We start from the raw sequence: 71,436 nt of genomic DNA, 5'->3' as shown, positions 1-71,436 counted from the left end.
CACTGTGATGAAGAGTGGCCCCCACTTGCCACAACTAGAGAAAGCACTCACACAGAAACGAAGACGCAACACAGCAAAAATAAATAAATAAATTAATAAACTCCTACCCCCCATCTTCTTTAAAAAAAAAAAAAAAGGCCCTCTTTCAGTTAAGCTTCTGCATGGTGCCTGTTACTAATTAAAAAATATAAAAACTGCTAACTTTGAAAAGAGTGGCACAAAGATTATATTAGTCACTCTCAAGATTTTTCATACATTTTTTTTCTGTTTGAATGAAATACTTCTTATTTTTCAAATGAAAAACAATTAGTCACACATCAAATGCTACTGTGTCGATAATGTGCTTGTCTCTGGATCATAATAATAGGAATTATTTATCCTGCAGAAACCGCCAGGCATCTATGACTGAGAATTTAATGACCCACCACAATATCATTAAGTCCCTCTGCATTTTCTATGCCCAAATAAATTCTCTGTAAATTTCAAGATCCAGCTCCTATATTTCCACGGTCCCTTCCAGAATCATTCCAGCCACTCTGCTAATTTTCCTTTCTCTATGCTTCAAAGACACAATAGCCCTTACCCAACAATTTGCTTCTTGATCATATATAGTCCCTAATTTATTCAGCCAGTAGTCACTGTGTGCATCTTATGAGCACACAATAGAGTGCTCCCAATTGTTTTTTTTGAGAGCAAATCTTGTACTTTGGTTGCAAGTGTTCTTGGATTTATTGTGTCAGCTCCATGAGCAAACATGGAATGGGTATTTAATAACTCTTTTTGCATTCACTGCCTCTAGCTCCGGTCCTAGAACTGGTTCTTTCTCCTACTACCTTAGCTCTTTAATTCTAGCCCTTCCCCTGGGCCTCTGTGTTCATTCAGCAAACCATAGTACCTCTCCGTAAATCATCAGCAGTTTTAAGTTCCCAAAGTTATTCGGCACCTCCTCTTAATTTCTTCCTGTATCATTCTAATTCCTCTTCCAAAGCATAATCTCCTCCCAAACGATGTATATGGGTTTTGTCTACATTTAGCTCTTGGCTTTTATTCCCTTTTCTTCCTCTGCCTTCCTGTTCTGTTTCGTTGGTTCCTTAGAAGTTGCTGTTCCTTTAGGGGGACACACACACACACACACACACACACACACACACTGAGCTTTCCCTCCAATAAGGAAAATCTTTTTAGACACACACACACACACACACACACATACACACACTGAGCTTTCCCTCCAATGAGGAAAATCTTTTTAAAGTCCTTTATGTATTGAGTCCTTTATATATTGAGAATTCTTAACTGTATCAGTTATGATCTTTGTAACAGCCTCGCTCGAATGGCTTTAAACAATAAAGAAATGGTATTGTCTCAGGCGGTGAGACTCCTGGAGGAGGGGCAGCCTCGGGCTGCTGGGTGTCCAGTCTGGGGAGGTTAGCAGGGCCTGGGGCCCTTCTCTCTCCTTGTTCTGCCTTCCTCAGCATATCACCTTGTACTCGAGAGGGCTCTTCTCGTGGGGACTGATGATTACATCACGTCTAGGCATCCAGACATCAGAGTGCCCGGGGGAGGAGCCCCCTCTTCTACTTCTTTTGGAAAAGAGGACCTCTTTTCCAAAAGCTCTTGGCAGACTTCTTCTTATGCCTCATTGGCCCGAATTGGGTCACATGCTCCTTCCTTGATGTGCCAGCAAGGGGAACGGGACCCCCATAGTTGGCTTAGACCAGTGGTGTCAGTTATCAGCCAGGTGCTGTGTGTATGTGGAATACCCTGGGGAGCTTTAAAAATCACTGATCCCTGATGCCCAGCCCCTCACCGTCCACTTTAATTGGTCTGGGCTGTATCCTTGGCATAGGGATTTTTAAACATCTTCCGAGGTTGTACAAATGTGTAGCCAAGATTGAGGACCACTGTCTTAGACTCCTCAGGATTTACCCTGAGCTAAGTGGGGGAGAGTTGGGGAGAAGTAGATATCAGGAAAAAAAAAAAAAGGGCCAGGCAGGAGGGGAATGATTGTTGGGCTGGCAAAGAAATAGTGTCTGCCTTGCCCATTCGCCTCCTTTGAAAGCAAAGTATGTCCATTCATTCTTTCATTGATTTATTTCTTCTTTCAACAAACATTTATTGGGCTCCCACAATGATCAGGAGATGAGAAATCAAAGGGCACTGTTGAGGAATGAGAAAAAGTTATATATCAAATAAAACAGGAAAAGTATACCTCCTCTGGGTAGATACAACCCCACAAGGCATGGAGCTTGATTCAGGAAGAGCGGGCTGGATTTCAGCCCTCCATTACCCGCTTGGCTGGGCATCCTTGTGCAGTGTACAAACTCATTAACTGCACAAGGAGGACTGAAGAAGATAAAGATAAACCAGACTTAGGTCCCACCTGCCAGGACCTCAGACTAGAAGAGCGAAACACACAAGTAAATATACCAACTGCTTTTGATAGTTTATCAAGTTTGTAAGGGGTGGCCAAAGAAGGTAGAAGGCATCTAAAAGTTCTATCATTAGATTACATTTTTATGGCTTTTCAGGAGACACATGCTTTTAATTTGGTCTCTTTTCTAAGTAGGAGAGTGACTATAGGTGCACACCCTAATATAAGGCCATCTTGCATGGCAGCAATTCATTATGAGGTTATTTGTCTCTAGAAACATTTTTCTTAAAAGAAGAAAAAAGCCAGCACAATTCTTCACATAACTTTCCTCTGTTCTGAGAGTACTGTGCATGCATTTTTAGCCAATGAGAGCAGGCTGTGCTGTGCACCCTGAGCCTATGAGCACGCGCCTCCTAGAGCACAAGCTCTCAGCAGTGAGTATCTCTGCATTCTCTTTGGTTGGGTGAGTTCTGCAAAGGGTGATGTCATTCCGCTGTGGCCTTTCTTTTTGCATCAATTTTGTTTCTGGCAAGTAATCCTGACCCACAATGGCTGGCTTTAGAAGTAATAGGGCTGGACTCGTTTCAAAGTAGCAAAGGAAAAGTGTCATATTGGATTTCAATAAGGACTGGAGGGGCCTTCAAGGCAGCAGTCCAGGAAAGGAGGATCGACAGGTGAGTATGGATTGGTGGGAGTCCCCTGACTTGATGAAAGAAACCATAAACATCGTTGCAGACCAAGGCGTTTGGCCGACAGGAGGAAACTATGGTTGAAGTAAGTCCATGATGTCAGGGAATTTGGAGAGAAAGGACCAGCAATTCACAGTTGCTAATGCCCTAAACACAAGCGGGGACTTCCACCAGGAGGGACCACTCATAGCACTGATTTGCCTGGCATTCTTTTTTCCAGAAGTGCTACACGTAATATACACTGGAGCTGATACTTTCAGCGCAGCAAGAAACAGTTCACTAGTTAACAGGGGTCTTAAAAAAAAAAAGGAAAAGGGGCAGGGCATAGACAAGCTAAGTTTTGATAGGGACTGAGGAGCTGGGAAGGAAATCTGAAAAAACGCAGGCCACCAGCCACATAGGCGGAAGATCAGGTAGCAGATTTTGGCTCCGTACAAGTCAATGTTTAAAAAAATGAACTGAGTGAGCTTATGAAGTAGGAATACGGGAAATATTCAAGTAGTGTTGGTTTGACCAACACTCAAGGATGTTGTGGAAAAGATTTCTACATAGGTTAGGAGGCTCGGCTGGATCCGGGGTTCTTAAACCTTTTATGGTCAGGTGCCTCCGAGAACCTGAAGAAAGGTAAAGACCTTTGTTTTCCTCTGAAAATTCACATGTCCATTGAACTGATTATGTACGGCTGCATTATAAATCACTCCCGAGAACGTAGTGGCTTATTATCTCACAGTTTCTGTGGGTCAGGGATCCAGAAGCAGCTTAGCTGGGTGATCCTGGCTCACGAGGTTAAAGTCGAGAGGTCGACCAGAGCTGCAATCATCTAACACAGTGGCTCTCAACTGGGGATGACTTTGCCCCCCGGGGACACTTGGCAATGTCTGGAGACATCTTTGATTATCTCCAAGAGTATGTTGTGTGTGCTCTTGGCATCTAGTGAGTGGAGGTCAGAGATGTTGTTAAACCTCCCATAGCACACAAGAGAGCTCTCCACACAGAAATGATCCCCAAATATCAATAATGTTGAAGCTGAGAAGCCCTGGTCCACAGGCCTGACAGAGTTTGGAGGAGCCCCTTCTGAGGTTGCTCACTCTTGTGGCTGGTGAGGGCTACGGTGTCCTCACAACACGGCAGCTGGCTTCCTCCAGGTGAACAGAGAGATGTCAAGGAGGGCATGAAACGCCTTTATGACTGTTTTTCTGGAAGTCTCTGAATACAGCCCACAAGGGAGGGGAGAGTAGTTAACTTTCACTGTTTGAGGGGAGAATTATCAAAGAATGTGTGGGCATATCTTAAAATCAACACACCCACATACAACAAAATTTTACATGTCAAAGTTGAGGTTTCACAGATTCTGCAGCCCTTCCACGGGATCCCTAAGTTAAAAACCCCTCAGATTCCTTCCAACTCCAGCAGATATAATCTAACAACCCGTGATCAGGAAATCTGCAAGGACAGGTGAAACTGGCAAAACAACAAAACAAAACAAAACAAAAAACCCCTCAGTATTCTACACCCAGCCATAGTTCAAGCTCCTGTTTTCACATTATGCCTTTTCTTAGCTCCTTCTGGGTTTTCAGTCCAAGGTCCTTACAGTTTACTGTGTTACACTGCATTTCATTCTAAATGTACTGTCACTCGATTTCATTCTAAAGCAGAGCAGAGTTGCTGGGCCACTGACATTTACAGATGGGAGAGTTGAGACTCCATTTCAAGAGAAAGCTTGGCTGGGATTTCAAGACCTTCCTCCCATGAGACATAAAACAAGTAGGACTATTAACGTTGCAAGTAAAGGTAGCTCTCATTGTCTATCAGAGAAAATGAAGGACAGCGGGTTAAGTGATACACTCAGGTCCATTCACGGATTTCCTGACACCTTAATTCCAGTCCATTAATTTATTTGCTTTCCATTAAATATGAGCAACTTCCAAGAGAGTGGTTCTAAGAGAATAAGAAAGATTCCTTTGAATAAGAAAGAACAGGGGCTTCCCTGGTGGCACAGTGGTTAAGAATCTGCCTGCCAACGCAGGGAACACGGGTTCGAGCCCTGGTCTGGGAAGATCCCACATGCCGGGGAGCAACTAAGGCCGTGCGCCACAACTACTGAGCCTGCGCTCTAGAGCCCGCGAGCCACAACTACTGAAGCGCGTGCACCTACATCCTGTGCTCTGCAACAAGATAAGCCACCACAATGAGAAGCCCACACACTGCAACGAAGAGTAGCCTCCGTTCACTGCAACTAGAGAAAGCCTGCACGCAGCAGCGAAGACCCAACGCAGCCAAAAATAAATAAATTAATTAATTAAAAGGAAAAAAAAAAAAGAAAGAACAGAATATATATATATTTTTACTAGATTTTTAAAAGATTTTCTGCAAAATCATTTCTGGGTAACAATTTTCTGTTTTCAGAACAGAGAGGCTTACAGGCTTCTGGATATAAAATGGCATTTTCAACCCAGTGCTTTGATAGATCAAAGGGGGGAAAACTCTAATATACTTGGTTGCCTGCCCTTGAAATACCTCAACTGAGCCCCTTGGGGCAAAATATCAGTGGAGGAAAGGGGTTTTAACAACAGGGTCCAGGTGTTTTTCCTGGCCTGGAAATGCTGCCGATTTTGCTTCTTGCTGCCCCTTTGATCACCTTTGGAACAAGCAGGGGCTGTGACCAGAACAGTCAGGCTAAGGCACTGCGGTTTCCCCAGAGATCTTAATTTTAATGGGAGGTGCTGGCAAAACCAGGTCTGTGGGAGGGGGCCTCCCTTTGTTGCAGGAAGGGGACCCCTTCCAGGGCCTGAGAGTGGGCCCTTGTCTAACGCTTGGAAATGAATTGTCCGAGGAGACACGTGCTGACAAAGCGAGAGACTTTATTGGGAAGGGGCGCCTGGGCAGAGAGCAGCAGGATGAGGGACCCCAGGAGAACCGCTCTGCCACGCGGCTCGCAGCCTTGGGTTTCATGGTGATGGGATGAGCTTCCGGTTGTCTCTGGCCAATCACTCTGACTCAGGGTCCTTTCTGGTGGTGCGCACAACCGTTCAGCCAAGATGGATTCCAGCGAGGAGGATTCTGGGAGCCTGGTAAGACATGTGGACAGGCGTCTCCTCTCTCCTTTTGACCTTTTCCGATTCTTCTGGTTGGTGGTGGCTTGTTCGTTCTGTGTTCCTAACCAGGATCTCCTGTCATAAAATAACTCATGCAAATTGTTGCTGTCTTTGCCTGGCCCGGGTGGGCGGTTTCAGTCAGTGTTTCCCCTAACACCTTCACAGGCCCTCTTGGGATGGAAGTGGACAGCGCTTGTGGTATGAAGGCACCATGGAAAATGGACAAGGAGCCCACTCCTCGGGCACCAGATACCACCTGTTGATCTCTTGTACACGGGAAGTTAAGCCTCTGTGTGTCCTCGCCACGGGGGCACCCGCTGCTCCCCAACTGAATTGCGGGCACAATTCATCACCAAGCCCTGCAGGGCCCGGCAGGTTAACCAGACACACAGCATGGTAAAGGGGGCGGTCCCCATTGTTTCGTATACCTCCTGAAATCTGTAGGATAATTGATAGATAAGTTGGCAGTGTTTCATGCATGCTGTAAAGAAATGACAACTACGAAGAGACACTGTCAACCTAGTTGAAAGTACCTAAGGTCTTGAATTTTGTATAAAAGCCAATCAGAAAGAAATATTTAGCTTTTTCTCTTAAAAATTACAAAAAATATGGAATGAGATTTTTAAAAATTAATTCTTTTCCTCTATTTTTAAATGAAATATAGTTGTTTCAACGTGTTGATTTTTTCTTTGAAGCACTTAGAATAGAACCAGGCAAATAACACATACTATATCGTGTTTGTTAAATAAATGAGTAAACAATGAAGGCAACATAGACAAACTTAAAAGATGACGTACTAGGAAGAAGTATCTTTGACCTCTAAAAATTCAACAAGTTACTATCTGGGTTTTAAACCAGACTTCCTGAGCTTCACTTAGGACGTGGGATTTATACTGTGAAGGGGAGTTTTGCTGGGGACCCCACTCTGGACTTGCCGCTGCTCAGGCCCAGAGTCCTCTGGGTCAGGACCACCGGCCCCCCACCCGGAAGTCTTCCCCCCTCTGCAGGAGGCCTTGACCCGGCTGCCCCCTTCTACCCCTTAGAGGGCTGAGGAGGGCCATCCAGATCTCCCTGCTTCCCTCTTTCTTGCTGCTATCAAAGGCAAGCATGCAGACCCGTTTCCATTTCGAGAGTTTTCCTGCTAATCATTATGGGAGCAGGCAACTGCTAACAGTTAGGGCCGATGTGGGGAAGTTCCCGAGGTTCCAGAACCTTACCAAGGGCTTACCTCCGCTCCACAGTTCCTCTCTCCCTTATCCATTATTTATTTATTTATTTATTTATTTATTTTATTTATTTCTTTTTGGCTGCGTTGGATCTTCGTTGCTGCGCGCGGGCTTTCTCTAGTTGAGGTGAGTGGGGGCTACTCTTCATTGCGGTGCGCAGGCTTCTCATTGCGGTGGGTTCTCTTGTTGCGGAGCATGGGCTCTAGATGCGCGGGCTTCAGTAGTTGTGGCACACAGGATCAGTAGCTGTGGCTCACGGGCTCTAGAGCGCAGGCTCAATAGTTGTGGCACACGGGCTTAGTTGCTCCATGGCATGTGGGATCTTCCCGGACCAGGGCTCGAACCCGTGTCCCCTGCATTGGCAGGCGGATTCTTAACCACTGCGCCACGAGGGAAGTCCTCTCCCTTATCCTTAATCAGCCGGCAGAGCTCACCGATCCCCTCCCCTTGGAGTCCACCTTTGACCACGTGGAACTTTTCCTCTGTATAAAGCAACTTCCCAGTCAGAAAAGTGCAGGAAAAGGATTGCCCCTTTGTCTCTCCCCAGTGGGCCGTTATAACCCACCTGGGGGGTGAGGCCTGGAAAACGTTTTCTTAGAGAACAAGGCCTGCGGCAGTCCTGCAGGCCTGTGCTCTGGGAGTGAAGGCCCGAGCATCTCGGAGGTGAGCAGCCCTGGCTAGGGTGCCTGAGGAGCTGGCCTTGGAGGGGAGGCACCGGAAGGCCACCCACAGGTGCCCACACACCTCAGTCTCGGGCTGAGGGCACCCAGGGTCTGTCAAGGGGAAAACGTAGAAAAGACTCAGGGGACCCAGGACCAGTGCTTATCTGTGGTAAAGAGCAGGGATAATGAGAGTGTGACAGGAAGGTTGACTTCCCAACTATATTAAAAAGATGTACTGTTTTCATTACCTGATTATAAAGGCTTATTGTGGTAAAATGTGAAAAACCCCAAAGATAAAAACTACCTGTAAGTCTACCACGTAGAGACTGCTACTTTTTACATTTTGGGGTTCTCTTCTCAATCCTTTTTTTTCTAGGCATATATATTTTCATTTTTTTCTTATAGAATTGCATCATGTTGTAGAATATAGCTTTTAAAAATTTAATTTGTGAATTAAATTTTGAATCTAATTTCAATTTTAATGAGATGAATATATGCAGATAGTGTGATAAGCAAGTGAAATGTTTTAAGGCAAGTTTGTTTTAAAGTGACATGTCTTTAAGCAAGTTGAAATGTTTAAAATTGACAGAGGTGGCTGAGAGGAGGGAGGATTGGGGGCTGGGGGGATGGGAAGTGGTCAGTGTTGACTCTCAGGGGACTTTCCGAAGCCACGTGGTCCCTGCTGCTGTGGCTACACAAGTCACAACTATATCAGGCACTGATGTAAGTACGCCACACCTCTAACTCATGGAAACTAAAGAGATAAAAATTACCCCAAGCCCTGAGAACAACTCCATGAGTAGGTACTGTGATCCCCACCTACAGATGAGGAATATGAGGCAGAGAGGTCTAGTAACCTGTCCGAGGTCACTTCCAGCCCAGGCAGTGTGGCTAGAGAGCATGCTCTCCTCCCCTGGGCTTGTGCTCTGGGCTCACCAGGCCAGTCCCCCTGCCCTTCAAGCTACAAGGGTTCAGAACAGTCACAGTAACCTCCTACATTTGGGCAAATCCAGTGCTTGCTTCATCTCAGGCATCAATGGCTCCATCCCTCTTGTCCCCTCATGCAAAGAGCAGGCTCAGATGCTGCCTTTGACTAACCTGCTCCGTTAGTCTCTATGGCTTCTTTCTGTCTCATTTCTCCAAGCAGGAGCCACACCAGCAGGGAGCAGACTGTGTCTGGCCTCACACAGTCATCATACATTTCACTGTTCATTGGCCCTTTTCCCAGAGAGGCCCTGGTGGCACTCTGTAGGGATGTGAGGGTGAGCTTGTCAGATATCAGGGTACATGGATGAGTACGCAAACCCCAGAAGGAGAGGGCCAGCCCAGCAGAAACGTGACAGTCGGGAACACAGGCGGGGAATTCGGGCCCAAGAGCCTGCACTTGGGTCCCCTTGTTGCACATGCTGGGGTGGGGAACAGTCATCCACCTGTCTGCTCAAGAAAAGAGGAAGGCTTACGATAAAGTTACAGAGGCCTTGGGAGTCCAAAGGAAGGAAACAGAGGGGATCTGGATCTGTGGGAAACAGGAAGTGGGAAGTAGAAAGTCAGGGGCTGAGGTCTTCTCTTCCCTTTTAGGTGTGGGCCCTGTGACTTCTCTGGAAATCTGCTGGGCACCTCCCTTCCCTTTCATGACTTCCACTAGCTCTTCATGCAGAGTCCAAGTTGGTTCCCAGATCCATGTCTGCATAATGACATCTCAGCTCTAGTTTTCACCACCGAGGGGCAAGAGGTTATTATTATTATTTAATTGACTGCTATTTCAAAATCAACTTCACTGAGGTGTAACTTAATAACAATAAGATACACCTGTTTAAGGGCTTCCCTGGTGGCGCAGTGGTTGAGAATCTGCCTGCCAATGCAGGGGACACGGGTTCGAGCCCTGGGCCGGGAAGATCCCACATGCCGCGGAGCAACTAGGCCCGTGAGCCACAACTACTGAGCCTGCGCGTCTGGAGCCTGTGCTCCACAACAAGAGAGGCCGCAACAGTGAAAGGCCCGCTCACCGCGATGAAGAGTGGCCCCCGCTTGCCACAACTAGAGAAAGCCCTCACACAGAAACGAAGTCCCAATACAGCCATAAATAAATAAGTAACATAAATAAATTTATTTAAAAAAAGTTACATCTGTTTAAAGTGTGCAACTCAGTGACTTTGACACCAAAGTCAAGATACATAACATTTCTATCACCTGAAAAGGATTCCGTGGAGGAGCAATCAGTTTTTCCTTTGTACAAATTACTGAGTACGTTGGTCACCAGTTGCTGGCCTTGGGTTAGGTGAAGAGGGTTGTCACTTGGTCCACCCATTCAGCAGGATTTGTGTAGGGGTCAGGCAATGAAAGGCATGTGTAGAATAGTCATCTACTAGCTGTATGACCTTGGACAAGTCACTTAGCCTCACTCTGCCTGTTTCCCATCTGTAGACCATGGATCATATCTACCTCACAGGGTTGGTATGAGGATACAGTTAAACAGTGTGCAAGAGGATGTTAGGACTGGAGTTCAGGTGGAGATTCCAAAATACAATGTGCAAAGGAAACAGTCTGAGAAGAGTTTTATGACTCTTAGAACCTTCAGCCAGGTCGGGGATATAAAGGAAATCAGCGTGTGGCAGGGGAGCATCTTGTAAGAAGGCCATCTTAGAAGAAAGCTGTGCCGAGAGCCCATCCTCCTCCCCCAGGAAGGGGAAGTGGGGGGCTTGCCTCCTCGGAAGGTTTATCTGGAATCCCTCTGCTGGGGGCTTGGTGGACTGGGGTCTGTTTCCCACCAGGTAAAGATAGGACAGATAGAATGCTTTGCAGGAGAGGTTGGGGAGTGCCAATGCAGTGGGATTGGCCAAGCTCCTAGAGACGGTCAGGGCAGGGGATGGTGGGGGACCAGGGGGAGTGCAGTGGTGGGGGTCCTCTCGGGGCCTGTCCAGTGGGGCTGCCTGTGTGCGGGGAGGAGCCTGGCAGCAGGAAGCTGGAGGTGAGCGTCTGATTGCTAAGCCTGCCCAGGCGACCACAATAGACACGTACCCGGGGAACCCCTGCAAAGACAAAGAACGCACCCTAAGAAAGAGCCAATGTCACATACCTGCCAGAGCCAGTTTAAGCAGGTGCCAGCGTAGGGGAGACCTTTCCCAGCCCTCAGCCTTTGCTCCCCTTCACCTCCCCGGGGCCCTGAAACTGGCCAGAAACTCAGACAGGAAGAGGAGAGGCCGACAAATAGAGGACAACTGTGTCCCTTTCCCGCCACAGGCCTCCGGCCTGACGTAGGTCCAACAGAGCCAAGGAAGGGAGAAATGGTAACGCTAAACCAAATCTGGAGATTTGATTGTAATCTTGGACTCGGCATTCCAATTGCTGAGTTGAAACGGTTTGAATCTTGGAGTCACCATGGGGTGTAAAAGACCATCTGTCTTTATAGAGGGAAGCGTCAGAGGGCCTGCCTGCAGAATTTTCTTCTGGTGGCAGCAGAAAGCTTCCTTCACTGAACAATTTTAAAAGGGCAGTGGGAGAAAAAGGAATGGTTCTGATCACAAGCTGTGCTTGTTCAGCGTAATGTAGATAAGGTGTGTTTTGTTTGGCAGGGGCGTTAGGTGCGCTTTTGCAGTAGTTGCCACAAGCCAGGGCCTGCCAGGAGAAGGTCCCTGCGCTGGGGATAATTTGGGGGTTCACCAAGGAGACCAGGCTGCAGGTCACCAGGTTCAATGCAGCTCTTGGTGCCTGTCGCTCACAGGCCCTTATCCCTAGGGAGTCACTAACCCTGCCCTGGGAGATCTCCTGATATTGTCACAGCCAGTTGGAGCTGTTTCCAGTGGCTGCCCCACCCCAAGAAGGAATGGAATCACCACTAGTACAATTGAAATCCAATACCCGCTCAGATGAAGGATTTCAGCTCCAGATAAGCAGGGCAGGACCATCCTCTGGGCAAGGACACTGGGGTTCACAGCAAAAAAAATAAATAAATAAAGCTAAGGAGGAAAAGAAAAACTCGGTGGTCCCAGGGGTTTCTAACCATGACCTCCGCAGTGTCATCGAAGCCTGACTTTGTCTGTGAGATGAACACTAAGTACTGCCATTTAAACTATTCTGGGCAACTGTTTCTATCGTGAGGGTCTGCATCTTTCTTCAAGAAAATCACAGAATGTTAGAGCAGCTGAGTGAGGCTTAGTGATTCTCCACAGCTGCAGTTCTGGAAAAGCCTTGCATTCACAGACTGCTGAGAATCTGGTAGGTTCTATGGACCCACTGCCCAGAAGAAAGTGTGCCTGGGCCTCAACTCCCTTCCCATACACTTCCCAGGGACTGACATGCACTCGGCCACCATTCTTGACCCCCTTGATCCTTGCTGGTAGAGCCCACTTCCCTCTAAACAGGCTGAAAATACCAGATATTCCATGTCTAACCTCCCTTATAGCTGTGTCCCAACCCTTGCCAATGAGACTGGTCTACTAGGAGCAATGGAGAAAAGTCTGTCTTTCTGGTAAAAAGAGAAGGATGAGGGGGCAACCCTCTCCTTTGGATGTTGATGTCAGGAGTCCAGCTGCCATCCTGCAACCGTGAAGGGAAAGCCAAGAGAAATACAGAGCTGAATTACCCAGTCCTGAATTACCAGGACCATTTCTTGACAGAGATTACATATGTCCTTATGGTTGGAGCAGTTGTTAGTTGGGCTTTCCTTTTGTTGTTGCTGAAAGCAGCCGTTGACACAGTGGATTCCCTGATGACCATCCAGCAACTTCTAAGAATTCACAGACCCAGCTTAGGAAGCCATGAACTAGAGTCTGGTCTCATCATTCTAGCGATGTCTTCTCAGGTCCTCAACTTCCTTCAGTGACTAAGCATCAGCCCACACACAGAGAGGCAAAGACAGGCCGGATCACAGATCTCCAAGCCACACTGGGCTGTCTCTTAATTTTCTGAGGTAATTTGTATGCAAGGCAGTCTTCGTATACGGGGGATGATGCATAAGAAACATCCTGCTGGAAAATACAGGTTCTCAACCTGCTCGATTCCAACCTTTGTTGGGAACTTGGGACAGTCTCACCTCTCTGACACTGTTTCCACATCTGCTACTTCATGCTACCTTGTCTTAAGGGACTGTATGTGAAATTGCCAAAGTAGGTTCTTGTTTGCATCTGTGGTTAATTTCTTCCTGATCACAGTCCTTCCACGGCATCAAAATGCAGCCCATCAACCAGAAGTGGTTCCAGAGATGAACCGGGAAGCTAAGGCTTTCTTCTTTCATTTTGACCAAGAGACCAACCAGGGGTAAGTGTGCCCAGGGCAGGAGCTGGTGTCATCACCTGCTTCTCACCATCCTCCTGGCTTGTCCCCAGCACCTCGCAGGCTTGACTGCCTGCTGGCTCTACAGTTTGGGGTCTTGTTGGTTCAGAGAAACAAAATCCTTTAGAAATTATATTTCTGGAATGCCTGTAAAGCGCTAGGCAGACACACAGATCACAACTCAAAGCTTTGTTATTGGCTCCAAACCAAAGTTGCACACTAGCTTATTCAAATCTAAAAAGCCTAGCCTGGTCTCTGGGTGAGCACCACATGGCTAAAATTAGCCTGGCCATCTGCTGAGACGGCAGCTGGGCTATTCTGAGCCCCAGCAGGCCTGGCTGGAAGTGGGGCTGGGCCTGGGGGGAACACTGTTGGAGAGTCTGTCCCTTTACAGTTAAGGTGGGTGACGGGGAGGGACGGGAAGATGAAGCCACACTGAGGGGAGGCCAGTGTCACTGCGAGGTTTCACAGGAGATTGAAAACGTGGGCATAAGGTCCCCTTCATAGTCTTGGGCTCTTCTTCCTGACTGTCCAATGGCTCCCAATGAGCACAGGATTTGTTTTCTTGTCCTGGCCCCTGGTTTCTCATTTTTTACCTGGAGCTTCCTGTTTTGACTCCTACCCCAGCAACGGCATTCTCTAGGATTTCAGCAATAGTGGCCAAGATTTGCTGAGGGCATATCAAGGTCAGGAACCACGCTAAGTACTTTACAGAATTAGCACACATTCTCAGAGCCACTCAGAGGTAGGTACCAAAAGATTTCAGGGATTCAGAATGGCTTGATTCATCTTTCTGCGGTGAAGAGAAAGAGCCCTGGTTCAAAGGGCTCAGATGACCCTGGGAATACAGGGGCTCTCTCCTTTGGGCTCTTCCCCCAAGCTGAGCCCATCATCCGTTCTCTAGAGGGGGCAACAGTAACCCTCAGAGTTCAGGATCCACTGAATTACGTACGGGGTGGGGAGCTTGGGGGTACAAATGTAACCTATATTGCCATTTACAGATACTTCATAAACAAGAGTCCAGTTTTATATTTATAGCCATTCTAACCCAACATCTCAAATCCTAGACTCAGGCCAGTTAGGCCAGTTGTCTCCAGCCCCCTATCTGGTTGCTTCAACCATTTCTATACTTGGCCATAAAGCCACAGTTGTTACCTGAAGCTTCCTTCTTCAACTGTCCATTGCCTATTTCTTCTGCCCTCAGCCAGAACTGTAGCTGATCAGTTTTTGACCTGGTGAAGTGCCCAAACCTTCGTTCCTGTGGGTCTGAGTCCTCAAAAGCCCCACCACTGTCATGAGCTGCTGACTTCCACCGACCACCCCCCGTGGACGCGGTGATGCTGAGAAGCGACTGGGCTGCAGACACCGTCCTCCCGCCTCTGCGGTCCAGCCTCCCAATTTCCCACTTGGTAATCACTCCGGCCAGTAGAGGAACCCCTTTCTCTGCTTGTGGGGATGGCGGCCTTTCAGGAGCCCCAAACAGCCAGGTGGCAGCCTTATCTTCCAATTCATTGGAACCACTGTTGTGGCCCCTAGGGAAGCATGTCTCCCTCAGGACCTTGGACTTCCAAACCAGCAGAGCTCCAGGGGAAGTCATACGTGCCAAGAGCCAGGAGCTACTCCCACTCCACCCCTTGCTTCCCATAGACTGGTCTCTGATCTTAAGCACATACTGGGATTGGGATTGACACACACACACTACTATATAGAAAATAGGTAACTAAGGACCTACTGTAGAGCGCAGGGAACTCTACATTCTGTAATGGCCTATATGGGAAAATAATCTAAGAGTGGATATATGTGTAACAGATTCACTGCGCTGTACACGTGAAACTAATAGAGCGCTGTAGATCAACTCTACCCCAATAAAAATTATAAAGAAGAAAAAAGCATATTCTGGGGCCTAGAAGCTCGAGCCCCATCCCCTCAGGGTGCTCCCTCACAGCCGAACCGTCAGAAGCCATTCCGCCTTCAGTCAGGCCACTTCCGAGGGACAGCGACTGTGGCACAACCTGTGGACTCACGGGCACGAGCGCACTGCCGCACGCACCACCTGTGCTGAGATGAGCCCCTCGCCCAGAAGCAAGGCTGCGCAGGCAGCACGGTGGTGGAGCGGGGCTAACGTCCAGGTGTCCCCATCGCCAGCACCGTCCACCCGTCAGCAACCTCTTACCTGAGGAAGACGTTTGCAGGCCCTATTTTCTTTTTACTTTTCAAAACGAGTCTCCCCAAATCTACCTGCTTATAACCTAGATCCTGGCTTGGTTCTGCTCTCTTAAGTCAGAGAAACGGGCAAACAGGCTGCTGTCCCATCTTCCAGGCAGAGGTTCAAGACTGGCTATTAACCCCCAGTAAGTCACAATACACAAGGCCTTGTTTGAAGTGGTAGAAACACTATTCCTTAAAAAAACAACTCCCGATCTCTGGGAAGTTGAAACACAGAATTGAAGGGGAAGGAAGTGAGGTCCCTTCGGAAATGTGAAATCCTTAAAGTAGCCGGGTGACAAGGAGCCGAACAGGCTGGAGATAACCGCTCCTGATATTCAGATCTCCGTGGAGAGAAGACACAGTGTCTGGAGCACCTTACACGAGGTAGAAGAGGTTTCAGCGTGAACACTAAACACGCGGAGCACACACTCTGCACACGCCACGGGCTTCACTCAGGGGACTCAAGCACAGTGCTTTGGGGTTCACCCCAGCGCGAAGTTCCAGTCATGTCACGACAGCAGCTTCACAGGAGTCCTCTGGGCTGTCGGAGGAGCTGTTCTCAGCCTCCAAGAGAGAGCGGCAAGAGAAAAGAGCCAACATCAAACCCACTGGTTAACACGTCGGATCAGTGGGGGGTGCTGCTGCTCACAAAGTTTAAACCTCGGACGTGCACTACACTGCGTGGAATGGTGTGGACTGAAACGTGAGCCAAGTGCTGCCTTGGGCAGAAGCGGCTGTCGTGCAAGGGCATTTCCAGGCAAAGGCAGGAGGGCTGGCAGCTCCCAGGAGAGGCTGAAGGCAGTACCTCGTCTCACCGAGCACCCTGTGCCGTATGATTTAAATTTTAAACTGTGCACATTTTCGCTACCTGGAATTTTTATAAAGTGAAGAAAACCAAAATATGAATACTGAATCATAACACGGCAGGTTCCCTCTTTTACAAGAAAAATACGGATCAGAGATGTGAATCTCTCTTTAAGAAAGAGATCAGTTTTGATTACAGAGAACCTATTAAGCAATCACTCCAACCTAAAAATACTGTCCAATCAGGTGGAGGTAATTGCCTTTCTCTGTGCTGATTTAAAAAAGGCCAAGAATACAGAATATTCAGGATCTATGGAGCCTGAGAGAATTACTGAATGGCTGGCTGATCAGGAGAGGGGCCCTCAGGTCAATGGCGCTAAGGATTTTCATCAAAATTTAAGGACACTGAAAAAACACAAAGACTCTGTTATCAAGTTGATTTGCCCGTATCTGAAATCCGACACCCTAACTTGGGTTTGTGTGGCCCTCGAAGTTTGCTGACTGCATAAAGTCACAAACATGCCTATGACGGGACACAGCCACAGTTCATAAACTGCATCTGCCATTGTCATCACTAAAATGTAGCTCAGCTCAGAGAAAAGGTTTTTCTTGTCTCCTGTCTGGAATGATGTCTGTCCTTCGTTTCTCTGACCAAAGATTCCGGTGCAACTTTGGGTTGGAGACAATAGCTCATTCTGCTGCCTTCTCTTGCCTGTGACTCTACCTTCTGGCCCACACTTCCTGTTCTCCTTTGTAAAAGGTCCAAAGTGTCATACGATATCATCCTGGCTCTCAGGGAACTTAAATGTAAATATTTGATAAGCACCACACTCAAATATACAGTAGTATGAGGCAATATAGTATATGTAAAATGGTACTCTATAGAATAGAACAACATGCTGACATGTGTTTTATCACCACTAAGTATCTGATAAACTGAAGAAAAAGAAGAATGCCCTCCTATGCTTGGTTTTCTGTCACTTAGACACGGCACTCCTACTGGGCACTGCCGTTTGTTGCCTGGCACATTCTGTGGTTTCATAGATACGGGTACAAACAATCCCCCTACAGTCTTTGTGGACCTTGCACTGTGAAGATGAAAAGATGTGCACTCAGAATGAGACCAGACACACAATACACAAGTACAGAAGCCATTTCAATTTTAATTCAGAATGACTATTAGCCCTTTGGTATTTTGGTGATATAGTTTTAAGTTAGAAGACAAAATTGTTGAGAGGAAAGTTGAGAATTTCAAATGCAACTTAAAATTACTACACTACATATTCTGCGAGCTGCCACGTTCCAGTGTCTCTAGAAAAGGAAAGCACTTCTCGTTTCTAAGTATGAGAAATTGTTCACGTTCCTCCCTTTGGTCTCCCCACACTCCTCACCAAACACCACCAACAAAAAGCTAAAAGGATGACAACAAATGCAAAATAAAAAAGGAAATTTAAATAGTATGAAATTAGTTTTTATTTTAACCTCAAAATAAATGCTTAACATTTTTCCAAAACTAAAGATGAACACTTAGAAATAAGGGTGGAAGATTATTTTTTCCTTCCCTGGGGAAACCAGTAAGGCAGGCGTTCTAACGTGGCTTGCAAGGTTCTTTCATTGGACTAATCTAGACACACAGAAAAACCCTCCCCAACTTTTCCTCTATTGTTAGGTGTACCTACCAGGGTTATGGCTGGCAGGAGAAAAACCCAAAGCAACCCCCGCCCCCCCACCCCGTCCCCCCCCGCCCCAGCAACACAAACAAGGGATTTGAAAAGTTGGGAGAATCATTTAACATGTGACCTAGTGTTCATATAAAATCCCTTCTAAGGAGGTTTAGTGAAGGTGCTATCCCTCGGCAACCCAGCTGAAGTTTCTGCCTGGTCAGTCAGTACAAAGCACGTCAGGTGAATTCACACCGCAGTCACTGGGCTACCACGCCTCACAGCTCACCACAGGGAGGTCTTAAAGTTGAACTTCAGCTTCAGCAGATACTTCAGACTGACCTGAGCAATATCATAGACAATGTACCTGAAGGAGAAGCATGTCAAGGTATAAACGGTTCCACGTGGAGTGAGCTTGTTGCCCCTAAGCCGGCCTGCTGGCCACACCCTGCAAACCCTGGGTCGGGGTTGGGGGTTCAGGTCTCTCACCCCGACCAGGGAGACCACTGGAGGGAACTCTTCACCATGAGACACACAACAGGATAGTCTCTAGCCAGCCCACTGCAGGTTAACTGGCTGCGTATCAGTGACTCCACAGCCCCAGAACGTTCCTTTGGGCTCACACAGCACACTCGTAAAAGGATACTCGTTATACAGTAGACAGGTGTCGTTAACACCAGATGAAATCCCGGTCCCAAGAGGAACCTCTACACCATCCATAGTAATACTAGCTGAAGGGTCAGGAGTAGTTTTGCCTAAACCTGCAAAACAGAAGGCAGAAGTGATAATGATTTGTGGCAAAAGATGTTGAAAATGCTCCAGAGAGATGAGGTCTATGTGTTCATTTAAAAGACACACAAATCCTATCCCATACTGCATCCTTCTTCCAGACATAAAGCTGTAGGTATATTATCAAATTCCAGGGTATCAGCCTTAACTGATTTTCATAAGCATAGTAGTGCCCCTGCCCCTCTTTCTGTTGAGCAGGATTCCAAAGCCCTTGCTTCAACTAGTCAGTAGGAGGTCCTAATCATCACGGGCTATGAGCTGCATCAATTCAAGAAGCTCCAGGTACCACTAGGCCACCAGAGGTCCCTCAATGCTGAAGCTAAGAGTCAGGTTAAAACCCAGAGCCAGTGCACCTGGTTACTGGAGCTCCAACCGGGACTCTTCTATGGCATTTGCGATACTAGTGGCAGGCACAGAGAGTCTTTTTTTTATTTTTTATTTTTTAATGAACCTGTAATAGCTAGCCACAGGAACTGTGGCTTTGGGGGAAAGAAAGCCCCCTCCCTGCGCCGTCCAGGGTGCCTGGGGCTGCCGCAGCAAGTTTCTGAAACACATTACCTTTGACACTGTGCTTGCCCTTGGGTAACTTGCTGATATGCGAAGCGTGCTTCAGTTCATACCTATTTAAGAAAAGACAGGTTCAGAAAGGCCTCCAAGGTCACTGGGCTCTCAAACCAACAGTGTGACTAGCAGAGCAAGGCCACGGGAAATGCTGAGATAAACACTCAGAGAACCCAGTCCACCTTCCCTGCTAGGAACTCCCTCCTTCTCTGGTTCTGGCAACTGACAGCGCAGCCCCTTTTGAACAGTTGATGCCCATGATCACTGCCACGGGGCCGCTTTCAGGAAAGGGCCCATCCAGAGCTGTGGTGTGGCTGGCCGTTCTGGAGGTTTCTGTCCAACTCATGAACCTGGGACCCCTCCTGGTCTGTTACATAACCCTGCTCTCTTTGGGTGATGGTTGATAGGACCAAGGTGGACAATCAATCCAAGCTGGGCCAGTCAGACTTCCTCTGCAGGGAATCTGGAACTGGGATTGAGATTCCAGTTCAATCTGAGTCGGTCTCAGACAGAAAATGTACACATCAGCAGGGGGACAGGGGCCATGAGGTGACCATCCTTTGTGCAAGTCAGCCTCTCTGTTTCGCAGTCCACAGAAAGAATGGACACTGCCAGCTCCTGAGGCCTGGTTGTATTCCTGTCCTTGGTCTTGTGAGGCGTTCCTGTGTCTTGTTTGCTTAACATGCACTGGCGTCTGATACCCACTGCCTAACTGGTGGGTCCTCTTAATCATGGTGGGGAATTTTCAGGATCAACCCCCAGCCAAGGGAAGCTCTCCTTCCTCCAGCTCCCCCCATCCACCCCCATCAAGTGCCACCAGCCCCAAAGCCAGGGTTACTCACATGTTTCCAAGGGCAACTTCTCCCAACAGGATTAAGCCTATCGGGTCTCCCTGGGATGTGTGGCAATAGTTGGCACTCTTAGAGACCATGTCGGCGAAATAGATCCCCTTACCAAACATGTAGCCCGTCTGGAGGGATGGAAAAGGGACCGCTGAAGACCTTCTCAGCACCACCTACGGACTGCGTGTCCCCACTTCCCACAGCGCCCCCGGCAGGCGGTAGAGGCCCGCGCTCAGGAGCGGGCTGTTCAGATCCCAGCCCCGCCGGGTACCCAGGGGCTGGGAGAAGTTACCTAATCTCTCTGGACCCCACTTCTTCTCTGAAGGGAAAGTACCCCAGGGGGCTGCTGTGAAAATTAAATGAGTTAATAACAGCTCCTTAGACCAGGGCCTGGCACATGTAAGCACCCAGTAAACATGGCTATTACGTTTATTCCTTTTTGTAAGTGAAAACGAGATTCAGAGAGGTTAGGGAGTTTGCTACCACACAGCACTCCTGAGTCCAGTCATTAAGCCTCTTTGCTCCCCTCTTTTTACCAGTACAAAACGAGGGGCTTGGAAGACGAGGGGCTTAGAAGACTATTCCTAAGTCCCTGCCTGGTGGGTCACGTCTGTAACCCAGCAGGTGGAACAGCAATCGCTCGGGTCTGGGCCAGGCTCTACTCATCTATCGGCACATGTCACAGAGGCACATGCTGAAGTGCAAGGAGGTCCCCCGCTGGGAGGTGGGAGAGGCAGGTCTGAACTCGGCCCGGCCTGCGGCCAAAGTCTGCTCTCTGTCAGTCAACACACCCAATTAGCATTCAAAGCAGGGCCTGGACCCTTACTTCCTTTGTTCCGGAAACTGTGCTTGATACGTGTGCAGCTACGCTCTCGATAGTGGGGGTCAGGAGAGGGACATCTGGCAACATTCACCTTATCGACCATGGCTACACCTACACCTTTCAACAAGGCCCCTTATTCACCGGGGCACGTGCGCTTCTCACGCCAAGTACCCACAGAGCTCTGGCGCAGGCAGCAGCAGAAGCAGGCACCACCCACCCCTCGCTCCCCACAGCTCCCGGGCCAGGCACGTACCACAGGTGCTTCAGGTGGGGCTATCCGGAGACCCTGGGACAGGATCCCAGCGAAGTTGGTGGTCCTGGACCCGTGCCACAGCAACCTTCGGTTATGCAGCTGCTTAAACGGCTTGTAACGCTGGCTCTCTCCTTCACGCTCTATCTTAAAGATCTGGTCGGAGCATTGAATAAAGGAGAGAGGCAGGAGGAACCACTTGTCACTCTGGTTAACTGGAGATCTGACTAGACACAGGAGAACCGACCAGCTGTCTGTCCCCAGAGCTGGAACACTGTAAGGCCTTTTGCAGTATGCAAGGTGTTTCAATCAGGCTGGGATGGAGTAACGCTGCTAGTCAAGGTCCCATTTAGCAGAGACTAGCTATTAAAATTAGTGCTACGTGTAGGTGCACACTTGAGGCACTTTGTTTTGGATCTCTGATAACAGTTCTGATGGCAAAACTAGGTCTTGGGGTAGGAAATGTCTTTTAAAAACAGAATAAAAAGGCAACCCCAAACCACAGGACTATGAACTTTTGTGTTCCACAAACAACTGAGTCACTTCCTCTGGTGATTTAAAGCAAAGCTAACTGCTCCTTTCTACCCAGGCCCAGGTCGGAGGAATGAGCAGGGAAGAGCTGGCAGGACACAAAGGGGGCGGAGGGAGGAGAGAGCCTTACATCGACGACTTCCAAGTCATATGCGTTGTGTGTGGTCGCGTGAGTGTTCTTCACATACTTCCTAATGATCTCAGCCTCTTCAGAATCTTTGTCCACCACCTAGAAGAAAGGCATCTGGAAATTAGAGCAAGGGAGACCCCAAGAGAGCCGCACAGAGGCAGGAAGAACAATCACAGGCTCAGCTGATGCACAGGTAATAAACGGCCCACGTGGAGCCCGGGCGGGACAGAGCCAGCCTGTGTTCCGAGCCCTACCACGCTCGCTCCGGGGCAGATGCCAGGCCAGTGCCCCCACCTCCCCAGGCATCGGCTTCTTCATCACCTATTTGGATGAGCCCAGTGTTCCTTCTGCCTTAAACCCCTGTGCTTTGGGATATCAGGAAAGCTAGAAACACGGGGTTGGCTCACTGTCTGGGAAGAGGGAACCTCTAGAACAAGGAGCTGGCTCTCAGGTAACAGTCCAGCTCACCAAGAGTTAAAACACCGGGGCCAGGAGACACCCTGCAGTCAAAACTTGCAATGAAAAGCAGCAGGGATCCGACAGACTACAGGGGTTTGGATGATGGGGATGAATGCTCCACCTCTTCTGAATCCTCAGGGCCATGCACATCACGGCTCAGAGCAAACACCCACCAAGTAACCATCAAATAATGGAATCTCTGCCTAAATAAATGACTGTGTTATGGGAAATACTACGTGTGTTCTCTTACATTTTCATACTCTTATCCAAAGTTAAGAGAATTCAGGAATTCTGGTCTTCCTCATTGCCTCTTAATTAAACGGCGTCAGAATCATAGATGGAGAGAATAACAACCCCTTCACGAAGAACCAGGCCGCTTGGTGTCCTACCCCACATACACCCACAGACCTATACTTTGTCCTAAGCACGGAGCAAAGACTCTTTTAGTGACGTAAACACACAATGCCAGGCTCGACAGATCCTGGTGCACTTGAACCTCCTAACACTGCAGGGAAGGACACAGGGGCTGAGGAAGTGAGAGGCACACGGGAGATGTGAGACTAGGCTCAAGGCCAGGGCAAGCTTGGAGCTGAGGCAAAAATTTCTCCTCCGGGTGGCCTAGGCGGGGTGATTGCTGCCCAAGCCTCCAGCACACCCAAGTTCAACGACTATGTGCACCAGTTGAAGAGCCACTTCGACTCCAGAGGACATGAACCCAGGCACCATAGTTTTATTACAGCTGCCATCAGGCACTTCTACGTCTGAAGTAGGATACTAGTAACAGAACTTGCAGAGTTCACGCCTCAACAACCTCCAAAAACAGAGACCCTCTCTAGATTAAGGGGAAAAACAAAACTTGAAGGCCCCACAAAAACAGGTCTTTACACTCAGCTGAGGCCTTGACCTGGAAGCCTGCCTTGCAAACAAGGTGCTTCTTTACAGGTGAACTGCTCTGAGGTTCTCAGAGTACCACAGGCAGCAACACCGGGGAACCTGTTAGGACGGTCAATCCTTGGACCCCAGCAATCTGTTCTGACAAGCTCTCCAGGAGATCCTGATGCACAGTCAAGTTTGGGGACCACTGCTCTTGGGATGCTTCAGGAAGGGCAGGCCCTGGTACCATAATGTCAGTTTTGAGCTTCTCATAGTTGACGTCGATGGGGTCCTTGCTGCTGTCATCAGAACCACCCCTAAGCAGACTGTAGGCCACCTCGATGTCCAGCAGGTTGTCCAGCATTTCCACCTTGGCCTGGAGGAACACAAGAAAAACCCTGAGCTAAGGACCAAGGTGAGGGAGAAAGACTCACCCAGGTAACGTCCAACACAGACAGTGAAGAGGTGCCTCCTAGCTGCTCAGGGACAGCCCGTCATCCGTTCACAGATGAACACTCCTAAGGATTTCTGGAACGCTAAGGAGGCTGGCTCCCTGGGGGAGAAGAGGCAGAAGCCACAACGGTGATGGCAAGAATGGCCTTTCCTCTCGCACGCACTGGTTGACAGGTGGGGACTCATCACTGGCTCCCTCATGAAGCAGGGAGGGACGGAAAGCAGGGAGGAAGACGCTCCCTCTCTCCCAAGGCTCCTTTTCCCCAGACTGACGTGGTCCAGCAAGGGCAGGAAAAACCAACCGTTCTACCCTTGGGCAGGCTCCTAATACGGGTCGAAACCCCACTTCAAAATGAGGGCCCAGTGGTGGGCCTCCAGCACTGGCCGCTGCCCTCAGGGATCGTGACACGGAGGGGCAGTGGCACAGGAGTGACATCCAGCCCTGCAAAGCCCGGGACCCGGGGCTCCCTGCTGGACCTCGGTGCTACCTGCACGCTGTCTGAGTTGCTCAGGAGCGGAGGCTTCTTCATCCCGAAGTCGTGGGGGATCAGGGTGTAGAAGCGATTTGAGAGGTCCAGGATCTGGGAGTCGCTGCTGCCCTGGGACACTGCCTTTAGGAGAGGGGACACAGGGAACAGACTGAAGCAGCACTGAGTCCCCAGCGCCTGGCTGGGCTTTCTCCTCTGGAAGCTGGGCGCTGCAGCCGAGTCCCGAGGCAGCCTGCGGTGCGCACAGGCCAGGACACTTCCTTCCTGGAGTGTTACTCAACTGGGCGGTGGCAGGATCTCATCCTCAAGCTGTGCGGCTTGGCACACACGGGGCTTCTCGTACACAACATCACTTGTACAGAGAGCTGTGTAGTTACAGACACACGAACCTCCACCACTCCGCAAAACGCCACCTGCCGCATCTAGGTGGTGGGCTCATGGCTTTCAACTTTTTGTATGTTTGTAAACATTCCATAATAAAATGTTGAAAGGGAGAAAAAACCCCACTGCTACCAAATTTAGTCAGGCCCCTTTGGCCACTGACCTTCATCTTTAAGGTGGGGAATTCGTCTTCGGTGCCCCCGGAGGGCCAGGGCCAGGCACAGAAAGGCGAGCCCCTCCCTATGCTGCAATGCCAATTAGCGCTCTGTGCAGAAGGGGCTCAGTAAATGCACGAAGAGATGGAGGAGCTGGACTAGTCACTGCATACTTGGCAGACACCCTGGGGGCCTCCAGGATGGCAGAGGGGCAATGACTCGGCACCCTGCAGGCACGAAGCTCCAAGTCCGCTTCTCACTGTGACACGGGCTTGTCCACACCCTAAACCTCTGCCTGTGCTGCAGTTTTTGCTCTGTGCTATGGGCAAAGGACACCACGCCAGCCCCTCCGCCTGAACATTCTGGAACAGGAAAGAGCCTGGGCTGAGGAAAGCCTTCCAGGTCTCAGGCAGTGGGGAACAAGGAAAGGGGTCATTGCTCAGGACCGGCTGTAACCAGATTTAATTGCTACATTTCAGGGCCTCCTCTCCAGCACCAGCCAGAGCCCACTTCCCTGGTCCCACTTCAGCTTCCTGTTTGCTTTTCTTCTTTCACACGCCACTCCCATATATAAGTGGAACCCTCCAGCCCCTTCAGGGCAGAGGCTTAAATCAGGCTCTGGGGACTGGGGGACAGCCAATTGATGTTGAATGAACATAAATGAAAGAAAGACAATATTTAACTTGCTATTTGATGATTTCCTAGTAACTGCAAAATAAACTCAGCTTCTCTTAAAGACACACACAATAAAAATGAGAACATTTTTATGAGGCAGGAGAACAAAATTCCTCATTAGGTGTAGAGGGAGTTGACTGCACAGCTGATAACTGAAAACACCGCTAAATCATCAGTACTCTGACCATCTTTTTGCAAGTGGCAGGCACTTGTCATACTTGTTGAACTGAAAACATCTAAATCATCATGAATCAGTACGCCTGCTTCATGTAACCCCGAGTAAACGTGCTGCTGTTGCTCGCCACCACCCCCCGCCATGGCAGGCCAGCCAGGAGAACCCCTGGGCAGCTGGAGGAGAGGCCGGTGCCTCGCTTACCTGCTGGACCTCACTAAGGATGGAGTACGCAGCCTGGATCTGCCTTTTGCTCAGCTTCCCCAAGGGCATCTTCTGAAGGTCAATCTGAGGAGACAGGGGTATTTTTCCCTTTGAAAGCACTGTGCAGCGAGATGATGGGAGAGCCAGACCAAGCAGCATCCCAGGCCTCCTGGGCCCTTACAGAAGCAGTCACAAGTCTTTCTGGTCCTCCCGGGGACACCCTGTGACCCAGCTCCACAGGCTTTGCAGCCTCGCCCCCACTGCAGGGGACAGGAGTCTCTGAGGGAAGATTCTGGCTCACTGCATTTATGGCAGGGTAAAGCCAAGCAGGGCTCGCCCACCCCTGCACTCAGTCTGAAACAGCCCCACGCTTCTGGAACAAGGTGACACAACAGGACTCCCATCTAATTCCAAAGTGAGGATAAGGTGCACCCTCCCTGGGGTCTCACAGCCAAAGCCATTCCCACCCGGAAAATAAGAACCATAAAGCGGTGAAAATTATTTTTAAGAGGACACACTCCTGAACATACATGCTTAGACCAAATCAATAGTGTGCCCTTCCAATCAGTCACCCCAAAGGTTAAACATCCGTCCCTACGACAGTGCTGCTCACAATACCTTGGGAACCAGCATCCAGGGAGGTGGCAAGCTGGCTGCAGCGGCAGAAGCATGAACTCTGGGGGCCGAGGCCTGGTCGCCAGGTAGCGTGTGAGGCACCCGCTCCCCGTGGCAGTGACCTGCCCAAACGCTGCCTCGGCCCCTCTCCCGCCTCAGTGACGCACGGGGCCCCTCACCCTGAAACCTGAGCCACTGTCTCCAGGGTCGTTCCCAGTGGACCCTCTGAGCTCCCGGCCCCAGCACTGCACCTTGCCCATCTTGACACCTCCAGCACCTGCAGGGCCTGGAACAGAGACTGAGCTGGACAAGCACTTGAGAGATGAGACCACTATGCCGATTAAATGAAACAGGATGTGAAAGTGCTCACAGCCCATCAGGAACCAATCAGGGGCCAGTGGTGACAGCGTCTAATGATGACAAGCTATGGCACGTCAGCGTCTCTGTACCCTCAGTACTGTCCATCCCCAGTGGAGAGTCTGTTTCTGGGAAGAGTTAAATAGTTGGCGCTCAGTCCGGGGAAGGAGGTGGATAATGTATTTTGAGCCAAGACCACAGTAAAATAAAAGAACAGAGTGACCTTAGCATGGACTGAGAGTTGGCTCTAAAGCAATTCTAAAGAAGGAACTCCGGAAGATGCTCTGACCAAGGGCAGTGTGACCAGAGTGAAAGCACATGCTCTGAGGGGAGTGACTCCCCTGAGCTGTCTCATTTCGGTGTTTATTTAAAAAAAGACCTGGGCTCTCTAACTGACACCCTCAACACACACACAAAGGCCACAAGAACAGGAACAGGGCTTAACCAACACAAGCTGCCTCCCCCCTCCCGACTGTGGGCTGGGGGCAGGGGCTCCACAGCAGCTGCGTTTAGGGAGAAAGTGAAAAGTGGGAGAGATGCCTCGGGGTCAGGGCACTGAGAGCCACAGGTGCAGCCAGAGGGAGGCTTCGAGAGCTGTAGCCCGGACTCTGGATACAGCACACACCCTCCCGACCTCAGCTGGGACTCTGCTCTGGGCTCAGGACTCACCTGCCTCACAAGGAGCGCTCAGTTCCCCTGGGCACCATGTTTACTCACCTACCTGGCCACCCAATCCCACATAGAGCCCATCAGGCTGGGAGCGGGTGCCCCACTCTCCACATTCTCAACACAGGCTGCCTTCCAGCAGCAGGCCCCTGGCCCTCTGCTTCCTGCTAATCAACTAGTTCCCTGTCTTAAGTGTAAAACAAGCTAAAAAAAAAAATGTCATTTTCACAGAAAGAGACTGGGTCTGATCACAGTTGAGAAATTCTATGAATCACAGATAAGCCAGAGCACAGGAAGCCGGAAATGATACGTGGGACATTTCTTTTGAAACGTTAATGAAACGAAGATGCCTCCGCGCGCATCTCTCTGCCAGCATTCCTGGTGAGCCCACCCACAAGCTGTTCAAACCAGTCAGACCTCCCAGACAGAAGTCGGGTTGTTTATCTGTTTGAACAAGACATCCGCACAAGCCCTGGCTATCTTGAAACCCATTAGGGGTTTCCTAGGAGGTGACCCAACACTCAGTTTTCTAACAACAGTGGAGCCTGAGCAGTCCTGCCAGGCTGAGCTCCAGGCAGGGAGATACGGGGCTGAAGAAGAGAGGCTGCCAGTGGATTATACCATTCAGATTCGTCCCGCCCCCCTCCAACGCTGCCTGGAGCCTCTAGGAAGGCCCCGGGGAAGAAGCAGGGAGGGAGCAAGCCGCGAAGGGGCGTAACGACCAAGGCCGATCTGCAATTCTTGCTCTCTCTGCTGGTCCCTGCTTGTCTTTCAGAGCAGCCTGAAGCTTCTGGGCTCGGTGGCTGGAGAAGAGGGGAGAGTCTGTTTGCCAGCCAGATACCAGCAGCGCCTGGACGACCTCTGTGGGAATGCCCCTTGGGTCAGCACTCAAGAGCTCTGACGCCAGAGGCAGCAGGAGCAAGGGCCCCTTCTGCACTCATTTCCCAGGGAAACAAACCGAAAACGCCCGGCCTTGGCCAGGGTCCCCGCCACTTTTCCTGGACAAAAACGTCTACCATCACCCCCATCCCGCCCAGCCCAACCTCTTCTTAAAAGCAGCTGGTATGAATTTTATCTGATGAAGCAACTGTCAGAAGCTCTCTGCACTTCTGTCAATGCTGGTTACGGCAGTTCTTTTACCGTAAGCGGGCTACGTCTTGGGACTTCCCATGACAGCTCCAGGTGGCCCGTTGGGTTGGGCCACAAGAGACCATGCCCACACTCCGTCACGGCAACAAGGGGAAAAGTGCAAGTGGGTCTAGGGACCCAGGGGACAACACACCATCTATTTCACAGCAGGCCAACGATCCTCTGCAAAAGAGCAAGCACCCCAGGCCTCAGAGCTCCTGCATGTCTCAGGCTGAAGAACAGCCACCAAACTCGCTGCCAACTCGGCGCTCAAATCCTCAACCCCAGCAGACGCTCACAAATGAAACGAAAGTGCAGTAACCTCGTACTCCACCATGGCTTTCTTCATACTTTCCACATCAAAGATCATCTTAATGAGGTCCTGCACTGGCTTGGGGAGCTTGGACTTGGTGCCAGGGTTTACTGTCAACTTCTTTACGGCCTCTTCATCCTTCAGGGAAAAAGAAAACCAGGAAGGGACACAATTCAACAACCTAAGCCAAGTGGTGGTGGTGTTTGGCAGAGAAGGGACACAGGACGGAGCGCCACCAGCCAAAAAAAAAAAAAAAAAAGCTGAGTGTTAATCAAAAAGGTTTCACATTAGTTGCCAGGAGAAGCATGTATGAATGTGTACAGGATCAGATACTTCCTGTGCACCCCTCCAAGTCCTCTTGGCTGCTCCAGATTCTTATTCCAGATGCCACTGAAGCATCCAGCTCTGTACAGGCAGACCCACAGGCACCCCCACTCCCCTCATGCCCTCACCTCCTCCCTCACTGCCTCCCATGCCGGGGTTGCTGGTGCCCTGTGCCTGGGAACCTGCCTGGGCCCACTCATGCCCAACCTGGAAGTGTTGGGCAGCTATGAGGGTGATCCTTGGACCCAGGAGACACTGGACTGATGGACAAATCTTGTCTCCTTTCTTCTCTTGCCCTGCCTCCCCCAAGACTGAATCCACACAGCCCTCTCTATAGTGCCAGAGGACCAAGCTAACAGTCCCACTTCCTGCCAGGCAGTTAAAGCGCATCCCAGCATCAACCCTCTCAAGTCTGCAGCCCTCACCCCTGTTCCCTGGGATTGCTCTTCCTAATATTCTACTAGCACAGGACTTTACCCCTGCCATCTGGGGAATCCAGGCTGAGCCAAGACCCGGCTATACTGAAAGTGCCTGAACCCTTCTCACTTTTGAACCCACAAGGGCAGGGACTATGACCATCACGGTGTCCCTAACAACTGACGGTGTTTGGTATTTGTTTTCAATGAAGGTAACTGGCTTTGGGCCTTGAGCCTGGAATCTGCTTGGCTTAACAAAGCTGCACAGAAGAACCTGTGTGCTAGTGTTCAGGGCTGCTGCTGTCAGGGGCATAGTACATCTACTCTTAATGCTGAAACACAAGTCTTCAACACAAGTCTTAAATGCATTCTTATCCTCTAGCTCAGTGGTCCCCAATCTTTTTGGCACCAGGGACCGGTTTTGTGGAAGACAATTTTTCCACGGACTGGGGGTGGGGGGATGGTTTCGGGATGATTCAAGTGCATTACATTTATAATGCACTTTATTTCTATTATTAGTACACTGTAATATATAATGAAATAATTATACAGCTCACCATAATGCAGCATCAGTGGGAGCCCTGAGCTTCATTTCACTTGCCACTCATTGATAGGGTTTTGATATGAGTCTGCAAGCAACTGATTTATTATTATGGTCTCTGTGCAGTCAGACCTCTCTGCTAGTGATGATCTGTATTGGCAGCTGCTCCCCAGCGCTGGCATCACCGCCTCAGCTCCACCTCGGATCATCGGGCATTAGACTCTCATAAGGAGCGCGCAACCTAGATCCCTCGCATGCGCCGCTCACAGTAGGGTTCGCGCTCCTATGAGAATCTAACGCCCTCGCTGATCTGACAGGGGGGTAACGGGAGCGATGGGGAGCGGCTGTAAATACAGACGAAGCTTGGCTCGCTCGCCTGCCACCCACCTCGCTCACCTCCTGCGGTGCAGCCTGGTTCCTAGTAGGTACTGGTCCATGGCCCAGGGACTGGGGACCCCTGCTCTGTAACTTCACTGAAGGCAAACTATTAGTATGTTAAAAAGCCTTCTTTAAATACGTATACTCTGTGACCAGGTAACTCAATCTCTAATGATAATAAGCACAGAGATAAGTGTATCAGCATCATTATAGCAAATACCTGGGAATAATCTAAATATCTAATTGGGGCATTGGGAGGGTGTTGTTTGGTAAATTACAAATAATGGCCACCCACAGGATGGAATTCTATACAGACTTAAGAAATGATGCTCTAGTTCAGTGCAGTTTAATACAGTAGTCACTGGTTTTGACATGTGGCCACTCGGAATTGAGCTGTGTTGTAAGAGCTAAAAATACACCAGCTATCAAATATTCAGTTAAAAAAAAAGGTAAAAATATCTCAATGATATTAATATATCAAAATAATATTTCGGACATTCTGGGTTAAATACGTAACTAGTATTAATTTCACTGTTTCATTTTGCTTTTTAAAATGTAGCTGCTAGAATATTTAAAATTGCCTAAGTGGCTGCCTATCTCTCTCTGTTGGACAGCATTGCTCTAGAAGACATGGGGAAATGCTCCTAGAACAGTAAGGCCAAAAGCTGGTGGTGGCAACACAGTATGTAAGGAAAGACTCCAGTGTTACAGTGGAGAAAAGTAGCTGTGAAGTGAAAGAAGTGTATAAAAACATACACCATGATCTTAATTCTTTGTGCCTCTGTCTTTCTCAAAATTTTCTAAAACAAATACAGTTGACCCTTGAGCAACTCAGGGACTAAGGGCATTAATCTTCTGTGCAGTCGAAAATCCGAGAATAACAGAGTTGGTCCTCCATATTCCTGGTTTCTCCCTATCCTAAGTGCTGCTTCCGTGGATTCAACCAACCACAGATTGTGTAGAACTGTAGTATTTACTAATGAAAAAAATTCCACATGTAAGTGGACCCATGCAGTTCAAACCTGTGTTGCTCAACTGTATGTATTTTTGAAATGGGAAAAATAAACACAGTAGGGGGCACTGCTGAGTTAGACCAAGTCTGTGCAACTCTAAACTCCAAATTCTCCACCTCAACGTTATACAAGAGCTAATTTCTATTTTTAATGGTAGAGCTCATGATACTCTCTATAAACTAGAGAATTCCCCCTTTAAGACATGTTAGGCCTCAAAAATTTGGAATTAAATCTGTACCATCTACAAATCTCTTTCTTTCTGCAACATAAGCGTGCACCACTCCCCATTATAAAAGCAGTAAGTTTTCATATATAAACAAGGTGGGACTTCCCTGGTGGCACAGTGGTTAAGAATCTGCCTGCCAATGCAGGGGACACGGGTTTGATCCCTGGTCCGGGAAGATCCAACGGGCTGTGGACCAACTAAGCCTGTGGGCCACAACCACTGAGCCTGCGCTCTAGAGCCCGCAAGCCACAACTACCAAAGCCCATGCACCGCAACAAGAGAAGCCACCGCAATGAGAAGCCCGCCCACCGCAACGAAGAGTAGCCCCCGCTCGCTGCAGCTAGAGAAAGCCCACATGCAGCAACGAAGACCCAACACAGCCAAAAATAAAAATAAATAAAATAAAATAAAAACAAGGTAAGCATTTTGTCAAAACCAGTGGCCACAAAAGTATCAGTCAAGAGACAACAGAAGGCTGTCTGGTAATATATAGGCAGATGGTCAAGCAACAAATATAAATAATGGGAAATTATTAGGAAATAATTTGGGACTAAAAACTGGGACCTGGGCTTCCCTGGTGGCGCAGTGGTTGAGAGTCCGCCTGCTGATGCAGGGGACACGGGTTCGTGCCCCGATCCCGGAAGATCCCACATGCCGCGGAGCGGCTGGGCCCGCGAGCCATGGCCGCGGAGCCTGTGTGTCCGGAGCCTGTGCTCCGCAACGGGAGAGGCCACAGCAGTGAGAGGCCCGCGTACAGCAAAAAAAAAAAAAAAAAAAAAAAAAAAAAAAAAAAAAAAAAAACTGGGACCTACTGGAGCACGTCAAGTCACTATAATTCTATCTTGATGATAAAGCAAGTCACGTGATCTATGATTCAACACAGCTTCAGATAAGAAACCTCACCTGGAATCTGTGAATTACTCCCTGTTGTGTTTAGGGAGCAACTTCAAAGACTGTTGCTCCTTGACAGTCTTAAAAACGCTCACACTGTTTGTTCTCATCTAAGCGCCATCTCATATTTCACGGTGTAGATTCTATTCATGAAAGGGTGCTGGATTTTATGAAATGCTTTTTCTATGTTTATTTGGATGACTGTGTGGCTTCTGTCCTTTATCCTATTCATGTTATATTACATTGACTTGACTTGCATGTTGAACCAACCTTGCATTCCTGGGATAAATCCCACTCAGTCATGGTGCATAAATCCTCATGTGCTGCTAGATTCAGTTTGTTAGTATTTTGTTGAGGATTTTGCATCTATATTTATAAGGATATTGGACTGGAGTTTTCTCGTGATGTCTTTGTTCGTCTTTGGTATCAGGATAATACTGGTCTCACATAATGAGTTGAAGAGTGTTCCCTCCTCTTCTCTTTTGGAAAAGTTTATGAAGGACCAGTATTAATTCTTTAAACATTTGATAGGATTCACCAATGATGCCATCTGATCCATGGCATGTTTTTAAAAGAACAGTGTCTCTTGCTTTTATCAGAACTAGAAGGTGTAAGAGTGATTACCTGGCCATAGTCAATCTCCAGAGGGTAGAACTTTTTGGGATACTTTGTGAAGTTTTTGGAGTGCCAGGCATTCCCGGTTTTCTCTTCATATAATTTCGTAAAATGCTCAATGGCATCCTCCTTGGATGGCATCTGCTCCAGTTTGTTACTACCAATTACCGTGCCCACACGGCCCCAGGACCTGAATATCCAATACCTGTGGGAGGAGAGGAGGAACATCAGATACAAATTCATGGGTCAGCCTGTTGTATTTCAGGATGAGTCTCCCTTCCCTGCCATTCCCCTTGAGGGAGAAACACCCCAAACTGATGGTGACTGACAAAGAGGAACAAAAGGAACTGGTATTACAATGAAGGACCTTTATTTTACTTTTATTAAACTGAGCGTTGTAAGTTTAGAGTAATTTAAAAATGCCCTTCCAAATCATATTGGCAAATGGGCTATAAAAAGTACCAAAGAACAGGTTAACCTTGGATCTGGCAGCCAAACTTGAGGAGTAAATCCTGAGGCCTACAGAACTTTACATAAGAATATCCAATTCTTCTCCCCAAAGAAACACGGCAAGTAACACTTGGAAGTCATGCGTTCAAGGTGATGCAACCATCAACGACGTGTATTAAAAATAATGAAGAACCTTTGGCTCAGATCAGAGGCTGAGATGTGATGAAATGGGACGGGGCGGGCCACTGGCCTGCAGGGTCAGCCACCTACAGACCCAGGCTAGCATCTTCAGTTTCTATCTCAATCTAGGGCCAAGTCTTGGGTACTCTGCGGGCTGTGCTGCCTAGCTTTGGGCGAGTTCATTTTTTTTTTAGTGGAAATCATGCATAAGTTAAATTTTACATCACAATAAACACAGATATATTGGAAACCCAGAAAGATTTGGATGCATTTAAAAAATAAAACCAGAGATTTCAAAGAAGATTTGGGGCTTCCTGCTGGTTTTCTGGGCTACTGCCCAGAGAAATACAAATTCATTCTCTGCTGGGTTATTTCCCTCTGGAAATGTTTGGAAGACAGCACGCTGACCTATCCTGAAAAAAACCTTCTGCTCTAACAGCCCACACTGTCCTTTCCCTCTAAAAACCAATAAATCTAGGCCACCAGAATAAGGCCCATGTCCAAAATCACCATTAGAATTTGCTTGCTGGAGGTGGACAATTCTGTTCTCATTTGCCTGTTGTTTAACACACTCTGGCACTCAGCACATTTCCACAAAAACCCTATCCCTTCTCCTGCACTCCAACACACACCTAGCTTTTGGAAGGTATGTTTTACAAGCAAGATACCCTACTTTGACCTTCAAATCTCCAACAAGAGTAGGTAGTAAAGTAAATGACGCAGGATTCTACTTCTTCAGAAATTTTAAGTAGCCACACAGATATCGTGTGCTCTTTTTTTTTTTTTTGCGGTACGCGGGCCTCTCACTGTTGTAGCCTCTCCCATTGCGGAGCACAGGCTCCGGACGCGCAGGCCCAGCGGCCATGGCTCACGGGCTCAGCCGCTCCCGCGGCATGTGGGATCTTCCTGGACCAGGGCACAAACCCACATCCCCTGCATCGGCAGGCGGACTCTCAACCACTGCGCCATCAGGGAAGCCCTATCGTGTGCTCTTTTAAGGGTCACTTCTGACATTCATTTTCAATGAAAGGTTTGGTGAGATGTGAAGAGCCTGAGCCTGCCAGTGCCTACAACCTGCAGCTGGCCAAGATGCACCGGACGCTGACTGTATCCCCCGGGGGCTGCCACTCTCACAGGGGTTTGCCTTTCAACGAGGAAAGCTTTTTGGATCTCCTGGAGTTCCAATGTGTAAACTGTTTTCATTTGCTAAAAAGGAAAGGTCACTTTAATATACGAAAGTGCTCCCCCCGCTTTAGAACTTAACACACCTTCCCCACTTAACATGCAGCTCCTGCTGTGCTGGCTGCAATGAGGGCCCATCGACTTGGCAGAGAACTGCCCCTACTAGAAAAGTGTGCGTGGCCAAGCCAGCCCAGCCCCTCTGCACCCCAGAACTGGCTCTTACCTGCCTCCACTATGTTCAAAATAAAACACACAAACAGATGCGAACCCAAACGCCTTTAGTTAACTGGGGGGCCCGAGGTAACACTGATGAGTGAGGACTGAAAGGCTGTCTGGGGGCGAGGGCCGCTTCCCTCCCTCACTGCAGGCCTCACGACACACCCATGCTCTTCACGAGGCGGCTGGCTTCCCAGGAGCACTGGGAGCCTCTCAGGAGCACAGCTCTGCTGGACACTCCCGCCCCGGCGCACCTGCTCTCTTTGTCATCCTCCAGGAGCTGCAGCTTGTAATAGGAGTTGGTTCCCTTGATGATGTCCACCAGGCCGAGGGTGGCGCTGAAGACCTTCCCGCCTTTCTCCAGGACGTGTGCGCTGTGCTCCAGACCTGTCATGGACAGAGCTCCTGTGATGAGTCCCACAGGGAGAAGGGGGTCTGCAGGTTCCCCACAAGACGTGTGCGTCCTCAGGACCGGGGAGCCTTGAGGCCGGAGGGTGAGGCGCAGCCCTGTCCCACATGGTTTCCCTCATCAACAGGGTGCCCACAGCTCACTCTGCTCACTCCCGTTTCCTTACCAGAATCAGGGTCGACAGCTGCTCCTCCTTTAAGAGTTAATTTCATTCTCTTTTCAGATTTGTTGGTACCTTGGAAGGGGATAGAGACATGCAAACATTAAATTAAAAATAAATAGAAAGTAAGGGGAAGGTGGCAGGCAGGGCGAGTGGGTCACCTTCACCTGGGTCAGATGTCAACATGGCATCTGTGTGCTGCCTTGCACCATCCTGCGCCCAGGGAAAACGAATGAGAAAACTGGTGTGGGCAGCGTTCAAAAGACCATTCGGGCGCAAAGGGAGAGGCTGTGCACAGGCGGACCTGGCCAGCCTGGCAGAGGCCACGGCCCCCGGCAGGATGGGGCCACGGCAGGGCGGGGCAGCTTGGGGCCTCACCTTCCTCCTTGACGGGGCCCTTGCTCTTCTTGGAGGGCACAGCCCCCGACTTCCCTTTTGGGGCCACGGCTTCAACAGGCTCCGCCTTCACCTCGGCCCCCCAGGGGGACAAGAGGTGGGTTGAGAGCAACTCCTGAAGGCTCTTGGTCGAGGCGGAGATGTCCTGGAGGAATACCTCAGACACGACGCGGATGTTAGCTTCTTTTACTTCCTCCATCTTTTTATTCATCTTGTCGACCTCCTCTGTTCAAATCGGAGGGAAAGAACTTTGAAATCTCACATCACTACACAGTTATTACTTGCTGGGTACTTCCCAACCCTCGTCACCCACAGCTCTCCTCTCCTTCAAAATCTAGTGCCTGGGGCCTTGGTTCATTTCGACAGTCGTCTCTCACCAGCAACAATCCCCCTTTTTCTAACGTGTGATGAGTGAGAGCTGCCTTTCTCCAAAACCTTCTACAGAACGAGATGTTAACAGGTATTACATAGAGAAGCAAGTCAGATTCCTATGGGAAGAGCGGTGTACTGTTTTCTGGTCTTGGAGACTTACAATTGTCGTCGGCATCTTAAGCCTGCAAAGACACCTGTTCACCTTCGTTTAACTCTGCATTTTCCAAACCTGCTTAGGCTGTGAACTTTTTGCCTGGAGGCAAACCTACCAACATCTTGTGAACAAGGTGAGAAGAGTGGGCTGTTACAGTCTGTACTCGGGAGTTTTAGATACGTGAATATAGACAACACGGAGCAGCAGTGCCAAGTACAAGTGCCCACACCCCTTTCCAGAGAACCTGAACAATGCCAGCGATGATAAGAGACACATTTTTGGGGTCCCTCTGTGTGTCAGACACTGTGCTTGGCACCTCACCTCATTTAATGTTCAACACAACCATGAGAGACAGGGATCCCTCTGGTTCACAGGCAGACTGAACTCACTTTTGGTACTGATGCACAGGGAGGCCTTGTTGGCGGTCCCTGTCAACTTGCCCCCGAGTTTCTCGATGGTGGCCTTCACTTCATCCTTGTTCTGGGACAGTTTCCCAAGGGTCAGGATCTTCATGTTGGATAACGGCTTGTCTGGGATGGGAGAAAAGGATCACTAGGCAGGGCTGCTGCCCGGGATGGAGGGTGGGAGCAGGAGACCAGGCAGCAGCTCCCAGGGGAAAGCCAGACCAGCTGCAAGGCCCCTGAAAGGCCTCAGCACCCTCTTTGATCAGGGAGAAAGGGATCTCCTTGAGGAGAAGTCTACGTAAACAGAAGAAAAGAGTAAGAGTAGCAGGAAAGCAGAGGACAGGACAGCAACCTGTATGCAGTCCTCAGCACAGAAAGGACCGGCCGGGGAGAAGCCATGAACTGACATTGCTCCACAGCAGGCCTCGAGTAGAGGTGGCCAGGGGTACCCTGGGTCTGCTCTACGGACAGGCGAGGAAGGACCAGGAGGCTGGCCAGAGGGTGGGACGCCGGGGTCACATGAACTCCTGATTCCTTCTGTTATTCTCTCCTTACCCCATGCCTAAAAGCAAACTACATTGCTCACAGGACGCATATTAATCAACCCCACTAAAAAAACTAGCCTTGCGGAATTCCCTGGCAGTCCAGTAGTTAGGGATCCGCGCTTCCACTGCAGGGGGCGTGGGTTTGATCTCCGGTTGGAGAGCTAAGATCCTGCATGCTATGCGGCGTGGCCAAAAAAAAATAAAAAATAAAAAATTTAAAAAGTAGCCTTGCCCATCAGACTTGTCTGATTCAGGCACCAAGAACCCTGGGATTTTAGGTATTTAGCACTGACCCCAGCCAGAAAGACCTGGGTCAGGGGTGTGCCTTCTGTTTGTTACAAACGGGAACATACAGAGCTGGTTACACATGTCCACAAGAGATGCTGTGGGGAGGAGTCCTTTAAGCTGTCCCTGTGAGGGAGAACTACTAGGGATACCCATAGGGTTTAACTGAACGTTGGCCGAGGTCTCCACAGGGAACGGAATCACTTAGCTGTGAACCGCAAGTGAGGGGAAAGCAGAAGGGACCCTCAGGGCAGGGCCCGGACGTCGACCCCGCCGGGCCCACCACACTTGCTCTTGGACCCAGGCTGCAAGCAGCAGGGTGAACTCGGGATGACCACCCACACGTCCCCTCCCCAGAGGATGGAGGGAGGTCACTGCTGGGCTCACGTTCACGGAAGAATCCTCATCCTCCACCCAGCACACGGTGGCCATAACCATTAGACTACGCCACATGTCCCTGAGTAAACAAAGACAGGAGTATCTTCTGCCACAAAAACACAAACTCATCTCACTGTCTTTGTTGGTGTGGAGTACTTCTCGCGGACACTGATCACAACAAGTACGGCAAGTCTCTGCAGGCGACAGAGACCCAGCATCACATCAGGCTCAGGATGACTGGTGGGGGGCAGGGCTGCCCAGAAGCACAAAGCTGAGCCCTGGAATGCTGCTCTGTAGCGTAGCGCAGTCAGGCAGGAGAGTCTGAATGCCCCTTGCAGGTAACTGTCTCCCTCGCCTTTCTCAGAAGCCCCCCTCCCCAACCTACCTCCTCCTGCTGGGGGTGGGATGGGGAGAAGAAGGGCAGAGCCTCCCCCCAGGATCAGCCAGCGAAGAACCCAGACGGACACCCTCTCCACCCTAAGCTCAGGGCCCCAGTCCCCCCACCCTCCCCGAGGCTGGCCCGGAGCTGCACCTGGGGGAGCGGAGTTCACAGTGGCGGGTGCCGGGGCTGCAGAGGGCAGGGGTGCTGCCGCCAGTGGGGCGCTGGTCTCTGGGGGGAATATACGGTTCTGCTTTCGGATCTTCAATTTCTTGAGGTAAGAGATTTCTCGGAATTCCTAAAGAGTGTAAGTTTTAGTTAAGAAACCAGTTCTCCCTTGAAATAACCACCTGATAGAGAAAAGAACTTAAGAATCTTTGTCTTCTTACGATAAATAACAACACAAAATAGGAAAATGTGAGGCTTTTAGTATGAAATACAGTATTACTGCTGATATGGTGCTTATTTGCAATACTTCTACATTTATAATACAGCTGGTACTGTGACGCTTGAAGAGAAAAAATATTTTCCTTAAAAAAACAAAAACAAAACAAACAAAAAAACCCAGTTGATAATCTGGTCAGGGAACCACTGCTGGAACCTGATTACAACCCCCAGGCCTCATTCTGGAGTTGTTCCCCTCAAGAATGAAGAGGCCTCTTCCTGGGGTTGTATGTCCATTCCATGACCAAAAGCCCCCCCAGACTCCCCAGAGCACGGGAGAGAGATGATTACCCGAAAGGAAATCAGGGCAATTCCCTTCCCTTCCTAGAAGAAGGGACCGTGAATGCAGGGGGCCCATCAACAGTCAGTGTTTAGTATTAACTCTGCCACCAGCATGGTCCCCCAGCATTCCGGGCGATTCACTCAATAAACATCACATACACCAGGCTCAGGGACCAGGTCCCTACCCTCCTAAGTCTTCTTCCCATCAAGAAACAGCCCTTCCCTGCTAGATCCATGGTCAACGACTGCCTGGTAGATAAAAGGTATGCTGGGCATCTAACACAGTGCCACATATCACAGTGAGTTTAGAAAGAGTTTCTGCCTTTGAGAAAGAAGCTCAGCCTTGACCGACAGTCAGATATACGAAGGCAACTTCTACATAGGAGCTAGCTTCTAAAGCAGAGGCGTGCTGAAGCGATGCAATACTGGGAATGCTGGGAGGGCTCCTTGGAGGCAGTGACCTGCCAAGTCAGGGGCAGGGAGAGGGAGGGAGGGAGGGAGGGGGAGAGAGAGAGAGAGAGAGAGTGTGTGTGTGTGTGTGTGTAGGCGTGGTGAGTGGTATGCAAGGAGAAAAAAGGTGGCAGAAAGAGGGGCTGCAGAAGGTAGCTGCAGCCAGATCATGGAGGGCTTTGGGGGAGGGGAGTTCAAGCTAAGGAGATGACCATGATTCTGTGATCCAAGCCCCTGGGGGCAGGATCCCTACCCATGGTCTGTAAATCCATGAATTTGCATGGGCAGCAAGCACTGTCCACCTGACAAAATGTCTTGCACCTGTAGGTACCGTTTTAAAATAACCCTTTAAAAATATACATAGATGCAGTGCAACTGACATACAAAATACTAAACAGTTCACATCACGATCTTACTTTTTTCCTAACCTAAGATATTAAAAGGGATACAAATACCACAAACGGGCCTGTAACAATGGCATTCTCAGAAAAACTGGGAAAATATTTCTAGAAGAAATGGGGAATCACTGTAAGGTTTTAAGGGTGGGGAAAGGACAAGGTCAGACTTGTTGTAGAGCAACCGAGCAAGCAAAAGTACAGAGATACGTATACAGTAATTATGGTAGTGAACAGAGAGGGCAAGGAAAGAGTGAGTGGAAGGGGCAAGCGGGAAAGTGGAGTTCAGCTCTGGGTGCTGAGGTGATAGTGCCACCAGGGCCCACAAGCAGCAATTATGGAGCGCTTACTATGTGCCACTGGTCCAAATGCTCAGCCACCCGGGGAGAAGGCACGGGCGGTGAGGGAACTTGACGGATATCAAATCCCAAGCCCAGGGAGCCCACGACAGCCCCAGGTGGTGGGGCGCCAGCTCGCACCGAGTCTGAGGGCACAGGGGAGTCCATCCAGCAGCCAGCCCCCCAAGACACTGCTGGCTCCCCCAACAGTGCGGCTCCAAACAAGGTCCCCCAACTGAGGTTTTTTACATTCTGAGAATTTGAGAGAGAGAGAGAGAGAGATCAACAGGAGACGTGAACTCTGGACCCAACACCCCGTCTAGCACCAAGGCAAGGAAATATCTTGCTCTGAGAAACACTCTCCCATCATAAAGGCAGGAATTACCTACCATTTGTTCACCACCTTGTGCCCAGAACAGTGCCTGGCAGAGGGTAGGCACTTGATAAACAGAAATAAAAGTAACTCACGGTCTTTGCAAGCAAGAAGATTTTACACCAGTTGGACAAACCTGTGCTCCAGCTGGAAGTGCTTTGGTACTACATCTGTGTAGTTTGCAAATGTACAGAACCAAGGACATAATTCTATAATCTGATTATGAGGATGGCCCCGATGTAAAGAGGTCTGAGAAACTGCTCTGCAGTCGTGGTGACCTGGAGTGTGGACAAGCCCAGAAGATGGGACCAGGTTTTTCTGCAAATATATCCCAGGATCCACACCCCCACTTACCTTTGGGGTCACCCACTCCTTCCGGTTGGGCGTCTGTGTCTTGACCATACACTTGGTCCAGGCAGTGACATCCCCGGTACAGTAATAGGCATCGCTCTTGAAGACCAGCTGGCCTGAGCATTCCTCGCATGGAAGGAGGGCACCGAACACCATGCCGTCGGCCACTCGGTCCAAGATCTGAAGCCAGTGAAGAAGAGAAGCAAGTCAAGGAGGAGAGGGGCAGCTACAGGAGAGGACATTTACCAATGTGGGATGAAGAACCTGCACGGACTCCACTCGCTAAAAAAGAAGGGAGGGACTGCCCTGAGGTTCCTAACATTCCCCGGAGAAGGCGGTTTACAGTTGGAGCTTGCATTTTTGTGCTTTATGAGAACTTACTTCCACGCATGAGGGGTTCCTGCAGCTCCCCTTTCCCTCGGTGACTTAGAAATAAAGGGAGAACCCAGAACATCCACTGTTTCTGCACCAGAGGGACGGCAGGGCAGGGCCTGCAGGGGAGACAACCCTCGCAGCCCTCGGGAAGTCTGTGAGGAGAAGGCAGCAGAGAGGGCTCCTCGGGCCGAAGTTTGTGGCGTGAACCCACGAGGCAGATGTGCAGCCCACCTCGGTCCTTGAGCGCCTGCCCCTTCCTGCCCCCCGCAAGCGGCGACCTTGATGGCGATGACCATGCAACGCGACTATGGAATTTCACGCCCGATTAATACCCGCAGGTGTTCACCCGGAGGGCCTCCGGCACTCCACCGGGACAGTGACCGCGCACGGCCTGGCCGCTCGGCTCGCGGCGCCCGTAACACAGAGGCAGCTCACCGCAGACTCCCCGGAGGGCACTTGCTGCTTGTTGAAGATGAGCAGCTCTTTCAGGTCATTCGTCGAACATGCTTTCTTTAGCTCGTCCTTGATGTTCCAGATCAGGGTGTTCTGGGCCTGTGCACGAGAGCCAGCAGCTGAGAGACCAGCTCCTCTCAAAGAAAGAAACACCCAACTGGAGGAAGACTCCACCCTGGCTCGCTTCTGCCTCTAGTCACAGCCCCGCGCTCAGCTGAGCTGCCCCGGGGCTGCTGCATCCCCAGGACCGCGCTCCCAGCTCGCGGCCGCGGTGTCCGCTTGGGGCGGGGGCGCTCAGGGAGGGCCGAGGCAGGTGGGGAGGCCGCGGCCCAGGCGCCGGGGTCCCCGGAACCAGCCCCTCAGAGACAAGTCCCAGGACACCCAGGAACGCGCCCGAAGCACCAGGTTCATGTGCCCCAAGACCCGGCCCCTAAGGGAGGAAGGGGCGGCTCCTCAACAACCTGAAAGCCAGCAGCAGGGGCGATCCCCAAACACCTCCCACCTCCTCAATACTCAGTAGCGCAGAGGAACAGACTTAGGCTCCTCTGAAGATGGAACTTTAAACCTCGGTGGTAACATTCATGCAGCGCCTACTCTGCGTGGGACACTTTTCACGCCATCGCACGCACTCTCACGACCACCTTGGCCAGCAAGGCAGTAGTCTCCCGACGTCAGAGGCGGGGCAGGGAAGAGCGTCCTCCCGTTTGAGGGTGGTGGGCGAGTTACTCATGTCTCAGCCTCAGACCCCCACCACCTCTGCAAAACAGGCAAATGCCGGCCCTCTCTGCACCGAGCGAGGAGGAGTTAAATTCGCTTGACAACGGTCATCACACACGCGCCCTTTCCCAGTCTCTGTAAGGGCCTCTCGATAACATCCTTGCCTGCAGTGCCACGTGCTGGGCCACCGGTGACGGAGATGAGGGAGCACGAGGCAAAAGTCTAAGGGTACAAGGTTAGATCAGAGAAGCAGGACTATCTCATCTGCGCGACCAAGGACGGGAGGCCAGCACAAATGGGTGTGCCAGGGTGGGGACCATGGGCAGCGTTCCCAGCTTGCCTTTCTTTTTGCCTCTCAACACTGGAGACGGGGAAGGTGGGCACGACGGGCAAATGCAAAAGAGCACCCCAGCTCCACTGCAGCTGGGGTTGGCACCGAACTGACACATTGTTAGTTGAAGGACAACCACACCGAATCTGTGATTCTTATCAAGCAGCTGGAACCACACCAGGACTTGCTCCTAATTTTTTACACCACCGGCAAAAACGGAATACTCACGTAAGAGCACAGCAGAGGGCTCGTGGAATTCACGCTCCCAAGAAGCGACTGACTGCTCTCCCCTAGTTTCCCGAACACTCACCTTTTTCTGGTTAACAATTTTTACTTCGTTTCGATACACACGTAACCAACACAGTGACGAATTTCTCTGGTCAGTGACCGCTGACCTAACGGGCAGTTTGCTCCTCTTAATACACGCCTTTTATGATTATTTTTTTTAACAAGAGATTTTCATTAAAGAACACGGAACTTCATCTCTTCCAGCCATTGTCTGTGCCAAGAACCTGTGGCATCCTTGAATTCAATACGCCGTTTCCAACGTGCTACAGGTCCGGGAGGCACAGTGATGCACAGCGTGGCTGAAGCATGACGTGCCCATCCCAGCGCGAGGCTGCTGAGCGGGAAGCGACAGCTCAGCTCCTGCCGAGCCCGGCTACTGCCGCTCGGGCGTCTAGAGCCCACTGTGGGTGCTTTCACATAAGAACTGTTGCTTTGTGAGGAGGGAAGAAAACCTGGGGGAAAAGCCAGGCTATTTAACAACAGCTATGAAGTTGGGAATTTTTAAAGCTCTCATTAAGCAGGACACACGCACCTCCTTGAACTTTCTTCCCAGAATGAGGAAGAGAGGTGAGACTGAATGGCGAGAGGAGACGCCCAGCTCGGGACTCACCTTGAGGGCCTTTTCAAGCTTACTCTCCTTGTCTTTTTCTTTTCTAGATTTCTTCTTGGCCACTTCCTCCATTCCATCCACCTCATCGCCTTTTCTCTTTCTGAAAGAGACAAAGGATGTAAGGGAAAGAACCAGAGCCATTAAAGCCCTGAAAGCCAACAGCTTTGGGACACAGCATCCTAAGGCCATTCTCATGAGGCTCAGCCAGGCCCTGCCCACTGAGGAGCTAGCCCTCTGCTCAGGCAGTGTCTGTGGCTGACGTCATCCATTTCAGGAAGCACAGCTGCCAGGAGGGGCCAGCGGTCCCTCCAGGGCCTTGGAACAACCTGGCGCAGCACAGATGAGATGGCCTGGAAGGTTCTGGCAGGGACTACGCCAGAGGTAAGACCATAACTGAGGGCGGGGACTGCAGAAAGACAAAGCATCAGTGCCAGGCGCTGAGACTTTCAATCTAAGACACAGGGCTGCTCCTGAGGCCAAGAGGCTGTTCTCAGACCGGGGAGGCCGTGCTGCCACTTGAAGCCCAACAAGAAGCGGTGGTCTAGGCACTGCCAACCAGTCTGCCTCAGCTGGGTCAGCCAACGCTGCCAACGAAGATCAGCAGCATCACTCCTGACCTAAGAGAGGGCGCTGAGGGTCATCAGTAGGCCCTAGAAACAGGGCGGGTCAGCCACGGTGGTTAATACTCACTTTCAGCCATCACACAGGCCTGAGATCAAACCCTTGCATTTTTCCTCATCCGTAAAAACAGGGAAAAGAATACCATCTACTCTGTAGCATCACGGTGATGGTTAAATGAAATATCCTCTGTAAAAGGCTTAGCATAGTGCCCGGCGTGCCAAAAGTGCTCAACCAATGCTGGTTGTTACAGCATAAATGTGAGCCTGTTCACTCCTACACTTACACCCCATATCAAAGCACCCTGAGGCTTTTTAAATGTGTGGGTCCGACTTTCCAGTTTTCTTTCACATTCCAGAGCCACGTGTGCGGTGCAATAAACTTGTGCGTTTTGAACTGAAATACTGCGCGAAGGCCGCCTGATGATGGGGATGTGGGGTCACCCCAACCCTACACTGTCCAAGGAGCACAGTGTACACCACAGCCCTGCCACGCCCCCCTTGGTGGGCTCGTCACCAAGCAACTAGACTGGAGCCGAGGGACCGGCAGAGGGAACACAGGAAAGAAGTGCCCACAGGATCAACATAGACCTAAATGTTAGCACCGTATGAAAGCCATACCATTCTGAACTCTCAACCAGATAACTTATCGACCGCCCCCTCCCCCATTTCAAAATGGTCAAGATTCTCCCAGCGCCGTTCTCAAGAGAGACCCAGAAACACAGGGACGCATCCACACACGAGGACATCGGGGGGAAGTGAACGTGGGTCACGCAGGGGTCAGAGGAAGGGTGGCGGTGGTGGACTCCAGCCAGGGGAACGCTCAGACGGAGCAGGGGGAAGTGGGATTTGCTCTCTGCCTGTCCACGGAGGTCGGATGCGGGACAGGGAACAGACCACCAGCAGTGGCAGGAACGCGCACTGCAGCTTCCCCAGGACTTCCCTGCCGTGTCCCCCACCGCCTCAGCTGGGGAAGGGGCGGAGCTCTGCTGCTTCCCAGCGCCTGCACCCCCAGCTTTCTGACGGGCAGCCAGGGGAACGCAGGAGTGATATGGACTCTGGGCCTGTGTGAAGCCCCCACCCTGCCGGCCCCGGCACCCACCCTTCACTCTTGATGCCCGGGAGCTGCCTCTTCAGGGCTTCCTTGTCCTCCGCGGCGAGGAGGCCGAAGCCCTTGAGCTGGCTGGCGCTGTACTCAGGCCGGAAGCCCAGCTCCCCTCTGTTCTCAACAAAGCAGTTCGGGTGGTACCAGCGGTCGATCATGCCTAGCTGGGGCTTCTCGGGGTCCAGCATCTTCTTGGACAGGCGCACCTGGCCCTGCAGGAGAATCCACATGTGTTACCAAAGACAGACAAGGAAGGATGGTCAAACATCGGGGGGCCAGGGGCGACCAGGTCCACACTGAAGGCAATGGGAGGGCTGCTGGGAGGTTTTGGCTCTTTTATGCCACCAAGGATTGTGTTTCCCTCAAGCCTCAGCACCCCATTTAAGAAGGGGTCAAGTCCAACCAGCTACCCGACTACCTAGCTGCCTGGGCAAGTGAGGAGGTAACAGCCTTACCCTGAGGATGTTCTGCTGACCTGGTGCAGGCATAAGAACAATGCCTGGGTTGCTCTGTCGCAGGCTCAGAAGGAGCCAGTGCAGACCCCAGTTCTAGCAGGGACTTTCTGCAATCCCCCCACCCAGGCTCTTCAGTCTCTTGACACATAGGAAGACCCCCTAAAATGCAGTAAGAAACTATCTATAAGCTAGAATCTAGTCCTGCCATCCTCCCCAGGTTTACAATTCCCAGGCCTGACGTTCCGCGTGAGTTTCATGCCTGTGAGCCCAGATTGGAGACCTCGGAACAGGACCTACTCCACTTCAGGCCGAGCAACACGCAGCAACACACAGTCTCGGGCGTCCCCTCTGCAACCTTAACTTTTGCCTCAAATTCTTGTGGTTGAAGGTAGCTGGCAAAGATCTAGCAATTTCATGGTTTTCCTTTCTAAACACCCACTGACTCACCTCAATTTCCTGTATAAAACCAAGGATGCAGAAACCTTTCATCGATGCCTTGAATTAATCAACCAGCATGTTTACCTAAGATCAGAGCATCTTGGGTAATGAGGCTAAAGGGCACAGGCCAACCCCTCCACCTGTGTCCCTGCTACTCAGATAGCTGTCATTCTGCTAGACCAGCTGTCATTCTTCAGGGACCAGAGTTGGTAGGGAAGGGTGGTTAATGAAGTTCCTGTTAAGAGGAAGAAACCTGGAGGCTCACACCAGGAAAGAAACACACTCCTTAAACTTAATGCTACCATAAAACACAGCTTTCCCCCAGCCACTGCAGCGCCCAGGAGAGAGCCCTTGTGTAAATGTTTTTCAAACTCTCCCAGGTCTCCTAAAAGCAGGTGCAGCGACGTACATGGGCTGGACCATGAATAATCAGGGCCAGACCTGCCTGGAAGAAAATTCACTGTCATCTCCTGTCTCTACTAAGATCTTCACTTTATTTTTAACCACTAGTGTTGAGCCAGCACCCAAAGCCCCTATTTTTTCTTTTCTTTTGAGATATCCGATGACATCCAACACAAGAAATCCAGAAAGTCAGACAGGTGAAGTCCAAAGCTCTCACCTTTTCTATCTTCTCCATGCAGCCCTTGCACGTGCTTCTGTTGGACTTGGCGTACTCTGCCGCAAAGTCGCCCAGTGTCTTCTCCGTCTTGCTGCCAACTCCATCTTGGCCTTTGCCTGAAGCATGAAACACAGCCACGCTCATTTCAGCGGCCTCCGCGCAGCTCCAAGGAGCCCCTGTCCTCCTCCTCTACCTCTTGGGATTCCTCTACCAGGACACCTTGTGTTCTGGGTGACCACAGCTGGTCCATCTCATCTACACTTGTTTCTAACCATTGTGGATGGTTAACAGAGGTTCTTTTCTGGCAATAAAATAAAAAAAATTTCTCAGACAGCCTTCTGGAAACAGCACAATGTTAGCTGGTGGTGGTCTCACTGTCCCCCCCTCTCCATTTCCTCTGTAGCCCCCTTCTTCACTCTGGAAAGAACCTAAGTGCTTACTATGAAAACCTTGTACCATACTAAATTCCAACACTGCCTTCTAATTTCCATTACACTTTCATTTATCAAAGTTGAGTGATGAGTTAAAGGGAGTATCTTGATATAGGAACAGATAAAAGTATATGTAAGAATTAAACATGTGGCGCTACAAGGATATATTGTACAACACGGGGAATATAACCAATATTTTATAAAGATAAATGTAATATATTACACGAGTCACTCTATTGTACACCTGTAATTTATATACTATTGTACATCAACTATACTTAAACGAAAACAAGAGAGCTGACAAACAACAACAAAAAAACAAAAAACCTCCATAATCAAGAGAGAAAAAAAATTAAATATGTGGTAAGGTGGCATTCCTAATTAGCGGGGAAAGATTGAATCATTCAATAAAGAATTTGGGGAAAAATGGCCAACCATTTGGGACAAAAACTAGATTCTTTTCTTATATAAAAATAAACTCCAAGACCGAATGTTTCTCTCCTAAGATCAGGACTAAAGCAAGGCTGCCTTCTCTTACCACAGACAACACCGTACCGGTGGCTCTAATACGTGCAGTAGGCAAGAAAACGAAACAAAATGTGTAAGTGTAGAAAAGAACAAGTAAAGCCATCTCTATTTGTAGGTGACATGATGGTAACTGGGATTAGTCTTAAGAATCTACAAAAAAGCTACTAGTACTGTTAAGTGAATTCAGCAAATTTGCAGAGCACAAGGTCAATATAAAACATTTCTATATATTAGCAATAAACATACTGGAAAAAGAAACTAAAGCACACTACTATTTAAACAACATTAAAATACACAGAATACTTAGAGATAAATTTAATAAGACAATAAGACATACAAGATCTCTCTCTACACTGAATCTACAAGATTTTGTTGAAATTAAAGAACTGAATATCATGTTTATGGACCGAAAGACTAAATTTACTAAGATGTCAATAATCCCCAATTTGATCTACAGATTTGATGCAATGCCAATCAAAATCCTAGCAAGCTTTTCTGAGGGAGAAATTGACAAGTTTACCACAAAATTTGTAAGGAGATGACAAAGGACCTAGAAAGGTCAAAATACTATTGAAAAAGAACAAATTTAGAGGAATTACACTACAAGACTTCATGACTTACTCTAAGGTTACAATCATTAAGACAGTGGAGTAGCATAAATCAATGGAACCAAATAGAGACCAGATACAGACCTATCATCAACTGATTTTGATACAGAAGCCAGTCTTTTCAACAAATGGTGCTGGAACAAAATAATAGCCACATGGAAAAAAAACAAAAAACGTGTGCCTCACACCTAACACAAAAGTTAATTTAAGATAAATAAAATTAAATAATTTAAGATAAGCTAAAACTACAAAACTCCCAGAAGTTCTGGAGCATATCCTTCAATGACCTTAAAGAGTAGGCAAAGATTTCTTAGGAGACAGAAATTACTACCCCAAAAAGGAGGAAAAAAAACCACACACAAAAACAACAAATTGGACTTCATCAAAACGAAAAACTATTGTTCTTCAGAAAATGTCAGTAGGGCTTCCCTGGTGGCGCAGTGGTTAAGAATCTGCCTGCCAATGCAGAGGACACGGGTTCGAGCCCTGGTCTGCGAAGATCCCACATGTCGCAGAGCAACTAAGCCCATGTGCCACAACTACTGAGCCTGCGCATCTGGAGCTTGTGCTCCGCAACAAGAGAGGCTGCAAGAGTGAGAGGCCCGCGCACCGCGATGAAGAGTGGTCCCCGCTTGCCACAACTAGGGGAAGCCCTCGCACAGAAACGAAGACCCAACACAGCAAAAATAAATAAATTAATGAATAAACTCCTACCCCCAACATCTTAAAAAAAAAAGATTTCACTAAAAAAAAAAAAAAAAAAAAAAGGAAGGAAAATCTGACACACACCACATGAATGCACCCTAAAGACATTATGCAGAGTGAAATAAGTCAGACACAAATGGACAAACATACTATAAGCCAAACATAAAAGGACAAATACTGTATGATTCCACCCATATGAGGTACTTAGAAGTAGTCAAATTCATAGAGACAGAAATAAGAGTGGTTGTCAGAGACTGGGGGGAGGTAAATGAGGAATGAGTGTTTAATGGGTATGGAGTGTTAGTCTGGGAAGATGGCAAAGTTATGGAGATGAATGGTGGTGATGACTGCATAACAATGTGAGTGCACTTAACACCACTGAAACGTACACTTAAAAATAGTTAAGATGGTAAATATTGTGTCATGTATACTTTATCACAAGAAGAGGTGACTGAACATTAAAAAAAGTTAATACCTAAGGTAGAATCCCACTTCTGAAGGAATGAAAACACACAAACACACACGCATCAATATTTGAATAGAAAATAATTTTCGAATAAGACACCCGCAACATTAATGATAGTTCTCTCTGAATTACAGGATCTGGGACGATTTAACTTTTTGTTCTCATCAACAGCCTGGAGTCACAACAACAGGTTAAACTGGGTCAGTTCACAGCAAGGCAGAGAAATGAGAATTCAGTCTCAGGAGATCTCCTTCAAAAGGGGACAAAAAAAAAAAAAAAAACTGTTTAAAATTTAAAGGCGTCTCAGCAAGTTTGCGGATGCTGACAAACTGACCAAGGCTTATATGAGAGGCAGAGGACCCAGAATAGCCAATACAATATTGAAGAGGAACAAAGTCAGGGGACTGACACTGCCTGACTTCAAGACTTGCTAGAAAGCTATATAATCAAGACAGTGTGGTACTGGTGAAATACACAAATTGATAAATATGCCAGAATACAGCCCAGGAGTACACCCACACACATACAATCAACTGATGTTTGAGGAGCAAAGGCAACACAATGGAGAACAGCCTTTTCAACGAGTGTTGCGGGGACATCTGGGCATCCGCATGCAAAAAAATTTAATCTAGACAACAGATTAAACCTGTCACAAATATTAACTCAAAATGGATCATAGGGGCTTCCCTGGTGGTGCAGTGGTTGAGAATCTGCCTGCCAATACAGGGGACACGGGTTCGAGCCCTGGTCTGGGAAGATCCCACATGCCGCGGAGCAACCGGGCCCGTGAGCCACAACTACTGAGCCTGTGCGTCTGGAGCTTGTGCTCCGCAACAAGAGAGACCATGACAGTGAGAGGCCCGCGCACCGTGATGAAAAGTGGCCCCCGCTCCCCACAACCAGAGAAAGCCCTCGTACAGAAATGAAGACCCAACACAGCCAAAAATAAATAAATAAATAAAGCAGCTTTCATTTAAAAACAAACAAACAAACATTGTTTTCTGAATAATACTGTGTATCACTGATTTGTCTCAATAGTACTCCCACACCTAGTCTTTGGGGGAAAAAAAAAATGGATCACAGACTTAAATGTATTGATAAAACACAAAACTATAAAACTCCTAGAAGATAACACAGGAGAAAATCTAGATGACCTTGGGTATGGTGATGACTTTTTAGATACAATACCAGACCTAGTACATGAAAGAAATAATTGAGAAGCTAGACTTTATTAAAATCAAAAATGTCTACTCTCTGAAAGACAGTGCCGAGAGAATAAAAAAGACAAGCCACAGACCGGGAGAAAATACTTGCAAAAGACACATCTGATCAAGGACTGTTGTCCAAACTATATGAGGAACTCAATAAAACGAACCTGATTAAAATTGGGAGAATATCTGAACAGACCCTTTACCAAAGAACATATACAGATGGCAAATAGACATGTGAAAAGATGCTCAACATCATATGGTACTAAGGAACTGCAAATTAAAATGAGATACCATTACAAACATTTTAGATTGCCAAAATCCAAAACATTGGTAAAAAATGCTGGTAAGAACGTGGAGTAACAGGAACTCTCGTTCATTGCTGGTGGCAATGTAAATGGTTTGGCCACTTTAGAAGACAGCTCGCAGTCTAAACATACTCTTACCATACAATCCAGCAACTGTGTGCCTTGGTATTTACCCAAGTGAGTTGAAAACTTAGGTCCACCCAAAACCCTGCACATGGATGTTTATAGTAGTTTTATTCGTAAGTGCCAAAACTTGGAAGCACCCACGGTGTCCTTAAATAGGTGAATGGATAAACTGTGGTTACCTCCCGACAATGGAATATTATTCAGTGCTCAAAAGAAGTAAGTTATTGAGCTGTGAAAAGTATGCAGGAACCTTAAATGCATTATTACTAAATGAAATAAGCCAATCTGAAAAGGTTGCATACTGTTTGATTCTAACTATGTGACATTCTAGAAAAGATGAAACTATGGAGATAGGAAGAATGTCAGTGGCTGGGAGAGGGAGGGATTAACAGGTGGAACACAGAGGGATTTTATAAGGGAGTGGGAATACCCTGTACGCCGTTATAATGATTGATATATGTCATTATACATTTGCCCAAACCCATGTAAGATGTACAGCACCACGAGTGATGACTAATATAAACTATGGACTTTGGGTGATGATGTATCAGTGTGGGTTCAGTGACTGTAACAAATGGACCATCTGCTGGGGCATGCTGATGGTGGCGGAGGTCACGCCTCTGTGGGTACATGGGAACTCTCCGTACTTTCTGCTTAATTTTGCTGTGGACCTAAAACTACTCTAAAAACTACTACTCTAAAAGGTCTATTAAAGACAACAACCGCAACAAATGTAAAGGCTACATTTCAAGCATCTGGAGAAATAATATCCTGCACCAAACAGAACACTGGGTCACTGAGGCGCTGCTGAAATGACAGAGGGGTAAGCTGAAGGACCTTTTCTTTGCTGCCACAGAAAAGCTTCCCCTCCCCCCGACAACCCAGGAAGCTTCGGGGGTTGGGGCGACCCCCGCACCCTGCCCGGTGTGCACGCACCCGTCACTCCTCCAGCCTCAGCCGTCTTCTTGACCTTCTGCTGGTCGTCCCAGCGGAGCTCGGAGAACCCATCCACCTCGACGTCAGGGTGCCGTATGGAATGGCCGACCTTCCAGAAGCAGGAGAAGTGGTACCAGTGTGGGACTTTTCCGTCGAACATGGGCGACTAGAAGGGCGGAACCAGAGGAGGAGAAAGAGAGTGAGCCTCAGGCCCGGCCCTCAGCAGCTGGCATCCTAGCCCCCTTTTGCTTACCTGTAAACCAAGGGCAGCCTCCTCTCCACTCCCCGACATCGCAGGGGAAAAGCTGCAAACGGATGGGCAATCAGCACCCACCCCTCAGCTATGAAAGCTGCGCGCCTGCTGCCGAGCCTGGGGACAGGGACCAGGACATCCCTCGGGGCTGACCGGCATTTCGGCTAAGAGTTCAGCGTACTGTTACCAAAGTCGCTGCCGTGCTTCAGTCACAGGCTCAGCCCAGAGCTCGGTGAGGGCACGGGAGACGCAAGTCCTGCGTCCCGCACGCCCACACGCGGAGAGGCGCCACCGCCAGGCCCGGCCGCAGGGCCCAAAGGGCTCTGTGCACTTAGAACAATGCGGAACAAGTCCCAGCTCAGGCGCCGGGCCGAGCAAATGTGTCAGAGAAGTGTCACGCTGGCAGCGAGCCACACAGATGTGCGTGGGATGAAGGATTTCTACGAGGGAGAGTGAGAGGGACCGGGCGGGGGGTGTCACCTCACCCCCAGCAGCTGGGAGGTCCCTCCTGCCCCTCACCAGCCACCAGGGGACACCCTGCAGTTGCCTCCCTCTGGGGAACCAGCACCCTAATTTCACAGTTGCATGGGGGTGGGGGTCAGACAGGCAGCAGCTGACTCAGCCTCAACTTGAAACAGTGACCACAGTTCTTTCCACTACACTGCTCGGCAGGAAGAGGTACTTAAAAATATACAAACGGTCTGACCGGAGCAAGAGAGGCCCCAGACATCTGCTCTGATAGAACATAAATCCAAATGTCAAGCAGATGGCATAAAACAGCATTAAAAATAAATACCATGCAGAACTTTCAGGATGGAGTCGTGCGGACAGGGGAAGTACTCTGAAAAAGCAGTGACAAGATCTCCCAACTGGCCCTCTCCTACTAGGTGAGCGGCCTCTCTCTGGATTTAATATACGGTGTTAAATAAGGTGTAGGGTCAATAAGGCTGGGGCACAAGGACTCTTCAGCATCAAGCAGCTTGGGTTTACAGCAGCATCAGCTGTTCCCTGGGCCCAGAATGTGCCCCAGCCCTACCTGGGGCGAACGGCACTTCCTCAGGTCCCATAACACCCCTTCCCATGGCCCCCCAGAGTCAAGATCCATTTGGGTTATTATTTGATCAATGTCTGTGTCCTGTGTCGGGTTAGAAGCTCCCAGAGAGGCACGATGCCTGTCTTGCTAGCAACCGGCAACGCCCGCTCACGGCGGGCACTCACACAGTGTCTGCGGAGCGCCCCAAGTCTGGAGGGAAGAGGGAAGAAAGGTGGGATGGAGGAACTCCTGCCGTGGAAAAGACGCTCCCTCCAAACCTGAGACAGCCCTCCCCACCCCCAACCAGACGACAAACGGTATTTCAGAGAGTAGACCTGTGCCCTGGCTCTCAAACTTTCACCAAGGCAGCTGACACCTCGTTAAGCGTCTGGACGGCTTGTTACCACATCTGTGGTGGCCTCGACCTGGGTCTTCCTGCCCTGGGACCCCTGTCTAAGTCTGCTCTAAGAGCAAAGGGGGGCATGTGGCTCAGTGGCTTTGCCCCCACTGGAACTCATGGCCGTGGCATTTCTTCCTGGCTCTGCTGGGGCCCGACACTTGCCCCTTAAACTTCGGTCTGGGTGCCATGCCCCCAACCACTGGCTCACTGCCAGGCACCAGAGAGGAGGCCGGCACAAGGGTGTACTCACAGCACAGGCTTGGGGGACTGTTAGGGCTCCCGTCCTCCCGCAAAAGAGGAAAGACCCCTTAACCAAGGCAAGGCTTTACTTTAGAACTTAGGACTGAGAATGATACAGCCGTAAGGGAACTGGACCAAGGGCACAAGCCTACTGGCTCCACTCGGCAGCTACCAGGCTCGAGCAAGCAGCAGAATCCTTGGCTGTACACTCAGCAAACGTGAGCGCCTACTACACACCAGGGTCCTCCTCACCCAGCCACTCTCAGTCTGTTTCCAGAGAAACGGGCCATGAAAGGAGGCCACACCACAGCCACCCTACCCCGCAGAGAGCGGAATGACCACTACCACGAAGAAAGTCACCATGCAGTTTGCTGCAGGCCCTCCCAAGAACACCAACAAGTCAAAAGGCTGGAAGGCCCAGTTCATCCCCTCGAGGCTGCCCTAGGGCATGCCAGCTAAAGTATCAGGTATTTGATACACAGAGAACAATCCTCCCATACAAAATGTAAGAGAAGGTATTTAAATCCAAGGGAAGTGGGGCGGGGGCGGGCGGGCAAGAATGGCTTCTTTCTTTCTGGCCTTCACCAGCTCAGCCTCCAAGACCAACGTTACATTCTGAGTTAAAACCCCACCCCCAATTGCAGTTAGAGAAAACCACACTTAATTTTAATAATAATTTCCTTCACTATCAAGAAGGATCCAGAATGTTAGACTTTCTTACTGCCTGGACTCCGATAGAGAGAGCCAACCCACCTCTTCATTCCTCACCAGTGTCCCTGTCTTCACACACTGGCTGGACTGAGGTTTTCTGTCTGTCTTTCCCAATAGAACACGGTCATCTTTAGCTGTCCGGTGAAGGCTATGGATGTCCCTTTCTCAGACTAACATTTTAAAACGCATGATAAAATACACAGGCTCAAAAAGGAAATCAATTATATTGAAATAATTATCAAAACATTTAAAACGTTTACTGGGATACAGTAATCTACAAGCTTTAAAGCATTAAATAACGAGACATAGTACCCACTTTAATAACTACTGTGATCTTGTAGCGATGAGTGTAAGTGGTTATTCTAAGAAATCCCCAACAACTGTAAAGTGATGTGAAAATAACAGTAACTACTACTGATGACAAAAATCACAGGTACTGCTAATGCGCCTTTGCTTTGCAGGTTACATTCATAACTGTAGGAAGTAATGAATTGTAACTTAAGTCTAGTGAAGATAGGGATGCATATTTTTTCTCACTGAAACTCATGGACCTCTTGAGTTCTATCTGCTGTCCCACAGACCCCAGGTTAAGAGCCCCTGCACTAATAGCAACTTCACACGATCGGCGGCCCAAACATTAGGGTGAAAAGATGCTCTGCAGGAGATACAGCGCCTCAAATGGTAGGCCTTGCCCACTTCTCCATCCTCAACTTCCTGCCACTTCTGTGGTGAGCTCCCAGCTTGGGCACATCATGCCTAGGCAATAGCTCCATCAGGTGGCACCCACCCCTGCACAGCAGTGTTTACCAGTCATCACCCCTTTAACCAAACTGGAAGCTCCCAGCGGTGGAGTCTCTCCTTGTGCCCCAACACAGTGCCCAGAACCTAGCAGCTGCTCAGCGAGTGTTTACTGAACGAATAAGTATCATGTGCCAGGTACTGGGCTAGGTGGCCCTGAGGCTGATTCCAAGATGACAACCTCAGTCCCTGCCATAGTATGAAATGAGACAGCCTAAGTACACTATGGTGCCCACTCCCCTCCAGCCAGTAACTGCGGCAAATCCAGCAGTACCATCCGGTCCCGTAAGGAAAATCAAGTTACCTTGACCATGAGCACTAAGCTTGGATAAAAGCTTTCTGTTGGGAGTGGGGAAGACAGGGCAGGTGGGAACCCTGATTAGGCAGGCAGACGGGAGCTGAAGGAGGCAGGAACCTCCAGACACACTACCTCACTCCAACACCCCTCCCGCCATTGGGCAAGCCTCAGGGACCACCGGAGGGAAATCCCAAATCTGTCAAGAAGCCCAGTTGAGGAACCCCAGGAGCCACTCTTACTCAAACCAGATAGCTGCAAAAGCATCAGGAGGACGTGTCTCTGAACTTGGAAAGTTTGAGGAAAATGTTAAACCGTAAATTAAGCCAAAAGTGAATGCACTGTACTGAAATGACACCAACTTGCATAGTTTTGCATAATTAAAAAAAATGAGAGTGAGTGGGTGTTGAAATGATAGCCAAAAATAGATTAAAAAAAAAAAAAACCCTCACTTGCCAGTCGCCACCATCAATGTAGGACAAAAATCTTCCAGAATAAGGTAGGTCAAAACCAGACTAGCTTCAAAAGACCGCGCGTACGTTTTCTTCCCAAGGCGAATGGCAATAAAACAAACCCAGAAATAAGGACAGAAGCGGCTGCTTATTTTTACAAAGTAAAAGGCACCACTAGCTCCTGACCGTATTTCCCGGGCTTTTGCTGCAAGATCAGCAAAACCTTTCAGAAGGGTCCACCCGGCGGGCCGTACACGGGACGAAAGGAAGCAGCTGCGCCCGCAGGCCCCGCGCGGGCTCGGAGGGGCCGGCCCGGCCTGCAGCTCCCGACCAGCCCTCCCCCCACCCTCCCCGGACGCGCGGAAGCCCCAGCCTCGCACAAAGCGGCCTCTCCGCCCGCACCTGCACCATGATGGCCATCCGGAGCGAGTCCTTGGGGATGCTCTCGCTGCATTTCTTGCAAGAGGCGCGCCCGCTCTTGGCGTACTCGACCCGGTAGAGCTTGTCCGATGACTCCGCCATCCTCCTCCTCGAGTTGCTGCAGCTCCGGGAGCCCGACGCCGCTACCTGGAGACCCGCTGCTGCTACCGCCGCCTCGCCAGCCGCTCCACTCCCCGCTGACGCCCGAGCGTCTAGAGACGCAACCACCGCCGCCTCCGAGCACGCCGCGTAGGCCACTCGCCGCTCCGGATAGATTGCTGATGCCTGGCGGCGGGCACGCCCCGGCGTCCGCGCTCACGGGGCGGGGCCGCCGGCGCGCGCGCCCCCTGTCGGCAGTGGGGCGGCGTTTCCCCGGCGCCTGAGGCTGCGGGAGCTAGACCCCGGCTGCTGCGGACCGAGGGCTTACCCCAGGCCTGTAGCTCTTTGAAGGACGAAGCGCTACCCCTTTAACCATTTGTCCCCAGGAAGGCTTACGTGCTCTCACAACTAATTCCAGCCTCGTCCCTTTTTAATACGTGTATCCTCTCTCCCCTGAGGGCGGACAGGTCTGGAAGGCGCTGGGCTGGCTCGGGAATGTGGTTGATCTGCCAAAGAGAGGTCAACCTGGGCTGGCCCTCGGCGGACGTTATAACTGCAGTCCGCAGACCGTTGGGACCCAATACTAACTGAAATCTAGCATCGCCTTCATTATGAATTTTAATGCATGGATACAGATTCTGGGAGTCTTAGCAATACCTGTGACTTTGTCAGCAATAGTTAGCACAGGTGCTTTCCTATCACTTTGCGATTGCTGGAGAGAACTCAGTATTAAGCTCATCACTACTTAAATTGCAGTAGTTAAGAGACCTGCTGCTACTAGATCTTGTTTTTTAATGTAGAACTGTGTTTTTATATAACTGGTTTCTTTTAAAATTCTATGCATTTAATTTTATTCATTTAAAACATTGTAACAGAGTGTGCTGTCTTTGAGACTATTCAGTTCTATAGAGGACAAGAAAAATAAACGGGATGAATGAAACAAAACTTGTTAAACAGAGAGGAGAAGAAGAAAGCTAGTAGCTTTTGAGACATGGATGCTGAGTAAGCAAGAAGGTTGTGGGACATAGGCAAGAAGCTTAAGTAGTGACCTGTTAGATATGTTGAAGATAAATAGAGTTAAGTGGAATATATGATGGAACAAATAAAAGAATTTTACTTGGAGAGAAACCAAAAGGCATCATCATTCGACGTCTGGGTTGACAACTATGTCCTCCCTAATGACCACTCACTGGTGATAACGCTATGGTCCCATTCTGGCTCCCCTATGCTCTGCCCAAGAGTTGCAGATAAAACCCACATCTGTTCAGCAGGCTGATTGGCAATCTATGTTTGTGGCCAGGCGTAGTTGCCCCTCTGTCTTTCTGATAGATGACTGTGAGTTGGCTCCAGATACTCTCTGTTGAGTAGCTTTGGGCATCCTCAGCTCTGGTCTTCATAACCCCACTGTCGGTGGGGTTGGATGATGAAGCAGAGAGACAGAGAGAAAAAGAGACAGAAAATGAACATTGCATGACCCCAGGTTTAGATGGTGTGCTCCACCTCACCTCTAGCCTGTCCTGTGTATGTTATGCACCCCATGTTGTTCCCTGCTACAGGAAGTTTCAATTAGGTGTTTCAGATGGATTTAATAAGCCCCACAATTCAAGCATCTTAATTTGGTCTGTGGGGCTTTCTGTTTTGTGACTTAGATAACTTGCCTGATAGTGTATCTAGAAGCTACCATTGCATTTGAGATCCACAGACTTCATTGGATTGACAAATGGGTCCTGGGTGCACACACAAAGGTTAAGAATTCCTGCCCTACATATATCCAGACAAAACTATAATTCAAAAAGATACATACATCCCTATGTTCGTAGCGGCACTATTTACAATAGTCAAGATATGGAGACAACCTAAATGCCCATCAACAGATGAATGGATAAAGAAAATGTGTTATATATATATATATATATACACACACATATATATATACACAATGGAATATTACTCAGCCATAAAAATGAATGAAACAATGCCATTTGCAGCCACATGGATGGACCTAGAGATGATCATACTAAGTGAAGCAAGTCAGTAAGAGAAAGACAAATACCATATGATATCACTTATATGCGGAATCTAAAATATGACACAAATGACCTTGTCTACGAAACAGAAACAGACTCACAGACATAGAGAACAGACTGTGGTTGCCAAAGAGGAGGGTTGGATTGGGAGTTTGGGATGAGCAGATGCAAACTTTTATATATAGAATGGATAAACAACAAGGTCCTATTATATGCCACAGGGAACTATATTCAATTTCCTGTAATAGACCGTAATGGAAAAGAATATGAAGAAGAATATATATATATATATATGTAATATGTATAACTGAATCACTTTGCTGTACAGCAGAAATAATGCAACATTGTAAATCAACTATACTTCAATTAAGAAAGAAAAGAATTTCTGCCATAGAACACTAAGGAGAGCCAGGTATATTCTACTGCCTACTTGATATTTCTGTTTGGATGTCTTATATATATATATATCCAGTGATGTCCAAAACCTCCCCTAGTACTTTCCACCACAGGAAATGGTCCATGGTTCTCCCCGTTGCTTAAGCCAAATGCCTTGGAGTCAACTTGACTCCTTTTCTCTTTTGTTCCACATCCAATCCGTCACTGAATCCTGACTTCCATGACCTCAATAGTTTCTCATCACCTTCCCATCAACACAGCACCACTGTCTGGACCGCCATCATCTTTTGTGGTTCCGAGACAGTCCCTTCCCTGCTGGCCTTCCTGCAGTCTTTTCTCCCCATGGAAGCATGTGAGGTCACTTTAGATCTCAACCTGTGTTACTTCGACATTCAAAACCTTCCAAAGGCTTCTCATCACACTTGGAATAAAAGCCAGAATTCTTCCTGTGGCTGAATCTGAGCCCTGTCTGCTACCCTGACTTCACGGCCTCCGTCTCCTGGGGGCTCCAGCTGCCCCAGCCACACCGGCTTCCTGCCTGTTCCTCAAATGCCACAAATTCACTCCCACCTTGGAGATTTGGAGATTTGCGTTTACGTTTCCAGGAACAGTCTTTACCAGTGAGTGCAGGGCTCACTTCCTCTCTTCATTCAGCTTCTGCTCACACATCACTGTGATAACCCCAGCTAAGATGCTTCGTCTGCACGCCATCTTCAACTTCTTGCCCTGCTTGTGTGCTTCTTTGCACTTATTACTCCTAAGCATATTTCATACACATGTATATGTTTATTGTCTGTCTCTTTCACCAAAATGTAAGCTCCACCAGGGCAGGGGTTTTAATCATTTTGCATGTAGTAATATTCTCAGTGCCTGGAACAGTGCCAAGCACTCAAAATATATATATATATTTTTTGCGGTACGCGGGCCTCTCACTGCTGTGGCCTCTCCTGTTGAGGAGCACAGGCTCCGGACGCGCAGGCTCAGCGGACATGGCTCACGGGCCCAGCCGCTCCGCGGCATGTGGGATCCTCCCAGACCGGGGCACGAACCCGCATCCCCTGCATCGGCAGGTGGACTCCCAACCACTGCGCCACCAGGGAAGCCCCACTAAAAATATTTTGTTGAATGATTGAATGAATCCACATTTGGCACTTCCTCTGCACAGCCCACCTGTTTAATAATAAGGTTCCTTCACACTTATATAGATTTTTGTGTTTTACAATGGGCCTTCCCAAACATTATTTTGTTTGCTTCTCATTATAATGCCGTAAAATAGTCATCTTTTTTCAAAAAACTAATAAACTATTATATTTACTTAGAAGCATTCAGGCTGTCACAAAACGGTTACAACTCCCCCAACCCCTAATTACAGAGTAAAATTCAGTAACAGAACAATTATTTCGTATAAGCTGCATGAGAGACAACTGAAAAAACGACAGTGCCCTATATAATTAATTTGTCCTGTGCACCTACAAGAACCTGCTTTGAATTCCCATGCTGGGTCACAACCTGTATACAATACCAGGTAAGGTTAGTGGCCTTGGAAAATATCACCAGGACAGGGTTGTATAAAAAATTATTTGGGAATTCTTGTTAACAATAACCCCCCACCCCAAAAAGGGGCAGTTTAAAAGAAAATCTTACCCAGCTTTACATTTCAATTCTTTTTTAATTTAAAAGGAATGAAAAAAAAAAAAAAGAATTGTGTCCAGGGAGGTTAAATGCTTAATAGACAAGAAAAAAAAAATGCTGCCCTAGAACCACTTCATTCATCATCATCATCTTCAACTTTGTTGTCTTTATCTTCCTCTTCCTCATCGTTCTCTCCTTCTTTCTCTTTCTCCTCTACCTTTTTTTTTCTTGTCTTTTTTTCTTGGATCAGCCTTGACAGCCTCCTTTTTTTTTTTTTTTGCCACATCAGCTTTCCTTTGGCTCAGGACGCAGCAAGATCTTTTCGGTACTTTTCCTTCCTCTGAACGGACTTCTTTTCAGGCTGCCTGCCATCCGCAGCACTGTCACTCACATCTCTCCCAGTTTCTTTGCATCATTGCCAATAGACACACCAGGATCTCCTGTGGTTTGGGGGTGGTACTCAGAAGACGAGAAAGAGGCCATAGGAGGCTTTTTGGGTGGTTGAAATCCCTGAACTTCTTTTCGTTTCCATTTTGGGAGGAATAAAAGTTTTCATTTCTGTTTTATAAGGGGCCTTGTCCACTCTTGACATTCCTCCAATTTCCTTTCTCTTTGGCAGACAAAGCTTTCCACCTTTCTGAGCATTTTAAAGAACATCTTGAGAAGTTGACCGAAGCATCTGGATGGTTTTTTCCTGAGCTCCTTCCAGCATGTTTGCCCAGAGTGCCTATGATGCCATTTGGCCTCAGGCTTTTTAGGACCTCCTCTGCCCGTGTTTAGTTATTTTTCCTCAGGGAGGCACAGAGTTGCTCGGTGCCCCTTGCTCTCACTTGCCTCGGCAGTGTCTCTAGGTATTTTTAATACCAGTTTTCATGTAAGAACAGGAACCCGACAGGTCTGGAGACTTGCTCACCCCTCGGTCATGTAAGCCTTGTCCGCTGCCTCTCCTGCTCTTTCCTCTCCCTCCCTCTGCCGTTGTCTTCACCACCTCGCCCCGCAGCATTATTCTTCTCACCCTCTTTCAACATGTCCATTGCCAAAGTTATCTTTTTTAAAAACAAGTTTGGTCATGACTTCTATCCTGCTCAAACCCCTCTGTTGAATCCCTGTATTAAAACTTTCTGATTATACGTGACAGAAACCCGGCTTGAAAAAAGGCCCAAAGGGGGGTTTCAGGAGGGGGTACTGGGGTATCTACAGAACAGAAGGAAGAATTAACTAGACCATGGGAAGGACTAAATGCAGATGGACAGCAGAGATGGTGGGATCTAGGGACTGAGATGCCTCTGGGACTCTGTCTGCTTCTTGTCTCTGCTTCTCCAGAGCATCTTTCTTTTCTTTTCTTTTTTTTTTTTTGCGGTACACGGGCCTCTCACTGTTGCGGCCTCTCCCACTGTGGAGCACAGGCTCCGGACACGTAGGCTCAGCGGCCATGGCTCACGGGCCTAGCCGCTCAGCGGCATGTGGGATCTTCCCGGACCGGGGCTCGAACCCATGTCCCCTGCATCGGTAGGCGGACTACCAACCACTGCACCACCAGGGAAGCCCAGAGCATCTTTCTTATAGGAGACCGGCTTCTGCCACATACGGCAGAGATCAAGGCCACCGATGTCTCTTGACCTCCCCTTTTTATGGCTCCTACCACCAGGAGGAGGGTCTTTTTTCCTCTGTTTTGCATAAGACATTCCGGTTGAGAATTCTGATGAAACCATTGTGGGTCAGATGCCCACCCCTGGACCAATCAACAGGGACCCAGAGGTACAGTCATGTAAGAACATGGGGGCTTCCCTACAGCCATGTGGATGGGGTGAGGGATGTCCCCAGAGAAAGAAGGGGCTAGGCAGACAATAGTCACTCCACTTTGCTGAACCAGATCCAGACAGCTGATGGCCTGAAGGCCACATTTGGCCTACGACATTGTCTTGAATAGGCTTAAAATTGTTTTGAACTATTTGTCAACATTTCAAAACCTGGATATTTCTCCTAAAAGCCTGGATTTCAACATATTCCTTGAAAGTGTTGGAATGTGAGATCACTGGGCCCTTACATTCTCACGTGGCAACAATTGGCTGGAGCTGAATGGAGGTTGCTCATTTAAATGGGGTATTCAATTGTGGCTGTCCTTTGACCTCTTGCTACTTCCCTGTTGTAGTTATCTATTGCTGCATAATCAACCACTCAAAACTAAGAGGTGAAAAACAATAAAAGTCATTTATGATCATTGCCTGTCATGTTTCTGGGGGTTTGCTGGATTCAGCCAGGTGGGTCTCACCCAGGGTCTCAGGTGGTCGCAGCCAGAGGCGGATGAGGCTGAAGTCTTCTCAGAGGCTTCCTTTGGTGGCTGCAGCTGGCTCCTGGCTGAGATGTCAGCTGGGGCTCTCAGCTGAAACACCTCCACGTGGCCTGGGCTCCCTCGCAGCATGGCAACTGCCCTCCCCTCTCCGGGCAGACTCAATCCTGTGCTCAGTGCTCTGGGTTCACTTTTTAAGTTACATGCTTTCATTTTCAGGTAAGAAAACGAGGTCACAGAGAGATGAATGGATGTGCTTAAGGTCACCTGGTATTCAAGCCAGGAAGAGAACGGAACCTCTGCCTTTTCCCTCTCAGTTTACAGGTTAAGCTGCGGTCTCCTCCATCCTTGTCTCGGTGCTGAAAGCTCTGTTGTCTTAGGCCCTTCCTCATACTGCAGCCAGCTGTGGCCAGAGCTGGCCCCTCGCTAGGTTTCAGCTCTTCCTTAGCAGAGACTCTGTTTTGCGCAACTTTTTCTCTATGCCAGCTTGATGCCTGGCATTTAGTAGCCCTCAGAAGACGTTTATTTAATCAGATCCCTGTTTTTCAAGCACCCTCAATTTTCTCTTAGTTGTCTAGCCAGCTCCAAAGGAACCCCAGTTGCTGGTGTGTGTGGGGATGGGCAACTGAGTAGGAGCAAGGAAATGTGTCCCCACCTGCTCACCACCTCTCAGGACCTCCAGAGATGCCTGAGGAGCCCCTGAGGCCACATATTGTTGTCTTGTGGGAGAAGGGTGTGTGTGTGAGAGACTGAGCTTAAGGGATTTATTGTGGTTTTCCTTTGATAAAACTAAACAACAAAAACAAACAACAAATTAACTAATACAGGCATAAATAGAATAAAGAGTGAAAGCCTTTAATCAATCCCTCCCTGTTCCTGTTCCCACACTTCGGAGGTCATCACTCATCACTGTTTACAGTTCCTCCTATATCCTGCCATATTCTTTCTCTATACACACACACACACACACACACGCACACGCATGAGATTGTATTATGTACATATTGTACTCTACATTTTTTTAATATCCCAGAGATATCATTTCTTTCAATGGCTGCAGGCAAATGTATAATATAGATGAACCATACTTTTGTTGCTTTGTTTGGAGAGATGACAATGTTATTTATATTTATTTTATCTATACTGAGTTTTCATATTTCACACATGATATACGAACACATTCTTTTTGTAAAATATTTAGACCTGTGTTCAATACAGCAGCCACTAGCGACATGTGACTACCGAGCACCTGAAATGCAGCGCGTTGGAATTGAGATGTGTTGTACGTGTAAATGCACATTGGATTTTGGAGACTTAGTATGAAAAAAAAAAGTAAAATATCTCATTAGTAATTGTTTATATTGATTACATGTTGAAATGATACTATTTTGGAATATTGGGTTAAATAAAATATATTATTAAAATTAATTTTGTGTTTCTTTTTCTAAAGTGTGGCTAGTAGTCACAGGGAACTACAGTCAATATTCTGTGATAAACCATAATGGAAAAGAAATTTAAAAAGAATGTATACAGTATATGTATAGGTGAATCACTTTGCTGTACAGCAGAAATTAACACAACATTTAAAATATTTCAATAAAACAATAAAATGTGGCTAGTAGAAAATTAAAAATTACATATGTGTCTTGCATTCTATTTCTTTTGGGCAGAGTTGATTTAGAGAATACAAACATGTAGAGAACAAAAGATGAAAGTTCTACTTCATCATCAAACCTCCTTCCCTCCCTGAGTTGTCACTTATTTTTATCTTTTTTCCAATGTGTAATTAAGGCTATATACTTTATCTTGAGTTATGTTTTTGCTATATTTTTCAGATTTTGTACGTATATTGTGCTTTTGTTTGTTTTTGAAAAAGTTTGTTCTCTTACTTTCCATAAATACTTTAATTGCAAATAGAGTTGCTTTAAATTAAACAAGTAATACATGACTTTTAAAATAAAGACAGTGAACTCTTCCTGTTTTTCCACACCCTGATCCTTCTCCAGAATGCATTGTTTAGGATATTGGCATTGCCACCTACCAAATTAAGGACAGAAATAGAAATGCTAATATCTGAATAATAGGAATCCCAGAAAGAGAAGAATGGAAATGGAGAGAAGGAAATATTTCAAGAAATAATGCAACAAGGTCCTACTGTATAGCACAGGGAACTATATTCAATATCCTGTGATAAACTATAATGGAAAAGAATATTTAAAAAAAAAGAATGTCTATATGCGTATAATTGAGTCTCTTTGCTGTACAACAGAGATTGGCACAGCATTGTAAATCAACTATACTTCAATAAAAAAATAAAATTATAAAAAGGAAAAAAGAGGGCTTCCCTGGTGGTGCAGTGGTTGAGAGTCCGCCTGCCGATGCAGGGGACGCGGGTTCGTGCCCTGGTCTGGGAGGACCCCACATGCCGCGGAGCGGCTGGGCCCGTGAGCCATGGCCGCTGAGCCTGCGCGTCTGGAGCCTGTGCTCCGCAACGGGAGAGGCCACAACAGTGAGAGGCCCGCGTACCGCAAAAAAAAAAATTGTCCCAGGTGCAGAGTGCAGCTGCAAATGCTTCCTGATTGCTGTCCACCCGGTCCTGATCCCACCCTGTGAGTAAGTGTCCCTATAATATGGAGCTGCCCGCCTCATTTTTTTAGTCTCAAGATGCCTTCTCAGCTTGGTGGGCATTTGTCATTCCCTCCATCCTCCAACACCCAGTCCTGCCCCTGCGACAACTTCTCCTGTGGTGTCATCTGCGGGTCTCCCAACACATCCTACCCTACCTGCTCTCTACCATTCGGGATTTCCTGAGGTATTGGTCCACTGTGTATTGTAAGGCCTGGGATGCCACATGCTGCTTTGCCATCTTTGGGCCTCACAGGGCCCAACCCTGAGTTCCCCGGCTCTCACCAGTGTATCCCCCCCTAGACAGGAAAGGCTCCCCACTAGCTAGTTCCTCTATCAGTTGGACCAGCAGTACCCCACCAACCTGAACCTCGTTGATTGGAAAAAATGCACAATCTACAAGTTGAGAATTATGTTTTATTTGCTGCATTACTGAGGACTTAAGCCCAGGAGGCAGCCAGCCTCCCTCAGATAGCTCTGAGGGCCTGTTTGAAAGAGACTAGGGAGGAGCCAGGATATATAGGGGTTTTTGAAAACAAAACAAAACAAAACCCCAAAAAACAGGTAGTTGAACATCAAAAGATTACTGCTTGGACTTCCCTGGTGGCGCAGTGATTAGAATCTGCCTTCCAATGCAGGGGACACGGGTTCGATCCCTGGTCCGGGAAGATCCCACATGCCGCCGAGCAACTAAGCCTGTGTGCCACAACTACTGAGCCCGCGAGCCACAACTACTGAGCCTGCACATCTAGAGCCCGTTCTCTGCAACAAGAGAAGCCACCGCAATGAGAAGCCCACGCACCACAGCAAAGAGTAGCCCCTGCTCACCACAACTAGGGAAAGCCCACGCGCACCAACGAAGACCCATGTAGCCAAAAACAAACAAACAAACAAATAAAAAGATTACTGTTAATTAAAGAAAAACCAGGCATCTCAACTTAATGAATTTAGTACTTTTCTATGTTTGGGAAGATGCAAGAGTCTGGGCTTAATGAAATTATGCCTTTGATAGGCGCCTTAACTCTCTAGGGCCAGTATCCTGTTTTTCTCCATCTTGAATCCCCTCAGGGTGCACCATCAGGGGTGACTACAGTGGCTGAGGACTTGAAGACTACAACTTCCTTGTTTACCGAAAAGGCAGGCGATATTCTTCGTCCACAGCCTCACCCTAAGGGGTTTCACCTTCCTGCCAGTCTGAAAATGTGCTCAGAGAAGCCAATCACATTCTCCCGTGGGAAACAAAGGTCACCCCACCTTCTTGTCACTACAAAGCCTGCCTCTGAGAGTCACTGCTTGTTCACTCTGCTCCCAAGTGCAGCCCTGGCGTGGCCCTTCCTGGTGTGGGGTGTCCTCCACCCCGAGCTGTGATGTAGGTGATTAATAAACTGCTGTTGTCCTCATCTGCCCAGTGTCAGCTGTCACTTGTTTAGCCATCTCATACTGTTTAGGGAAGGGGATCCCTCCTTCACCAATCGGGTGCTGAGGAGGTGATCAGAACACACCGATGGCACGCTTTCTTGTTTTCCTGTGCTATTATGGGCTTATTCATTACTTTAAAATATTTCTTCTCCAACTTCATGGATTTGGGGTGGGACGGATATTAGATGACATGCACTCGGTCTGTCTCCCCTTAATTCACTTGGCTTTTATAAAAACCTAGGTTGTTGCCTACTTTTTTTTTTTGTTTTTTGGTTTAAAAATAATGCTGCCATTTTCACCTTTACACGTGTGTCTTTGTACACCCCTGCTATGATTTCTGAGATGAATTCCTAGAAGTGAGATGATGAAATAAACATTTTTAGAGACTCTGGCAAATTGCTGTACGAGGAGGCTGTACTGCTTTATACTTCCTCTAGCAGTGCTCGAGACTAACAACATCCACTGGAAACTGGGAACGTGTGGGGAAATGCACAATCCCTTAAATTCTGAGAATCTAATGACTTCCTGATTTTGCTTGTAATGATATTACTGAAGAACAACATACAGTGACGTGCACACATCTTGAGCGAACAGTTTGATGAATTTTACTGAGTGAATCTACCTGCATGATCACCACCCAATTCAGAATACAGAACATTCGCAGCTCCTTACAAGCATCACGCCCTTTCCCCGCTATCACCTCCCACCAACTACTGCTCAGCTCCTATCTTTATAGTTTTGCTTGCTTTTAAGCTTCATGCAAATGGGCACATACACTCTGTGTTCTTCTGTGCTTGCCTTCTTTTTTTTTAATTAAAAAAAATTTTTTTTGCAGTACGCGGGCCTCTCACTGTTGTGGCCTCTCCCGTTGCGGAGCACAGGCTCCAGACGCGCAGGCTCAGCGGCCATGGCTCACGGGTCCAGCCGCTCCGCGGCATGTGGGATCCTCCTGGACGGGGGCACGAACCCATGTCCCCTGCATCGGCAGGCGGACTCTCAACCACTGTGCCACCAGGGAAGCCCAAGCCGCAGCTTTTTATTAAATAAGTATGAGGCAAAGCTATCTCTTATTCCTTCCTTCTTTCTCTTGAAAACATTGCCTATAGGATACCATGAAAACGTCCCCAAAGCCCAGTGTAGTAGACTCTGTAGGTGCTCCCAGCATGTTCCCTTATCTCCTCTATTCAGCATGCTCCCACCTCCATTCCAGCAGCTGGGATCTGCACTGGTTGACGACTAGAAATACCGCAGTTCCCTCGCCCTGGGGGTGGGATCATTCTGAAGCTCCCAGGGTTTCCCATCTGGATTAAGCTTCAAATGCCCTCAGAGGGAACCTAAAGCAGCCTATTTTGGTGATGTTCCCTCTTCTGTTTCACTTCTTACCCACCTCCCTCTCACTCCGAAATAAACCACCAGCCAAATCCTTGTGTCAGGTTTGCTTCTGAGGGAACCCAAACCAAGGCACTCTGGAAAGATGGACCTCTCCCTCTTCACTCTATCCTTGGGACAAGCATGGGAAGCATTGAGGATATGAGTGTATGTCCTCATCCTATGACTGACGGTTCCAAAGAGTTGCCTCTTTATAGGTGGACAGCCATTCGTCCTGGTTTGCATAGGACAGTCCAACTTATACCTGCAGTGCTGGTGTCCATCTGGTTTAACGTTTCTTTTGGAAGACACTGCCCTGGCTTGGATGATAAATGGCATGGTCACTCCATTTCCAGGAGACCTGTGCTTGGCAGGAGGAGTGTGATCTAATTGGACCATAGGCTGTTAGAGCTGGAAGGGATTTTGGATTCATCTGGTGTAAGCTCCTTGCTTACAGATGAGGCAATGGAGGGCCTGGGCACTAGGAAAACTGCTCATGGTCAGGCATTTAGCAGCAGAGCCAGCCCTGAGGCTAGGTCACCCTCTGTGTGGAACAACCCTAATCTTCCCCTCCTTGGACCTACTGCCAGGTCCTTCCAAGAAGGCTGTAAGTCGCCTTTGCTACATTGACCTTATTGTGGAGTCAAAGCAATCTTTGCTCTGAAAATCTGGCTATGTACTAAATCTTTGATATTAGAAGTCTGACTAGGGCTTGGGGAGTTCATTCCATAGCCTGGAAATAAGTTGTCCTACTGTCCACTAGATGGTGTCCAATACACACCCCCTACACATGCATCACTGGCACAACTAAGCCTGATGTTGATGAAAGAAAGATCTAATCCATCCCAGTTTGGTCGTCTTGTTTTGTTTCCTGGCAGCTTGCTCTAGAAGAGATTTGGGGACTGGCACGAGAGGAGGAAGACGTGCCCTTAGACAATCTCTCTGGTTGAATGGTTGCAGGACGTGAGGCAGAGAAAAACAGGGGCTGTTGGAGCCATGCTGGTGAGAGGGGATGCTGGCCTGGACCATGGCTGTGCGTGATGCGGATGGAGAGCAGTGGATGGGTCTGGAGGCAGGAAAGACAGGTCTCGACGAAAGGTTGCATCTCGCACTCCCTGAATTCCCTAGTTTCAATCTCTCCTTCTGTAAAACGGCAGAGGGGTTGGCTGATCAGTGTTGGCATTTCCAGTGCAGTGTAGATACTCAAAATATGGAGGCTTTTTGGAAACTAATGAATAAAACAACTAAGATTTATTGAGTGCTTATGGGAGCCCTTCTAAGCACTTTAATGTATTAATTTCCTTTATTCCCCCTCAAATACACATCTTGGGCCCCTGCCCAGATCAAAACCTCTGGGACTGATGGGCCTGAGCCAGTGTATTTTGAAAAATCTCCCCATGTGATCCTTATACACTTCTGTCTCTGGTGCGGGAAGGAGATGAGGCCCAGGCAGGCTTGTCCTGTGAGGGGATCTGGGGCTCCCACCTGGCAGGGCTGCCGGTCAAGTTCTCCCAGGGGCCTCAGGCCTCGCGTCTCTCTTCCACTTTGACCTTCTCCTCACTTTAATCTGCCAGACACCGCATGTGCTTTCTTTCCTCCTTTCTCCCGTTCTTCTTCACAGAACACCTCCAGGCCCTGCTCAGTCTCTCTCTCTGTCCCTTATCCCTCCTGCGAATCGTGCACAGCCCTGGAGCACATCTGTGGTGTTGGCCCTGGTCCCCCCAGGTGAGAAGCCCTGTCCACTCGGTGCCCTCCAGAGGGGCCGTCCTTGCAGCCTCCATCCTGCCCTCCTTGCAGGGGCAGCGTCTGGCCTCCACCTCAGGCCCACAGCCCTCCCCACCCCTTCTTCCTGTCGGCCGTCCTCAGGGTCTGCAGCAGCCCCAGCACCAGTAACCTCCATTGAACACGCCCTCCCCGCCTGCCTGTGCTGTGCTCGGACCACAGAGAGGTGGAGGGCCGGGCGTCACAGGGGCCTGAGGACGTGGCTGTGGGAAAGGCCTTGCTGTGCTGCTCCCTCGCCAACAAAAGTGAGCCGGGGGCTTCCCTGGGGGTGCAGTGGTTAGGAATCCACCTGCCAATGTAGGGGACACGGGTTCGAGCCCTGCTCCGGGAAGATCCCACATGCCGCGGAGCAACTAAGCCCATGTGCCACAACTGCTGAGCCCACGTGCCAGCCACAACTACTGAACCCGTGCGCCACAACTGTTGAGCCCGCGTGCCACAACTACTGAGCCCGTGCGCCACAACTGCTG

The 71,436-nt window shown here is 48.8% G+C and overlaps 1 protein-coding gene across 2 annotated transcripts; it reads right to left on the bottom strand.

Annotated features, from left to right (window-relative positions):
* Window positions 1-17,774: 17,774 nt before the first annotated feature.
* On the bottom strand, window positions 17,775-57,603 carry PARP1 (poly(ADP-ribose) polymerase 1). 2 transcript variants are annotated; one of them, XM_060091352.1, is made up of 23 exons: window positions 57,311-57,603; window positions 52,727-52,892; window positions 47,411-47,526; window positions 45,896-46,110; window positions 44,177-44,276; window positions 42,213-42,329; window positions 41,406-41,582; window positions 38,923-39,067; window positions 37,168-37,308; window positions 36,235-36,477; window positions 35,863-35,931; window positions 35,542-35,674; window positions 33,269-33,464; window positions 28,865-28,993; window positions 25,777-25,860; window positions 24,190-24,312; window positions 23,496-23,624; window positions 21,917-22,015; window positions 21,259-21,411; window positions 20,183-20,310; window positions 19,338-19,399; window positions 18,637-18,751; window positions 17,775-18,357 (listed from the first exon to the last, which is right to left on the bottom strand). In XM_060091352.1, exons 1-23 carry the CDS (start codon window positions 57,428-57,430, stop codon window positions 18,276-18,278), a joined length of 3,042 nt encoding a protein of 1,013 aa, XP_059947335.1. In that variant the 5' UTR covers window positions 57,431-57,603; the 3' UTR covers window positions 17,775-18,275. The 2 variants fall into 2 exon arrangements, with proteins under 2 accessions (XP_059947335.1, XP_059947336.1); XM_060091353.1 differs by lacking the exon at window positions 57,311-57,603 and adding an exon at window positions 52,980-53,247.
* Between the last annotated feature and the right edge of the window lie 13,833 nt (window positions 57,604-71,436).

The sequence above is a fragment of the Mesoplodon densirostris genome, chromosome 2, assembly GCF_025265405.1.
Source record: "Mesoplodon densirostris isolate mMesDen1 chromosome 2, mMesDen1 primary haplotype, whole genome shotgun sequence".
Taxonomy (NCBI): Eukaryota; Metazoa; Chordata; class Mammalia; order Artiodactyla; family Ziphiidae; genus Mesoplodon; species Mesoplodon densirostris.
The sequence above is the reverse complement of the archived record's forward strand: the minus strand, read 5'-3'. Positions and strand labels throughout refer to the sequence as shown.

Coding starts and splice junctions, on each gene's coding strand:
- PARP1 (XM_060091352.1), bottom strand. CDS start 57,430: ATGGCGGAGTCATCGGACAAGCTCTACCGGGTCGAGTACGCCAAGAGC. Junction 35,675..35,862: donor AGCTGTCGACCCTGATTCTG/GTAAGGAAACGG, acceptor TGTCCATGACAG/GTCTGGAGCACAGCGCACAC. Junction 18,752..19,337: donor GGGCAAGCACAGTGTCAAAG/GTAATGTGTTTC, acceptor TCTGTTTTGCAG/GTTTAGGCAAAACTACTCCT.